Source organism: Necator americanus, chromosome V (assembly GCF_031761385.1).
Source record: "Necator americanus strain Aroian chromosome V, whole genome shotgun sequence".
In the NCBI taxonomy this organism is placed as follows: domain Eukaryota; kingdom Metazoa; phylum Nematoda; class Chromadorea; order Rhabditida; family Ancylostomatidae; genus Necator; species Necator americanus.
The window spans coordinates 14,056,642-14,126,216 of NC_087375.1; the positions used below are offsets into that span (position 1 = coordinate 14,056,642).

General features: G+C 40.8%; 9 protein-coding genes across 19 annotated transcripts; 4 read left to right on the plus strand and 5 right to left on the minus strand.

Annotated features, from left to right (window-relative positions):
* Positions 1-878: 878 nt before the first annotated feature.
* Positions 879-7,746, minus strand: RB195_013837 (uncharacterized protein; the record flags this gene model as incomplete). 2 transcript variants are annotated; one of them, XM_064203829.1, is made up of 9 exons in its annotated part: positions 879-990; positions 2,350-2,504; positions 3,222-3,266; positions 3,333-3,409; positions 3,469-3,616; positions 3,919-4,050; positions 4,791-4,940; positions 6,536-6,647; positions 7,646-7,746. In XM_064203829.1, the coding sequence occupies 9 exons, from the start codon at positions 7,744-7,746 to the stop codon at positions 879-881; spliced, it is 1,032 nt and encodes a 343-aa protein (XP_064059709.1). The 2 variants fall into 2 exon arrangements, with proteins under 2 accessions (XP_064059709.1, XP_064059710.1); XM_064203828.1 differs by lacking the exon at positions 879-990 and adding an exon at positions 2,085-2,130.
* A 1,753-nt stretch (positions 7,747-9,499) lies between these two features.
* Positions 9,500-27,013, minus strand: RB195_013838 (uncharacterized protein; the record flags this gene model as incomplete). Of its 3 annotated transcripts, XM_064203832.1 has the most annotated exons (22): positions 9,500-9,534; positions 9,645-9,770; positions 10,234-10,384; positions 10,640-10,765; positions 10,815-10,947; positions 11,002-11,093; positions 11,151-11,255; positions 11,315-11,464; positions 11,642-11,748; positions 11,799-11,877; positions 11,932-12,018; positions 12,972-13,024; positions 13,079-13,229; positions 13,360-13,467; positions 14,341-14,478; positions 16,547-16,676; positions 17,919-17,979; positions 18,242-18,368; positions 26,301-26,425; positions 26,667-26,750; positions 26,807-26,863; positions 26,914-27,013. In XM_064203832.1, 22 exons carry the CDS (start codon positions 27,011-27,013, stop codon positions 9,500-9,502), a joined length of 2,325 nt encoding a protein of 774 aa, XP_064059711.1. The 3 variants fall into 3 exon arrangements, with proteins under 3 accessions (XP_064059711.1, XP_064059712.1, XP_064059716.1); XM_064203830.1 differs by lacking the exons at positions 26,301-26,425; positions 26,667-26,750; positions 26,807-26,863; positions 26,914-27,013 and adding exons at positions 20,132-20,270; positions 20,350-20,366; XM_064203831.1 differs by lacking the exons at positions 9,500-9,534; positions 9,645-9,770; positions 10,234-10,384; ... (13 more) ...; positions 17,919-17,979; positions 18,242-18,368 and adding an exon at positions 26,143-26,223 and having other exon boundaries at positions 26,807-26,849; positions 26,914-26,922.
* Positions 15,504-16,091, minus strand: RB195_013839 (uncharacterized protein; the record flags this gene model as incomplete). Its single annotated transcript, XM_064203833.1, has 1 exon — positions 15,504-16,091. One exon carries the CDS (start codon positions 16,089-16,091, stop codon positions 15,504-15,506), a length of 588 nt encoding a protein of 195 aa, XP_064059713.1.
* On the plus strand, positions 24,797-25,249 carry RB195_013840 (uncharacterized protein; the record flags this gene model as incomplete). Its single annotated transcript, XM_064203834.1, has 1 exon — positions 24,797-25,249. One exon carries the CDS (start codon positions 24,797-24,799, stop codon positions 25,247-25,249), a length of 453 nt encoding a protein of 150 aa, XP_064059714.1.
* Positions 25,361-25,690, plus strand: RB195_013841 (uncharacterized protein; the record flags this gene model as incomplete). Its single annotated transcript, XM_064203835.1, has 1 exon — positions 25,361-25,690. One exon carries the CDS (start codon positions 25,361-25,363, stop codon positions 25,688-25,690), a length of 330 nt encoding a protein of 109 aa, XP_064059715.1.
* Positions 27,014-28,453: 1,440 nt separating the features above from the next.
* Positions 28,454-40,659, minus strand: RB195_013842 (uncharacterized protein; the record flags this gene model as incomplete). Of its 2 annotated transcripts, none has more annotated exons than XM_064203837.1 (46): positions 28,454-28,530; positions 28,595-28,659; positions 28,768-28,875; positions 29,048-29,110; positions 29,164-29,276; positions 29,337-29,446; positions 29,562-29,673; positions 29,780-29,857; positions 29,925-30,005; positions 30,075-30,192; positions 30,273-30,370; positions 30,681-30,818; positions 30,900-31,004; positions 31,092-31,266; positions 31,586-31,786; positions 31,871-32,028; positions 32,094-32,206; positions 32,272-32,380; positions 32,679-32,790; positions 32,986-33,096; positions 33,158-33,278; positions 33,337-33,451; positions 33,621-33,741; positions 33,848-34,047; positions 34,139-34,248; positions 34,307-34,346; positions 34,434-34,615; positions 34,670-34,806; positions 35,515-35,652; positions 35,714-35,842; positions 36,380-36,466; positions 36,565-36,785; positions 36,840-36,902; positions 36,965-37,053; positions 37,108-37,225; positions 37,316-37,414; positions 37,547-37,645; positions 37,943-38,047; positions 38,112-38,269; positions 38,324-38,399; positions 38,487-38,684; positions 38,897-38,990; positions 39,044-39,172; positions 39,800-39,890; positions 40,453-40,520; positions 40,574-40,659. In XM_064203837.1, the coding sequence occupies 46 exons, from the start codon at positions 40,657-40,659 to the stop codon at positions 28,454-28,456; spliced, it is 5,319 nt and encodes a 1,772-aa protein (XP_064059717.1). The 2 variants fall into 2 exon arrangements, with proteins under 2 accessions (XP_064059717.1, XP_064059718.1); XM_064203836.1 differs by having other exon boundaries at positions 32,263-32,380.
* A 928-nt stretch (positions 40,660-41,587) lies between these two features.
* RB195_013843 (uncharacterized protein) lies at positions 41,588-51,995 on the plus strand (the record flags this gene model as incomplete). Of its 3 annotated transcripts, XM_064203839.1 has the most annotated exons (35): positions 41,588-41,636; positions 41,721-41,835; positions 41,917-42,016; positions 42,088-42,157; positions 42,218-42,318; positions 42,412-42,546; positions 42,651-42,704; positions 43,609-43,776; positions 43,894-44,016; positions 44,136-44,201; positions 44,322-44,417; positions 44,474-44,593; positions 44,649-44,795; positions 44,864-45,017; positions 45,274-45,362; positions 45,436-45,580; positions 46,270-46,320; positions 46,415-46,551; positions 46,695-46,773; positions 46,840-46,973; positions 47,780-47,890; positions 47,985-48,113; positions 48,172-48,294; positions 48,365-48,512; positions 48,711-48,880; positions 48,951-49,058; positions 49,131-49,228; positions 49,289-49,349; positions 49,467-49,572; positions 50,621-50,773; positions 50,852-50,964; positions 51,153-51,219; positions 51,323-51,387; positions 51,446-51,553; positions 51,843-51,995. In XM_064203839.1, 35 exons carry the CDS (start codon positions 41,588-41,590, stop codon positions 51,993-51,995), a joined length of 3,846 nt encoding a protein of 1,281 aa, XP_064059719.1. The 3 variants fall into 3 exon arrangements, with proteins under 3 accessions (XP_064059719.1, XP_064059720.1, XP_013304596.2); XM_064203838.1 differs by lacking the exons at positions 50,621-50,773; positions 50,852-50,964; positions 51,153-51,219; ... (1 more) ...; positions 51,446-51,553; positions 51,843-51,995 and having other exon boundaries at positions 49,467-49,598; XM_013449142.2 differs by lacking the exons at positions 41,588-41,636; positions 41,721-41,835; positions 41,917-42,016; ... (24 more) ...; positions 49,289-49,349; positions 49,467-49,572 and having other exon boundaries at positions 50,626-50,773.
* A 1,395-nt stretch (positions 51,996-53,390) lies between these two features.
* On the plus strand, positions 53,391-56,536 carry RB195_013844 (uncharacterized protein; the record flags this gene model as incomplete). 3 transcript variants are annotated; one of them, XM_064203840.1, is made up of 8 exons in its annotated part: positions 53,391-53,624; positions 53,839-54,010; positions 54,067-54,218; positions 54,277-54,372; positions 54,970-55,066; positions 55,159-55,280; positions 56,135-56,262; positions 56,341-56,536. In XM_064203840.1, the coding sequence occupies 8 exons, from the start codon at positions 53,391-53,393 to the stop codon at positions 56,534-56,536; spliced, it is 1,197 nt and encodes a 398-aa protein (XP_064059721.1). The 3 variants fall into 3 exon arrangements, with proteins under 3 accessions (XP_064059721.1, XP_013304597.1, XP_064059722.1); XM_013449143.2 differs by lacking the exon at positions 53,391-53,624 and having other exon boundaries at positions 53,842-54,010; XM_064203841.1 differs by lacking the exons at positions 53,391-53,624; positions 55,159-55,280; positions 56,341-56,536 and having other exon boundaries at positions 53,842-54,010; positions 56,135-56,139.
* A 2,338-nt stretch (positions 56,537-58,874) lies between these two features.
* Positions 58,875-67,766, minus strand: RB195_013845 (uncharacterized protein; the record flags this gene model as incomplete). 3 transcript variants are annotated; one of them, XM_064203844.1, is made up of 9 exons in its annotated part: positions 58,875-58,925; positions 59,853-59,914; positions 59,978-60,052; positions 62,045-62,159; positions 62,227-62,275; positions 62,702-62,788; positions 63,614-63,710; positions 65,875-65,935; positions 67,644-67,766. In XM_064203844.1, the coding sequence occupies 9 exons, from the start codon at positions 67,764-67,766 to the stop codon at positions 58,875-58,877; spliced, it is 720 nt and encodes a 239-aa protein (XP_064059723.1). The 3 variants fall into 3 exon arrangements, with proteins under 3 accessions (XP_064059723.1, XP_064059724.1, XP_064059725.1); XM_064203843.1 differs by having other exon boundaries at positions 62,675-62,788; XM_064203842.1 differs by having other exon boundaries at positions 59,853-60,052; positions 62,675-62,788.
* Positions 67,767-69,575: the final 1,809 nt, after the last annotated feature.

Below are 69,575 nucleotides of genomic sequence, written 5' to 3' on the forward strand. Positions count from 1 at the left end.
ATCCCGGTTGAGAAGAGTACTTAGCACCTGGACATGGCTTGAAATCAAATGAATTCTTGCACTCGAATCTGCGGCGAATTCCATTCCTTTCACGTTTTTTTACGTCGTCAAGCGTTGGAATTTCTTCCATAATCCTAAATTTCTCCAAGTGAAATTCCATCCGGAGTTCTCCTTCTTTGCGATCACAATGTAACAGCCGAATGCGAGTGACGGTTTGAACCTGTTTCAGTGTTCCTGGGATATTAGCGCGCTATCCAGTTTATACCCCACCGCGCGTACGTCTTCCCATATCCGCTTTGCTTTTTCGCATGTTATCAGCGCTAAGATTGAAACCTGTCCAAGCACTTATCGGAGCACCGTCCTCGAATTCATTCTTCGATTGTGGGGGTTGGCAAATCCGTGTCGCTAAGTGTAGAGGTTCAAAAAAATTATTCTTTTTTTCGTTCAGATTTATTCACATAGTAGTATACTCTGCAGCGCCCAGATAATGTTGAATTTGGTTGTTTTTTTTAATTTTTACTCATCCTAAGGAAATTTCTTGAAATTTGAAAAGGGTGGAGAGGGAAAAATTACCGTTTTAACTGGCAACTTGTTTATGTGATTGCTTGAATGAAAATTTATTACTTTATTAATGTCAACACACGTGAAGTATTACCACGAAAATTCAGGAATAGATTCAAATCAATCTATAGTAGCAATATTCTACACATTTTCTCGAGAAAAAAATTGGAGAATGCCAAAGAACACCGAATCAATAGCTTCTGATGCGTTCTTACAGATTTTCCTTTATTTGATTGACAAAACACAATTTAAAAATTCATTTCTATGCAGAAAACATTTGTGAAAAATACGGTAGGATAAAAAATAACACAGGGCGATCAAGGACGAAATTTCGAAGACATTTTAACTTTCACAGTCCTATTCGCACTAGACGTTTCATGTGGTATCCTGAGCTGAGTGAAGAGTTGCACAAACGAGTATCGCAATCGCCTAGAACGTGGAATTATTTACATGCTGAATTTCTCCTAAAAGACATAGATATTGGCTTGAGAAACAAATCGTGGCCTTTTTTCACATTTAGCTAGAAATACAAAGAGATAGAAATATTCGTTTTGCTCACTCTTTTCGTTATTATTCATTACTATTTGCACAATTTTACACATCACTTGACAGAGAATTTCTCGCTCCACTGTGAGCTGCTGCTCTGATTTTTCCATCTCATTGACTCTTATTTTCCTAGACCATTAAAATGAATGTCAACGGACTGTTACCGACATTTACTTTTTGCCCATCTTCGATTGTCTTTGAACGTTGGCATGTTGGAACGTAGTTTAATTGACTTTCTTAAGTTGTAGCCAAGATTGGTACTGATCTTTCTTTGTTAAACAACAGCTAACGTTTCGGCGTTATCGCCTTCGTCAGAGTCTGGAAAATGAAAACCATTAGTGATTTGTCCCCTCAAGCGCCTCATTACCATACAGAAAGGATACAAAAGGTAGCCAACCTCAAACAGCCACACTTCAGCTAGTACCTGCCTCATTTACTAGATCTGGTTACGAGCAGCAGACCACCACGTACCACTACTATGAGTCCCGAGGGTCTAATTTACTTTTTGTTTTTTTTTTTACTCGAGGTGATAAAGTCGCCGAAGCTGCTTGTGGGATTCCTATTCTACATGGAGAGCATTGGATGAGACAAAAAAAAATCAGAAAGGGACGAAACAAGCCTAAAAAATGCAAAAAGCACGATGTAAAGGCAGTGAGGCACAAAAAAATCTATTGAGTGATAGGTGGAAGACTTTGGAAACGATAGAACCAACTGGAACAGATACTGCTGACGAATTTGCCGTAATTAGCTGTAAAAAAGTAGGGCAACAAATGGATTTCTCATCCACCCAAACAAATGGTCGACAAGTCTTTGAAGTCAAAATTCGCATTTCTAATGAACAAAGACCGACGGGGGTTTTTTCAGAGATTTCTCCTTCTACATACACTGCACTAATCAATAATCACTAATTTAAGTTCCAGAAGCCTTATCGTCTCGAGTGAACGCACAAAAGAACAAATGATGTCGAATATGCCCTCTTACAACCACGTGACATTCCATTTCAATGATCTAAGAGAACAAGAGCTGAAAAATTAAATATCCTACCAACGAATTTTAAGTAATTTAAAATTTAAAAAAACCAAGACTACAATCTTGTGAAGTGAATTCTACTTCAAAAGTTGAATAACATTCTGACAGCATTTTGCTAAATTTTATGCCTATTTTGAAGTTTGAAGAAAAAATGGCCGCGAATTATCCTTCGATCCAACATACGAAAAAAAGGGAACATCATAAATAGCCTACTGGTTGAATATGAGGTAAATAATCGGATGGATTCCGTTCATTACCACCCATACCAAACAGGAGACGAAATCAGACACAACCGAGCTGCCAAAAATTGGCATCAAGTACGTCCAATAAATGAAGGAGAACAAGAAATACAGTACCAGCAGAGACACCTGAATAACAAGAACTGAAGATTTTCAGAAAAAACACGATTCTACACAGCTGATGCATTTTCTCTATAGAACTAATATGATTAGGAGAAATAGATCTTAGAATTTCATAAATATATCATTTACAAAGGATTTTTTGTTTCACTGCTGCACATTTCTGTAACATTACTCTCTGTTCAAACTAGCTTAATCATTATTTGAAAACCAATCCTTTCTTTCCGCACCAACACTTCGTTTCCAATCTGCGTTTCCTCTAACACAACTTTTCTGCTTTCGAACTTTCATCCAAATAAGATTTCAGGAAAAAAAATCGAAGAAAAAGAACTCCAGTTTGATCTTAAGAGTTTGCCTTATCACAGCGAAGCCCTCAATCCTCACTAGTCCAAAAGGATTAAGATAATTCGGTTAAAGAATACGCTCTTTCTCAGGTTTCGCGCCAGAACGCAAAACGAACACTCAGAAATAATTCAGAAAACACTCATTTCTTCTGATTTGTTACCCCTTTTGATTCGATGTGAATGAGACCTAAAATTAAGGTCGATAAATAACGTGAAAACAAAAATGTGAAGAAGTGGAAGAGCATTCAAATAATATATGACAACTTTACAAATTTTACCAAAATAGCGAGAGAAGTGGCATTTCAAACTGAGGAAAAATTTGCTAGAAAGTAGAAGTTTAGAAAAAAAAGAAGCATTAACTTCACCGGTCAAAACTGCTTACCTGCACAGTGATCCAGTACTCTCTTTTGCTTAGTCTCGCTTGGCTCTGGAAAAAAAACCAGCATTTAAAGTGTCCTTTTGGGTTTTGAATTCAAAGCATGTAAAAACTTACGAAGAAACCGATGTAACCGAAGATAGAGACGTATGTGATTATTGATAACACGACTATTGCCAAAACAAGATAATTCCCTTAATTATTCCATTTAATTCAAAATTCCCGAAAATGAATCAACTCAGAAATCGTCCACCTAATTTGTTCATCACTATCGATATGTGGCTATCGGTAGGTAAATACGTCCATGAAAAGGTGTCTGGATCGAAAGTGTAGTTACATTGTGGCAGCAATTTGAGCACGAATGGTACAATAAAACAAAAATAGCACATTACGAACAGAGCCTGCAAGAAAACAGAACATGATATTGGATCAACAGCTTTGAAAAAGGTTTGCGTAGGTTTGCGTAAAATCACGCGCTGGTAACCTACAAAAGTTCTTTTCACCCATAGGTGCGACAGGGAGGAGTCGGACCCTTCTTAGGTGAAGGGAGTCGAGCCCATGGGAAGTAGCTCTGGTGATGAGGATCCTTTCGCCAACCGTTCAAAAGTGAAGGAGGTCGGAGCACTGGCTCCGACTATCGCAGTCATGTCCCACACTTTACTAATTAAACAGCTAATTATTTGCTAAACAGAGAAGCACTTACACATGTCAGTCTGTTAGACGTCAGCTGTGGAAACCACTTTTGAAGCAACACTGTGATAAAACGATTAAGAGTGAGGAATAATGTGAATGCCAAACCGGAAAACCATAACCCGGTTAGGATTGCGCCAACAACCTGAAGTATTCTTCCTCAATATAATATAATACATTATATTACATTTTATATTGTATAGCTCCCGAAGTGTTTTTTGTATATTTTCGGATTTCTGTGAAGGTAAAATAGTCAGCAAGTGCAGTTCTCATGACTTCAGTCATATCAGAAGTAAAGTAGAGAAAATATGAACATTGGTGTCCTAATAAATTAAGAAATTTTGCATGTAATTCGAGAAAGTGTTAGAACAGGAGAGAGACCAGACGAAGATAGAAAGATAAGGAAGTGTGCACTGATTACAGAGCACTACGCTCACAAGCAAGAATGCGTCAGGAAAACGAAAATAAACCAGAAGTGAATAAATGGAGGAGATTTTTCGCAAGATTTCAAATCATATTTTCGAATTGGAAAAAAGGAACAGATGAAGCAAATTGCATCTTTAAACTGTCCTTGAATTGTAAAAATTATTTTCTTACTGAAAAATACGAAAGCAGTGGGCCACGTACCATGAAGAGGAGCTATACGTATAAATAGCAAAATAGTCTTAAATAAACAGGAATCTTTGAACTCTCCTCTTCAAATCCACTGCCTTACTTTTTCCCAGAATACCTAGCACATTTGCAATTTCTCACGTAAAATTTCTAATCTATTTATTTTTCAAATCTAAAATAATATTTAAAGAGGATGATGAGCGCAAAAATTAATTAATTATTGCCACTACACACTCAAAAGTTTATCTTCATATTAGAGGTAGAATAATGTACCTTTTTCATACCCTCGCCAAGATCAACGCTTGCTAGGACGAGCACTCCCGAATATGAGTGGATCAGCAGCTGCAACGCGTCTAGCACACCAATGTGTGTCATGATGATATAGGCGCTGACTTTACGGAATTCTTTATCGACAAAGAAAATCTGAAAAGAAAAAAATAACTTTTCAGCCTGAATGTATCACTCACTGTTTGCAAAAGAAAACCACAACTAAGCGCTATGAATTTAAATGAAGTTCACCTCGCTCCTCGAAAGGTGAAGGCTAAACATAGACGTAACTGTCCTCTTATGTAAACATGGACTGCTTGGAACATCAATTTTTCTACAAGCTCAACTTAATTCCGAACTTATCGTAGTGTTGAGTATGAAATTTTTAGCATCGACCCATACCGTACAGCCCTACTATTCGACTAGTAAGTAACCTCCGAGACGAATTCCATAGCCAGTTTCTGAGAACGAATTCAAAAAAATTACTTTATCAATTGAGTATATTCACGGTAACGTTCATTTCATAGTCGCAATGCTTGAGAAAACTCTGAGCAACTTTTAAAAAAACTTTTTTCAGTCAAATCAAATCTACAAATCAGCAGCAAAGGGACAAACTAGGAGTATCTCAATTCTCGAAATTTCTAATTGACGAATTTTTACAAGCGCTGAATACTGCTTAGAGAAAAATAAACTAGTAAAATTTATGGATAACCTTATGCCACAAACAAACAAACAAACAAACAAACAGACAAGCACACAATCCGTTTCGTCAAGAATCGCGTAATTGCGCCGTGAATCTGCTTATCACGGAACAATTCATTGATTGTGTGAGCGGTTGCTTTTATTATTATTCTATAATTAATAACTCCCTTTTATCTACAGTATCTGCCTTATGTGTCTGTTCACACTTAATAGGAAATGTACGAGGCCACTAGCTCTAGCTATGTTTAGCTCATTTATAAGAATCTAATGAAGTAAAGGGATAAGGTGTGTGGCGTTAATCAATCCATTTGGAATGCACCAACTCATTTTTGGAATCGTCTGAGGTTTACGAAAGCGTGTGTAGCCTACACAATAACTTGCTGGGCTAGCCGATGTGTCAACTCAGTGCTTTTATCCTCCCAGACAATCTGGTACCAATTTGTTGACCCAAATGAAAGGTATAGTTGGCACCCGGAGGGGTTCCGAACCACCAGCCAGCCATCATGCAGCCATATCAGACCACTTATCGGCTGCGGCACACAAGCATAAATACTCTCAGATACTCCATATGTGACACAAACCTTCGCAAAATTGCCGAGTTTGAAAATTAATCTGAAAATTGAGGGGTCACCTGTAATGCAGTCGGTAAAAGGTTTCGCTCTGGCTGCACGATCGATCTACGGTTCGAATCCGCCCTAGTGCCAACCAGGACTTTTATCTTACGAGGGTCGATAAATAGGTGTCAGACCTGTCTTGGAGGATAAAAACACTGACTTGATACATCGGCTGCCACAAGTCATTGTATAAGCTAGACACCTTGGAGACACTAGTTACCTCAAACGATTCTGAAGTAAAGTCGAAGGCGTAGGCGCATCCCCATGGGAACTAATCAACAATTTGCAATTTAGCTGCAATTTAGCTTTCATTTGATGTTTTTTACATCTATTTACTTTGATGAAATGAGTGAATAATGTGATTTTATCAGTAAAAACGAAATTTGCAAAGTTCTGTTAGTTGTTTTTCTGAAAAGAACATCTTAAAGAACTAACCAGCAAAATCGGCAGATAAAGGATCATAAATAGCAGTGGCAGAACCACAATAGTGACTCCATAAGCGGTGCGTGCACTTGATTCCATGTAGATCAGCAACGCCTTCGCATACCTGAAAAATTTCGTAAGAAAATATAAAATATTCAGATGAACTGTAGATGACTTGTTAGCGACTATAGTACGCTCCTAATATTTTCGATAATCGCACTTTTCTGGGAACCTCAAGGTATTCATCAAACAATACTTTTCTGAGAAACTCGTATTTGTAAGATAGTTAGAATTTTTTTTGACGCTTACTTTCCTGTGTGCTTCCCATATTTCGAATTTCCCTGATAAAAAAATAACGCAGAAAGTAGTAGTAGTAAATGTTCCTGCCACAGTATGCAAAAAAGGACAAAGAAAAACCAGAAGACAAAAGTAAGCAAACCCAAGACATAAGACCTATTTGCACAATAAGACTGTGTCAGCAATTTCTCTGCTAAACATTATTGTTTTCTTTAAATTCACTTTTACATTCCGCACCGATTGTTTCAAGTAAATTCATAATTACTAAGAATGCTTTTGTTTGACAGATAATTCAGTCTGAAGAAACAAAAGCGTGTTGGTTTGCTGTGACTTCGTCAACGGCAAGGCAGCAGGGAAAAACAACGATTAGTCAACAAATTCAAAATTATAAAAAAATGATCTGCGTAGGGAAAGAAGAGGGACCCGCACAGAACGCGACCTCTTCGTTGACTACTTATCGACCACCTCGCTGCTTTTTTATCCCTTTAACTTCCCAGATTCCAGTGAGACCTTTTCCAGTCCCTCTCACCCTCCTTTTTCTTCATTAGAATGAAGATTTTTTTCTTTCTGTTTCTCGAACATTCGAGAGCAAAACCAACTCAGTGCACAACATAATTCTAACTGTATGGAATACTATTAAAATCTCGAAATGTGAACTTTCCGACAAATTCCGGAATGTGAATATGTGGAAACGTAAAAGCTACTCTTTAGAACCAATACTTTCACTTGTCAAGTAATAGACAGTAGGTGAATAGTGGACAAAAACCAGTACAATAAGTATAGGCTAGTATAGAATACTTAGAAACGATAGAATTTCGAAGAGACCTTCGGGATTGCGATGACGATGCGACAGCACTGATGAGTTTCTTTGAGCTCATTTTTTCTCGTTTTTCAACTTTTTCCTCTTTTGTTGCGTAATTGTCCATGATTTAAGATCATCTCAGAGTCGTAGCCATAGCAAAATCGCTGTTTTTTTCGTGCATCAGCAATATTATACTACTTCTAGATCTACCGTTAAAGATTTCGCACGTTCCGAGTTAGTTGCATCGAGAAATACCTATACGCATGTCAATGGTACTAAGGTCTGCACTAAAACAACATAAGAACTAGGAATAATAAGAATAGGAATAAAAACTGAGTGAAATAATGGGATCTCCTCAGCGACTAGGGGGAAGCAAAGGTATTTTCTATGAGATATTTTGAACTTTCCGAGGAATAAGGAATCTAAAAGCATTTGGTCTAATCAAGAGAAAAAAATTGTCGTCATAAACTGCCACGAATGGTATCCGATGTGTGAGAAATTTATTGAGCCTATGTAGAGCATTGCTTCAGAGAAACAACAAATAATAACTGCCAGCGAACGAGACTTAATCACTATCATCATAATCACTCAACCACGCTTTATTTCTCATTTGGTGGTCTAATAAGTTAAAAACTAATCCCCCACATATGTCGCCAAGCAATTAATTGAATAGAACGGCAATATTGCTGGCAACCGATATTTGATGTCTATCATTCAGGTGAATTTGCTTGCGAGAATAGTTGTCAACAAGTGTCGCTGTTATAGCTACTTCCTATTTTACCACTAAGTGAAATCTGCGAGAACCATCGTTCATAAGTCATGCATTGCAACGACAGTGCGAGTATAAGTAATAGCTTTATGAAAGTAAACAAAACAATAAACAACAATAACAACTCACGGTCCGTAATGAAAATTAACTGCAAGTTCTGCTGTCACGTAACGTTACGTAGCGTTTCATTGCCACTGTTGCGGCTATAGACCTCCCAGAAATGTTGAATGAGTTAGTTTACAGCAGTGTTTTCTAGGGAAATAACCTATAACCTCCCAAATGTAATCAACATATAATCAAGAGTTCCGGTCGATTCACAGAAACACTCAGGTCATAGAAATTAAATCTATGACTAGCGCATGCCCGTTTCATTATTAATCACATCGAATCGGCGTCGAGTTATGATTCAGAACGAGAGATCAACGAAAGGCGGCGAAAGCAACAAATGTATCTATCAAAATGAATCCAGGTACAGAAACTAAGTGAATTTCATGAAATTCTCCGAAATTTCGTTCTACAGAACACGTTAATGTAGGAGTAGGGAAAGAGTGGATCGTGAGGTTCTTCTCCGTCTCCACGAAGCACACGTTTGGGACTATTGCTCACTGGACTTGAATCTGAGCTGAAGTTACGTTGAAACCTGCCAGACTTTAATGTCAAAATTAGGCACGTAGAACATTCCTAACCGGTGTATTGTTGTATCACCACAACATCATGACCTTCTTAGGTGAATATAACAGTATTTAAGAGTAAAGTTTAAAAAAAAAACTACTACACTAATATGGTGGTATGTCGTGCACATTAATTTTCAAAGCTAGACTTCTTTTGAAGTAGTCTAGAAGACATTAGAGCAGGCTACAAGACCATTCTGTTATGCGCTTCTCGTCCAACTTTGTTTCTGAACATTGGTTCCAGATTACAAGATTACAAAATAAAGCTGCAGGTGTTGATTGAGTTGAATTTTCGCGAAAAAACTGAATTATTTTCAAAGCACGACGCGTGAAAACCACACTTTGTTCTCAGAATATCTATAAGATTTATAAATGTTTGAAGAAAAGACAGACGAAATGTCAATGGTTTTTGTGAGTCTTCATTTATGGAAAAATTCTCAAGCGTTTGACATATTAGTGGAATAGCTGAAGTCTGAAAAAGAACAAAACAAGGACCTCAGTCAACAATCGAACTGGCAAACAACTTAAATTAGATATTAAACGAATATTAATAACTTGTAACTGAAAGAAAAAAAATCATACCTGAAAGTTCACCAATGAGTTTGACTAATGGTATCCACCATTGTTTCAACGGTACACGATGATAGAAACAGGCTTCCTTTACAAGTTCTGTTACCGAGGTAAATTTCAGAGTTCGTCCAACGAGTCCTAAAGTTGTCGAGAATAGGCTCGCTCTCATCAAAACCCGTCAACTACTGTGGCAATTGAAGAATCACGACAGAAAAAGGACGAAAGAAAGTAGCAACTATACAAAATCCGTCTTGATTCTCAGCACTTTCACTTAGAAAAAACCGAACAGTTTCCGCTGAATGGGCCTCGCATTTGTGGCCAAGAGTGAAAGGTAGATCCAGAACGATTTTCATCGCCACGATTTCTGTTTCCTACGGTACTGAATCCACATATGATATTGGATTGACCACAGAAAAAACAGTTAAAGAGAGACGAATGTTGTCGCTATTGAAGAGAAAACGTTTCATGAGATTAGGGCTTCCTCTTTCTCGAAGTAGCTGTGGAAACAAACAAATACAAAAATCCCAGTTTTAGAAAGTTTTCTCTTGACTACTCTTGCGCTTTCAACAACAATAAAATCTTGATCGCAAAAATATCGTACCTAGCACACAGCAATCGCTGTCTCCCATCTTTTTGGGGTCCATGAATCCTTGGAACGCATAAATTGCTTTTCGAAGGCCCATCTGACGATCGAACGCAGAAGGCGACCCGCCCCATTGTGCATGGCACAAAATATCCACCCTAGTTTTAAGCTGAAAGACATCAGCTCACCTTCATTACTCGATATTATGAAACTCGCTAGGTATACGAAAATACTACTTTTCTGTTAGTACTATTTTTCTACAGTCGACCCGGAATGCCCTCAATTAGGTGGTGCGATGGGCCTAATTGAGGACATTCCGGGTTCCACAACGCATCCTCCTTCCCCATTTGAAAGTCACTCCAAACCCAAAGCGTTTGAACAGATTCAGCGATGAGTGTACAATAAATCAGTCTACGACTATCACCTTCTTTTCGGAACTGAAATTTTCGAAATTTCTCCTAATCTCTTCGCAAGTCGTACTGTCATTTGCTCCTTCACTTCTTATTATAGTATAGTGGCCAAGTTCTCGTTCATTTTTGAACCAAGCATCCTAAATCTTCAGATATTCAAAAAATTATGAGGAACCCGCAGCAACGCACCTCAAAGATCTTCCTAATTTCTTTTTCCGTGAAATCCTCTTGGAAAACTAACGCTTTATCAGCACCTGTAGCAAGGGCTGTCATTATCGCCAGAAAGCCACACCTTCCTCCCATCGTTTCAATAATCTGCACACTAAAAACCATCGCTTTTTCTATTTGTCGACTTTTTGGCTAGTTCAAGAATAACCCCTTTCTGCTTCCTCTTGCTCCTTGCTGTATGATGTCTACTTGCCGACAAATCTCATTCAGAGCGGTATCAGCGCCTAGCGAAAGGCAAGCCTGTGGATGAAGAAGTCATTGACAGCACTGAGAACGTCCTACGGTATTGATACGCACCCCAGGAACATTATTTGAAATAGAGCAAGGTATTACAATTATTGGGATGTTCAATGCCGCGTAGTTATTTCGACCTTCTTGAAGTATCTTCGCTGAGTGAAATGCCTAAATTATCAGCAAGTGGTCCTCTTAACAAGCAGTCATTCACTGAACCATCGAATAACCTCAAACCCGCCAACAATGAGCAATCCCTCTATGTTCTGATCATTCAGCGCTTCAGCGATCTTCTCTACGTCAGTGGGTAGTTGCCTTTTCGTCCCCAACTCTGACCCACCTCGTGACATCCATCCGGCTACGTTTCCCCAATTTAGTTCCTAAGATAAAATGTGGATAGGTACTGTTGTAACGTATAACTGCACGACACCGTAACACGTTAAGAGGACTTTAGACAGTCTACTGCAGTACTGCGGACTTCCTTGCGTTTCGGCACACGCATCGCAGTCGCCGCGCAAAGCCTACTATCCACATCGATGGCAATATTAACGACTTACTCTAAACTTCCCTTCCATTAAACCTTCCCAACATCCTTCAATACCATAAACATTGTATTTTGAATGATTAGCTATGCGTACGAAAGCATGTGTAACTCCATTCATGCCTTTGAAGAACTGTTTAAGTCATAATTATTACTAAGTAAATTGTAATTACCAGCAGCTGGTGATCCACAGTGGATAACGCCAAAATTTTTCGATACACCGAAGAAGAAATTAGGAGGCTCCGCAATAAGCTGAAGTAGAATCCGACTCAGCGTGATGTCTCATCTAACCTGCTCATAACTTACCTGAACAAAGTCCGTTTTCTGTCTAAAGTTCCCGCCACGAATATCGACAGCCTCACCGTAAGAGCCTTTACGCCTCTCCTCGCGAACCTACAAAACCGTAAACAACGCATGACAACTCCACAATGCCACATTCTTCTTGCCTCGTCAGGCCACCCAGAGTAATTATAAAGGATAAAGGATAAAGTGCACGGCGTTGATCAACCCCTATGGGGATGGGCCTACGTGTTCAACACATACTTCGTTTGAGGTTTATGAACGCGCGTGCAGCCTTACAATGACTTGCCGGGGTTAGCCGATGTGTCAAGTCAATGTTTTTATCCTCCCAGACAAGTCTGGTGCCAATTCATCGACCCTGGAGGGATGCAAGGCTTGGTTTGCACTAAGGCAGTGTCGAACCTCCAATCGATCGTGAGGAAGCGGGACCTCTAACCGCTACACTACACCCGCCCACTGCCGACCTATAGTAGCATCAAAACGTCATGAAGCATGGTGCAGTTGCGTGAGCGGGTAGCGGAACCTCTTTCAGACTGTGCTACAACGCCTTAGGGTGGTTATGGAAAAGAGTAATTATGTTTGCATTTAATGCTTATTGTTAAACCATCAGTTTAGGATTGTTCTAAGAAAGAAACATTTGTGTTTTCAAATGGGTTTTGTGGAATAAAAAATACCAAGAAATAGCGAAAAAAATCGGAGATGTATTCTTCTGCCACTGCCCAAAATGAAAAGAAGGAGACATTTTAATGCGTTTGCCACCGCAGAAAAGTCACAGGAGGCAAAAGAGATCATAGTCGTTGGTGACGGTGCAATAAGAGACAGTACATATTACACTATCACGAACCACTGGTACCAACGAGATTTCCCTAGAGATATTATATTATTAGTACCGAAATGGTCGCCACCTGCGGAATATATGTAAACATAGCCATAGAAAGTCCCACCGGTATGCTTTAACCACATATGTCATACCAAAGTCTTGTTTTTTGGATCAAAACAGGTCTTTGATGGAGTTTTTCGAAAATAAAGAATAGTCATCAACTTACACGTCGCGTATAGCTAATCACTTTTGATAATGGAACTTTTGCAATCACATGACCTAAGTGTTAAAATTAAAAAGAACAGAGAATCCATGAATACTTCAATAGAACACCTTTAAGACATAGAACTTTCGGTGAAGCCGGTTCACTTCTGAGCAAGGCATTTATGGCCTCAAAACCCATTCGGCATCCGAGATATCTGTCTAGAAAACTTGGTCGACCACCTCTCTGAATGTGGCCGAGGCGGGCAACGCGGACGTCGTACTGAAAAGCACGAAAAATTAAGGGATAATTGAATATCTCATGCTCCTGCGAACCAACCTGACTTAAGTCTTTTCAGACTTGACAATTTTCGCTGCGCGCGGTATTACATGCGACAAACCAAAGATCATACCTTTAGTCTATCCTCTATAATCTTTTTGATATCATCAACTTTTATTGGTTTCTTGTTGGTATCAGCCGCACCCTCCGATACGATGATAATATGAAGCCGACTGCCGACCTATAGAAGATAAAGGATAAAGTTCCTGGCGTTAATCAATCCGCTTGGGATACGCCCCACGTTCACTTCAGTTCAGAATTGTTTGAGGTTCACGAACGTGTAACTGGCCTATACAATAACTTGCGGCGGTTAGCCGATGTCTCAAGTCAGTGTGTTTATTCTCCCAGACAAGTCTGGTACCAACTTATCGACCCCGAAGGGATGAAAGGCTTGGTGAGCACTAGGACGAAACCTCCGATCGATCGTGCAGTAAGCGGGACCTCTAACCGCTATACTACAACCGCCCACTGCCGACCTATAAAAGTAAAAGTCACTGGCGTATCAATCCAGTCGGGTTGCGCCAACGCGTTTTACTGGAATTCGTAATCGATGAGGTTTTGGAACGCGTGTTGGCCTATACAATGACTTGCGGGGGCCAGCCGATGATCAAGTCAGTGTTTTTATCCTCTCAGACAAGTCTGGTACCAATTTATCGACTCCGGAGGGATGAAAGACTTGGTTTGCACTAAGGCGGTTTCGAACCCTCGACCGTGTGGCTACAACGGACCTCTAACCGACTGTGCCACACCCACCTCAACCTGCCGACCTATAGTAGTATCAAAACGTCATGAAGCATGGTGCAGTTGTGTGCGCGGGTGCGTGGGAAGCGGCGCAGTAGAGGAAGGGGTTGGAATCGAAGTGGATCATCGCCAACTGCAGCGAAAGATGATGCTAGCAAGGGTTCTTCCTCGATCCTAATTGCTACGCTCAACCGCACCGCTTCGGGCACAGCCGCTTACGCAGCTGCACCGTCAGGTGGTTTGACCCTACTAGCTATTCATAAAACATAAAACATAGAATATTCGCAAAAGGGATAACAGTTCCCGAACTTACTTTCCGCTTCCTTTGAAGATGACTGCACAACACGTCAGGCCAGTCGCTTGCTGGTGGCACTTCGGGAATGAAAACAAAATCTGCTTCTAAGGCTATTGCAGCTGTCAGCGCTAAGCTACCACAATCTTTACTCATTACCTGCAACATACTGAGTTGTCGGATGCAACGGTTTGGGACTGGTAAAGCTCAAATCTGTTATCGTATTAATGAAGTTAGGGTGAGTGTTACAAAACAGGCCCTGATATAATACCATTTAACTGTATACATGTTGAATCATATTAGATTGAGCAACGCAACGCATTTGCATGATGTGTTCTTTTTTGTTTTTCTTCTCTTCACTTCTATGTATATCTCGTATATGCCATGCGAATAGTGTTCAACGAATCCTAATCGGGTCTATATATATATATATATATATATATATATATATATATATATATATATATATATAAAGTTCGGTGCGGTCGCGTAGGCGTCTGCGCTCGAAGTGACGCGGTAAAGGTAATCATTGGGGTCGGGGTGGGACCATCGCGAACTGCACCGATGAGTGGTGCTGGCAAAGGTTCCTCATCGATCTTGACCACGTCCTTTTGACCCGACTATATAATGGGGCTTTTCCGCAGAAAACTACGCGATTTTCGATGGGATAGTATTAAGTTGAGTCGAAAGTTCTCGGACAAATTGACAATATTTTTATTTATTTTGCAATTTTCAAACGATAACTGCAAATCAATTGAAGTATGCCCCATTGGCATCGATGATCTTCTGTCAACGTTTAGGCAGATCGTAGACGCCTTTGCTTCAGAACGCTGGGGACTGTTCCTTGAAGAACTGCTCGAGTGCCTTTTTGATGTCGTCGCGGGTTTGGAAGTCTTGACCATCCAGATGACGTTGAAGATAGGAAAAAAGGTGGTAATCCGAGGGAGCCAGGTCTGCAGAATACGGCGGGTGTGGTAAAATGGTCCAACCGAATTTTATCAGTTTGGCTTTGGTGTCGTTCTTGCAATGCTCGACCAAGCGTTGTCGTGCTGGAAGTAGACTTCGTGCTGCTGCGGGTGTGCATTTTCGAGATTTCTCTTCAAATTCTTCAGTTGCTAGACGTCTGCGGTCACTGTATATCCCTGATCGAGCTGCTCCCTGTATTCGACGCCGTGTACGCTCCACTAGATGCAAAGCATAACCTTTTTGGCGTGTACGTTGGGTTTAGGGACGTCTTCTGCATCCGTACCTTTGTCAACCCATTGGACACGAAGGTAAATGTTAGAATAGAAAATCCACTTCTCATCCCCGGTGGCTATGTGCTCAAGCCAAGTGTGGGTGCGCTTGAGCGTGAGAAGAGAAAGCGCCGTATCAGCGCGGCTGTCCATGTTATACTGCGTAAGAACATGTGGTACCCATCGACCTAGTTTTCGCACCTTGCCGATTGACTTCAATCCGCGAACAACTGTGGTTTGACTCACCCCAAGAGCGACTGTCAGTTCGCGAGTGGTTTGATACGGATCGGCTTCCACTTGTCTCCGCAGCAAGTCCAAACCCAACTCCATCGGGCGTCCCGAAAGGTCTTCATCGATGAAATAGTCGCCCGATGCGAACCTCGAGCGCCACTTGTAGACTGTACTTCTGGCGGGGGCGTGCTCTTTGTAAACTTCCTTCAGACGTCTATCGATATCCGCGGGTTCTTGGCCAGATAGATGGAGAAAGAGTATTACGTTGCGGAGATGGAGTGACAACGGCTTGAAATTGCGCGGCATGGTGGCAGGAAAGGAACTAGCTCAATGTAGTTGTTAACCTACATTTTGAAGAGCCTTTTATACTCTATCAAACGGTAGCTAACACGTTCATTTTTGTCAGCTCTTTGCTGAGTGGTGATCTCTAGAAGTCATCACTACCACATTGTCCGAGAACTTTCGACTCAACCTAATATTTAACCCTTACAGCAACCAGGGGAAAAATTTAGTGGGGGGAAGAAACCAGTCAGTTGCGATCTTATTTCTCGACGCTGTAACTTACTTTTTTCTCCTAGTAACTTTAGCTTGCATGTCATAGATCCTCTGAGACTTGGGCCTTACGGCCCCGATTGATATAATTATTTACTTGGAGAAATAAGAGCGCCACTGAATCCACCCTCCCAACTAAATTTTACCTCAACCAGGTTTAACCGACGTTACATTACTATAGATTCAGTGAATTCAAAGAGATTATTTACTTCCACCACGAAGGTGCGTTGATGACTGTCTGCTGTTGCTGCTAGGACGTCAACACATTCAATCACACGTGCCATCGCAGAATCAAAGCCGATGGTACGATCAGTTCCGATGAAATCGTTGTCAATCGTTCTGAATATAAAGCGCTGTTACGTTGTCCTTTCATATTCTAATATAAGTTTGAATAAGTACTGAATCTTTTTACAGGTAAAATTTTTTCCTTCAGTTCACTTACTTAGTGTGACGTGTGATAAATTAGAGGAAGCGCTCTTGCTCCTCCATATGCTTCTGTATACCTACACACTTGAACTTGACACTACTTGAATGAATTATAACTGCATTCAGGTCTTACAATGAAATAAGGAAAGACAAAATTGACAGGAATGAACATTTGTGAAATCTTCCCTTTTCGTTCTAGATGTAAGGGCTGCCGAAACAGTTCAAGGTATTTGTTGCACATATAAGATGTAAGAAATGAGAAACAATAAGAAGATGACAGTTCCTTCGAATTCAATCAAGCCCATTTCTACCGAAAGAGCATTACTAAAAGGGACGAAACGTGAAAGACGCTTGTAAGAAGCATTATTGCTTTCTTCAAAATGTTCATGCCCTAAATAAGCTAGAAAATGAAATTATTCCCTATTCTAACATTACCGCTCAAAATAACCAGTTTTCCATTGGACTATATTTAGGATGTAGGATTGCTCAAGCAAACGTGGGTAAAGTGCTAAAATGCACCGACTACAACGGGGGGAGGAGGGGGGGGCTGCTCTAATTGAACTGATCTCAAAACTTTCACAGCACAAAAACCGTTCTTGAGTAATAAGTAGTTTTTCCATTTCATTTTAGAAGGTGAAAGTTAATCAATTGACAGATTAACGCTGAAAGTGAAAGGCAAAGTCAGTACTAGTCCTAAAACCAAGGCGTTAGTTTTAAAGGATCTATGACATGTAGGCTAAAGCTACAAAGGAAAAAAAGGATGATGGACCTGCAACTATTGATGCTTTGACTTCACCCTTCACAAAATTCTACAAACAGGCTTACTCGAAGAGAATAACTACGTCAAATCACGTAGCACTTTCAACGAAACCGAAAATGGCCTAGCTTGAGCTCTTCCGCAAACCGCATTCGAGAGTCATGAACATTCTTCGTGCTTTAGGGACGTTTTCTTGCGCCCCAAAGAACAGTTCGATTGGAGAAGCGTTGAGTGTTCCCCACCTCCCCCAATACATTTCTCCCGCAACCGTTTACATCGATTCTGCCAGCTCTGAGGCTCTGACGAGAGTGAACTCATCAAAAGAAGGAATAGTGTTAGTGTTAGGTTATGCAGACTCTATAAAACTCGGAACGTAAAAAAGTAAAGGCACAACTAACCCGGCAATTCCGACAACATACAAGTGCTTTCCATGCTCTGCTTGCTCACGACTTATTTTACCTGCAAAACCTCTGCATTATCGGCTTGAAATTTTACTCTCTTATTTTTAAGAATAGAAGTATATGTTTTCAATCCTACGCCTTGTTACAGTTTCTCTAGGATAAATACAAGCTACAGGATAAATACAAGCTGTTAAGGCATACAGTCACTACTGCTATAACTTCTGCTAAATGTTATAGTAAAACAAAACGGCCAGCTGGAGTTCAGAAATTATGCAAAGTAAACACAAACTAGGAGAACAAAAAGTTCTTAATCACGGAACCTTCCTTTAGCAGTTCAGCGGTTATTCCCTCCCATTCGTCTCTGAAGATGCTTATACCTGTTAGAGCACCATCACCACCTATACAAACGAGGTAGTATATCTTGTGTGTATGAAGAGTAATAGCAGCCTGAAAAGGACCACTTTTCATGTCAGATCTAGCGTTTTCGCTTTTGAGAGTACAAGACGTGCGTCGATGCTTGGGCCTCTCAAATACTCGTCACCGTCGGATAGCAGATAGGAATAGAACGCGTTGAAAACGGACGGATTCTCGATAGGATGTACAATTTCTAGGAAGGAAGTACATCCAAATTCTTCAGATATAGTCGGGGCTGAAATTTCTTACTCGGTCGACTGGCAACACGCCTCCTTTAAAGACATCACCCCAAGAATCTGGGGTGGTGCGGGTTTCAATTGGGTTAAGCCTAAACGGGGTCGTAGATTATGGGGAGGAAGGTAATTCCGTCCATTTATTCTTAATTGCCGTAAAAAATGGCCCGGAAAATGCGACTTCGAGGACTCCGGGGCGCTACTTTCCACAACGAGTTCGATTGGAGCGCGCCAGCGGTGTGCACCGGCATAGCTCACCTGAAACCCGCACCACTCCAGATTCGTGGGGTGATGCCTTTAACAATTCCTCCTGTAGACCGTGCCAGACCGTTACCGTAGACCGGATCTTACCTTCGAATTTCTCTAACCGAACGTAAATCGCTGCTGTCCGAGCAAAGAATTCCGTCAGGTATGTACAAGATCCGAGAACCACCTGGCTTCAGAGATGCGCGAGTGAAACGCACTGCTTGGAAATAAAACACCGTAAAGTTTTCTATCGAGATCAAAACATCGAATTCTATCCCATTCCTTAAGACTATCATTCTTTCTATTTTCTCTTAGAAACAAAATATGGGGCACCAATCCTTCGAACAAAAGAAAAACAGGGGAAAGAAAATGCAGCCCAGTTCTGATGATCTGTCAAAAAGGTGGAACTAAGATTATGTGCAGTTCCTTGTGCAGATGGTGGTTCAGCGGAGTACTCTATCAAGCTTTGGTTCATGCCTTTGGTTAGGACCGTTGGTCTCAATAACAATGGAGTAGCGGCAAACACTAGCACCGATAGCACACCGAACTGGCATGCTCCCTCTTATATAATGTGCCACCAACGTCAAAAAGAATACACTAAGACCAGCTGATGTGCTTCCTCTTTACTACAGTAGTATTACTATGTTACAACTATATGTTGACATACGACAATATTGTTTGATGTGATGGAATTTGGAGGATAACGAAGTAAGGTAGTAGGTTCCGCGGCTATTGCCGAACGCCGAACCGAAAACAACAACAATGAACCACAAAAAGGAAACAACGATATATGTGATGTGTTACTAATTTCTCACGGCAGTGGTGTTGCATAGTTTCGTAAATGATTGATCCTTGCGTTTATCATACAAGACGATGATTTGTTGCTTGTTGTGGTGGCGGGAAGGCGAAATGAGAGAACGGTAATAGAAGAATAGTTGAATAATAGTTGAAGTCGCTCATCCGAGTAGAAATGATGACTCTAGTGCGGTCAACCTCAGGTTTTATGTGTGGCTTTAGCTCCAACTCCCCGCCGCAACTGTTAAGTATGCTCAGAGACCGGTTCGAAATGAGGAATGAATATTATGGCTTTTTATGTACAGCATGTACATAAAAAGCTAGCATATAAGGGAGGAGTCAATAGGAAAAGGGCTGATATTATTTGTCAAACTGTTCAACAGTATTGATAGCATTAAGAATGTAGACGAACAAAGCAACGAGTTTGTTCTTTGATGCTCGATTTGGTTGTTTTCGTGACCTATGTGATGAGCATTCTCTTGTGTTGCCGTTTAGAGGAGTGAGGGAGTCTCTCGTGCCTACGTATGAGTATGGCAGAGTTCGCGTCTCGTTAAGTGATGCCGGTACAGCTCGCGCCTCTGATCGAGACAATGGTGAATGGTTCAACTCTTCGAGAGAGGTCTCCGAATCTCGCACCTTGCTAAGAGATGGCTGTGCTTTGCTGTATCCGTACTAATCCCTAATCCATTAAGTTCGAACATTTTTGTAGATCTTCTGTTACTCATCGTTCGTAGACTAACGTTAGACTGTATGTCATACTTGTGTGCTCAACCACAAATTGTAGATCACTCCCGCGTCCGCGTATTTCGGGGTCAAAAATGGTTTTTGAAGTGTACAATCCCGACGGTAATTGTACAGCGTGGCAGCTATTTAGTAGAAAATTGTAGTAATGATCTTCCCCCGCAGCGCAAAATTCGGTGCACATGCCAGAGATAGCTGTTTGTTACCATTTCTTCTGTTCTGAGCGTTCTTTGCGCTCCAGTATCAGAGAAGAATATTTTTCTTTTACTTTTTCGAATTGTTTTGTTTTATTACTCCTAACGTTATCAACCTTTTGCTATCATTAGCATGATTTGTTCTTTGCAACGATGATTTTGCTCACTTTCTTCCGCTGCTGGAGTTGTACTTGCGTGGACGTTCGCTTCATTTGCTGTTCGTCGAATACCATTTGCTCTACTGCGCCACGCCCCTGTGGTAGGTAGGTTATCCGTCTCGGTTTGTCGCGTATTGCCATGACTGTTTTTAGATCAACTATGGTGTCCAGAACTCTTATCTGCTATATTTGGACCGCTTGACGGACACAAATTGTTGTGAGCTCTGTCACATGTGGGGCAATCTGACCACGAACAATCAAAACTGTCGTGATTATTCGAAAAACATTTCCAACAGAGTTTATTTTCTCTGACAATATTTCGTTTAATTTGTATTCCTGTGACGGTTCTGCAGCAAGCAGGGACGTGATTCTGATTTCCACAAAACACGCACGTTTTAAATTTCTCCTTACATTCATTGTTGATGTGTTGCTCAGATTTTTTTTTGTCCTTCACCCTAGAATCTACCTTTAATCGCGATTCTATTATTTTCTGCACTAATCTTCCTCTCAATTTCCTTCAAAACATCATTTATTTTCACCTCTTCCTTCTCTTCTCTTCTTCTTCCTCTTTTATATAGTTCTCAATACGTTTTTGACAATGTTGTAGAGGAAAAAGGACAAAGAGAAAGGAATCTCTAGAATTTTTTTGGGTCCATATAGCGTCTTGCACTGCTGATACCATTTGATTACAAAGCATTCGAATTTTTTTCGTATGCTGCGATACCACTTGTTGGGTGCATGTCGAGTCTGTAAACAATTTTAGCTCGACTCATTGGGTTATTGCCAAATTTTTTCTTAAGTTCCTCATCCTTTGTTCCTTATCTTTTGTAGTTTTGTCGAACGAGTTGTATGCTTTTATTATCCATCTCTGCTCTTTCTCTGAAGCGGTCCTCAAATAGGAGCATCTTTTCAACTGTGTTTACTACTTTGCTCTCATGTGCGAGAGTTTCAAATACTACCCGAAAGTCTGGGGATTTTTCCTCTTCTCATTAAAAAGGGAGTAACTCGAGTTGCTTTGGTCCCAAAGTTTGACAAATAGACCCTTTTTATCGCCTGAATTTTCTGATACGTCTTTTAATAACAATAGTGCATCTTCTGCCTTAATTTCATCGTCATCTATATATTTTAGTTGTTTGTGTTCACCTTAACTGGAGCAACTCCGAGTGTTGTAGTGATTTTCCGCTTTTGATCTCGGTATTCGCTAGTGCTTGCTTCCAAAATGTAAAGCGTGTCGTTTGCTTGTGCTATTTTTTCTCTACTGAATACACTTTTCTTGTCAATTTCTTTTAACACCTTTTCGAAATCTTTTTTGTTTGCCTCAACTTCTTTGGCTTCTTTGCACCCTTTTTTGAATTTTTGAATTTAATTCTGCAAGTGGTCTCGGCTTGAACCAATTATTCTTATTCTTCCGTGAGGTTTACTGCACTTGTAATATCTTCTTACTGTTTGTTTTTGTCCCCGGCCAGGTTTAATTTTTCGGAGTAAGAGTGATATTTCGTCAGCAGTGTTTGTAACTATTGAGCGCTAAATTTGATTGGTTTCCTGTGTTCTTATCTCTGTAGAAATGAGCTTTTGTGCGATTGTTCTTTTATCGCACAGTGATTTATTATTTTTTGCCTTGTTCTGATCTCTCGAGAGAGATGGAACGGTATATGAGTGGTTTTCTGAGTTACCTGAAGTCTTTTCTGGCTCCTGGTTTGCCCTGGACCCTCTGATCCAGCGGAGTTTCTGGAGTACTTCAGTTCTTTGAGTTTGCTACTTTTAAGCTCTGAATTGTTCTGGCCTCTATAAAGACGGGCCAATTAGTTTGATCGATGCACCAAAAGGATGTGTTTTGTGTAGATGGTGGTTCAGTGGAATTCTTTATCAGTGATAAGACCTTTGGTCTAATTAATAAAGAAGTGGCAGACACAATCACCAATACGCAGGTTAATTGAGCGGGCATGCTGCATCTGATTTATTGCGCCAGTAATAACAACAAGAACACACAAAGGTCAGCTCGGCGCTGCCTCTTTACTACAGTAGTAGTACGATGTTACGACAATATGTTGACATATAGTAGGATCAAAACGACATGAAGCACGGTGCAGTTGCGTAAGCGGATACGCTACGGTGGTGCACAGCGGTTACGATCCAGTGAGGACCCTTACTAGCACCATCCACCGCTGCAGCTCGCGATGCTCCCACCTCGATTCCAACCACCACCTCCACGGCGCCGCTGACGCAACTGCACTGTGTTTCATGCCGTTTTGACTCGACCAAACGACAGTATTGTTTGTTTGAGGATTATGGGGATAACAAAGTACGGTAGTAGGTTCCGCGGGTATTGCCCAACACTTTTCATTCAAGTACAGTAGAGAAGGATATCTATTAGAATGTGTATAGTCAGACTTGCACGGTTGTGTATGGATGCCATGATATGGGTTGACATGACCGCAGCACATAGGTCACGCAATCAATGTTCTCCTCATCAGGCCAGCTGCAATTTGTCGGCACATAGTTATTCAAACTTACTGCACACCGTTACTTCCAAAGAACTTGATGATTCCACAGCATTGTCGTGGCAATTTCCTCCTTCAGGAAATTGAATCCATGACTTGCAAAAGTAGGTGTCGGTTTGTTCTGACTTAACCAAATGCGGAAAGAAAGCGAATATATAAGAAAATCGCGTATACGAGTCTGACTGCTAATTGCACGTGGTGGCCCTGCTTTAACTAAACGCAATCAGGCGTTCGAGTGTACGCATTGGAAACCTACGAGCTATATAACCCGCACTGTTATATGGCGAAAGATTCCCATACATTGCGAAAAGGTGCTGTCGTCCAGCACATCGCCAAAGCACATAACCTGAAAGGTCAACTGCCTGAAGAGAACATGGAATCTTTGGCAACAACCATTCGCTTTGTCACGCTGAACTGCCGAGCACTATCGAGTGAACTCCAACAAGCCGCACTGTCTAGGCTTCTGCGATCTCTGTGTGCCTTTTCCTGCAATGTAGGAAAGACGCATGAGAGATCGGTCCGTCATCAGCATCGAAAGTTACACCATATAAGCCTAATGTCTACACCTGCCTGAAGAGCAGCGCAAACGGAAGATGAGGACTCTTAAGCTTCGCCTCGACTACGTTGTGGCGAAGAACATTCCTCAGTCAGATATCCGAAAATCTAGAGCTGTTTGGGAAGTCGCGTTCGACTCTGACTACTATCCAGTTCTTCTCAGCTCCAAGATACGGTTCCACAAGAGAAATTGAGGGGTTTCTCTTCAACCAAAAATCGACATGGCAGGTCTGAAAGACAATGAATGCAGAACAAAATTCCGCCAACGTGTGTCTATTCATGTTGGAGTACGGACCAGGAAGAAGCTTAGCGATTCCATCCAGGACGCTGCAAGGGAAAAAAAGATGGAGTTTGAGAAGGCGTAGGAGGACAAGAACACGCTGAAAGCCTATGCTTTATTAAAGAAGTATAGCGGCAATATGAAACGATGTTCCCCAGTTCTCAACACTGCCAGTGGAAAAGCTGTCAGTGAAGCAACCCTTCCAATTTGGAGGGATCACTTCAACGAGGAGGCACCGACCGAGTCGGAGGTCCTGGTCTGTATTCAAAAAATGAAGAATGGAAAATCTGGTGGAGACGACGGGATTGGCGCAGAAATGCCAAAATATCTTCCTCCGTCTGGGATTCGTGAGATGACAAGGATCATCCGTTCAATATGGATAGAGGAAAGGATACCTGATTCGTGGAGACATGCTATCATAATTCCCCTCCACAAGAAGTTATCCGTCACCGCAGGAGTTATCGAGGAATCTCTTTGCTGCATGTTATGTACAAGGTATTGGAGCGCATTATCCTGGACCGACTCATTAAACATCGCGAAGAAACAACGCGCGAAAAGCAAGCTGGCTTTCGTCCTGGCTACGATTGACCAGGCGTTCATCGTCAGGAGAGTGATCGAAATCTGGCAGCAGTATTCGAAGCCAATGCAACTAGCGTTTCTGGACTTTGAAGCCGCGTTCGACTCCTCACCGAGGCCGTCTTCTCAACGCGCTCCGCGCCGATGGAGTACCAGGAAAGTTCGTTCGCTCGCTTGATGACATGAATCAACGAACAACTGCTGCAGTTCGAACACCAGCCGGATGTACAACACCGTTTGAAGTGGTAACTGGAGTAAGACAAGGGGCAGTGGCAGGACCTTTCCTATTCAATTTCGCAATCGACGATATTTTGCGAAGAACAGTCGACCAGTGTCCTGCCGATATTGTCTTAGCACCATCAGGATACCCCTTGACTGACCTCGAGTACGCCGATGATGTTGTTATATTCGCGGAAAGCAGTACAAAACTTCAGCATGTTGTCAAACTTGTATCGAAGCTGGCTGCAGCCTATGGACTACGCCTACGCCCTGATAAATGCAAGCAGATGTGGATCTCTTCGAGACCTCGAACGGGAATCAGGGTGGACGGACGACCGATAGAACTCGTCGATGATTTCTGTTACCTAGGCTGTACGCTGAAGAACTGCGGCAGCTATGAGAGAAATGTTCAGTAAAGATGCGCTAAAGCCACTTCTGCATTTAACTCCTTAACGAAATGCCTGTGGTCGACCCACATCATCAACGAAGTCAAGCTGCGAGTCTACCTATCAGCAATTCGCCCCATCATGATGTACGGATCGGAGACTTGGACAGCACCATCAGCGGTTATGGAGAGGCTTGACTGCACGGAACGAAAGCTGCTTAGACGGCTACTTGGCTACTTTTGGCCTAGGGTATGTCGCAATGAAGATCTTTACGCAGAAATTGATGTGGCATACCGGCGGATGACACGTGGAAGACATCAACATCTTGCACCGCCATCGAAAGTAGCTAAAGTAAATCGTCTTCGCTTCTTTGGTCATATATTAAGGAGACCGGCAGATCGCCTTGTTCAACGAGTTCTGAGGAGTTCGTCGGGTTCGAGCTGGAAGAAGCCACCTAGCCGAAAACGATAGCTCTGGACTGAAGTGGTGAAAAAGGACCTGAGGACACTCAGCGTGGATAGGCAGTTCAGGCGAGATGTAAGTTTCGCAGAATATCGAATAGCGATGAATGGATTGATTCTGTGCAAGCTCTCGCAGAAGATCGAGAAGGTAGGGCAGAGCTATGTTCAAGAACGGCTCACCTCGGCGAAGATGCGGGTCAGGCGATGACACCAGCCCGCCGATTAAGTCAAGTAAGTCATAAGAAAATCGAACGTTACGAAAAGGATGATCTACGCATTTCCTATCAAGACCGTTCGAAACGGAAAGAAGGAAAGAATAAAGGAGCTTTAGAGAAGAGGACTGATCTCTTCAATGACTTTTTTCTCGACAGCCCTCTACCAAATCGCTGCCACCTCCCAGAGACGAGACCTTTCTTTTTTAATTTCCTCCTATTTCTCCTTCAAGTGATTCTTCACTTCCTTTTACAAGAGCTTCTCAAACACCCCAGGTTCAAATGAGGCGTCTATCTGATACAGCTTAGCGTAATGCAATGTAATGTAGTGCTTAAGATGACTGCAGCTGCGAATGAAAGAACAAAGGTTTGCTTACGCGATAAAATCTTCGTCAACCAGGCACTTACTTGCTTACGCTCTTCTCTTTTGCGAAATCCTTCACTACGTGACGCTCCAATCATTGTGCCACCTTTATGGATGATGTTCGACACAGATTCCCACTTCGCCTCTTCCACTTTGTTTGTGATCAACCCTCAAAGACCATAGTGCTATAAGGCTTGGACTTTTCCGCACGTAAAGAAAACTATTGAAAATTGATGCACAAGCGACGTAAAACGTCATCAAGTGACCGCAGGCATCTATACCCACGCATACTGTTCTCCGCTTGACACATGCCCTCTCTTCTCTCTACTTTGCCCCAATCGAAAGCGCAGCGGTCAGCTTGTTGGACAATTTTAACGCCGACTACATTTTTTTCACTAAGCTGAAATCACCTTCGTATCCTTCGTAAACAAAAAAGATTCTGCATTTCATTCGGAGTCCATATCGAACAATAGAGCGAATGGCGCTGTTCATGCCTAAGCGCAGACAACGTAAAGAGAAAGTATATTTGGAGTAGAACTTATGTAGATACCTTGAGAGTCTCCTCCACTTGTGATGACTGCGATTGATTTGGACTGCATCATTGGTTCTGTATACACTTCCGTTAGCAATGAAAACGCCAGAAAGAATAATCATCACCTCCACCATCCACTGTAAGTAACCATACAAAATGAATACAAAACGAGGGAATGAATGCACCTAACTCGGGTCGAGTGTATGTGATACTTATCTTCACCATCTAAACAAACCACATTTTAAACACTTCTCACATCTAACATTAGTGTCAACGCATTATCCACGACCACTTTGTTTCCTACTGTTATTTTGTTATTCTTTTTGAATGAATCCGGAGAAATTCTCCGAAAAACTTCTCAAAATTGGACGTCGAACGAAACGATAATCGATTCTGTTGTACGAATCTAGTGTAGTGTAGGTTATCAAAGTTAGGTGTCCAGTAATACATAAGATTTCCAAACTCTAAATTGTATTTCTATGAAGATCCCGGCTTTTCGGATCCACTTTTTGTCCACATCTGCTTGCAATTGTGACTGCCAAATCTGAAATCCAAAACAACTCCAAATCTTAGGATTGAGAAGTGCTGCGGCAGAGGTATACTAGAGTCAAAACGACATGAACTGCAGTGCAGTTGCATCACACCGCCTCCAGCGCAGCCGCTTACGCAATTTCACCGTGCTTCACGTCGTTTTGACCCTACTACGCAGATTCGCTAGTACGTGCATAAACAACTACACTACACATATATTAGCTGGTTCTAATCGATCGATCCAGTTATAAATTCATCTCATGCCAAGAAAAAAGTACATCCCCTGTAATCTGCAGCCGCGATTTATCGTAATCGAGAGATGAAGATCAACCGTATAGTCGTATCAAAACGACATGAATCGCTAGTTCCGGTGCAGTTGCGTACGTGCTCAAAACGGCGTAGTGGAGGAAGCAGTTCTAACAAAGTGGGACCTTCGCAAACTGCAGCGATGTGCTGTGCCAGCTCCACCGAAGCGCCTCGAGAGAAGCCGCGTACGCATTTGCGTGCGTGCTCGATCTTGACCCCACTAAAACTTAATCCAGCCTTGGACTATGTATTGCCGGTGGAGCTTATATATCAAAGTATCCATTCATAAAAGTCTCACAAATCTCTTGGTAGATTCATTTTTCGAAGAAGTTATAAGAAAACTGGGAATTTCATAATAACTGATGAAAAACACATCACACACTTACTATAACAATGAGAACTGTAAAGTGGTAAGGTTACTTTACAGATGAAATATCATGGAATAAATCGCTACTTGGAATCGCAAACCAGTTCTCAACATGAATAAATTTCAAGAAAAAAAAAACCGGGGACTTTAGCACTGAGCATTTAAAGCTACAAATAACTGATGGTGATACATGAAAACAAAGAACAAGCACACAAACAAGCCTACGCAACAAATCGTCATTCTATAGGAAAAATATTCTATAGGAAAGAAGTGAAAACGAGATATTGTACTACTGCTTAGTGCTAAAGCTCAGTACAGATATCTTATTCACTCTGCCCAAAAGTTTCACTTACAGTCGATTAATGTATTCAATTAACAAGTTAAAAGAAGACAAAGTAGGCAAGGAAACAAGGTCATCTAAGAGGCAGGCAACAGATAGCTGAAATTACTGAATTATTCATTTAAATCAACGAAATGGAAGCCGGATCCAAGAGATTTGGGGAATCGGTGCGAGGCACTGGTGAGGTCATTCTAGACGCTAAAAATTACATCAATAAGTGTACCATGTGTACAATCGGCACAAAAATGGTTTGACAACAAACTTGGTTTCACTGGTAAACGGGGTTCCTTGAATGCACTTGACAGCAGTCGTTCCTCTGTACCAGCCCTAAATGTGTTTACGAATAGAGTAACATTTGAGTCGATATAGTTTCAAATAACAGAAGCTACAAGCGAAAAGCTTCTAGAAGAATTTATTAGGAGATTTGCATCCTACTTTTTCAGAAGTGTTTGGAAGTTTGACCGAACGCTTTCCAATTGCGAAATTGGAAGAGGAGAAGGTGAAGCTTCGCGAGGAACCGGAGACTGCAGAGGAGTTCCAGATCTAAGTAAACGAGTACAACAGGAAAAGCTGGCAAATAATGCAAACATATGAGTATTCGACAAGGAGAGTCCGCAAGCTCTTTGTCGCATTCTTACACTTCGAGAAAAAGTTGCATATGTTGCAAAGTGATAGAAATCAGCTACCTTCTCTGTGTACGAACAAAAAGACTTACAATTTCTTCTTTCGAATTAGGGAATCATCCTTCGGCTTGCGACTCGCCTGAGCTGCTTTCTCGCTGAAAACATGTGCGTAAATGAAAAAGCCATTCCTAGCCTCCAGCTCACTTACTCAATCTTCAGCTGCATGAGATCAACCTTGAAAGTATCGTTCAATGTCATAGGCACTAAACGTGAGCGTTCGCGCTTAGTCCACTCCATTCCAAGAAAATCAGAAATTTGCTCCTGGATAATACAAACCAACTAATTTAGGCTTGCAAGTTCAACAAAATCACTCCATCGTACCACTATGCATCGGCTGATAACACGTTGAGTAATACGGAGACGTGACAGAGTAGCACAAGAAACGAGCAGATTGTTGTTAGCATGACCAATGACAACAAGGCCTGATGGCACTGCAAATGAAAAATAGTTATGAACAAATTGAAAGGAGTAGACACAAAATACTCTTCAAAATCAGGCACTCATTCCGAAAATAAAACAGCAATCATGTTATGGCAGAGGACTTACTAATCATGCTTGACCTCATCATTTTCATTGCACCAGGATGGTAGTCGCAGGCCTGCGAACCAACAACAAAAAGTGATGGACAATATGTGAGCAAAATATCGTCATCCGGCTCCTACATATTAGAAACTATTATTCCTATGACTTTTAAAAAGTAAATAAAGCTCGCTAGAAAAGTAGTTCAATAATGGACAGTTGAAAAAATGGTATCAAGATCTTACCCCGCGTGGCCCATCTAGTGATAATACAGGGAATGCAAGATCTATTACAGCTGAGACACCAGGAACTGAACTTAAAACCTGGAAAAAGTGTTTAGAGGATGTTTCTTATAGGAAAAGTCACCAACTAATGGAATCAAATGCTCACCATATGATTAAAGCAGCACGTTGTTCCCCAACCAACTAGAACAACGCGCTTTTGTCTATGTTCCCTGACTGTCTTCGTTACCTTAATAAGAAATTTTAGGTATTGCATTATGTACACCTCGACATTAGCGTTAACTTGCAAACCGCTTACCACGCGTGAGATCAAGTTTACAGCTGAGTAGACCATTTCACTTATGGCTGTAGAATATGTTTCGTCTATTTTGATCCTGACAATCGAAGAAGCTGGGTGGCCAATATCGCGAAGCCATCTGGAATCCAACTTTTTCGCTGAGTACACAAGAATATTTTGCTTTCCTTTCCTAGACAAAAGGGGACATGAAAACCGTACTTGAATACAGGATCGTGGAAGCGATCTCTAACAGAAAAATCTCCAACAGAAATGTTCGGTGCCACTAGCACAAATATCACATCGGAATGTGAAGCCGGCTGCAAATAACACTGGTAAAGAAGGAACCACCAAGAACCATTCTCTTTTAATAGGACAGAATCCATATATTTATTACAGTTTCTCTGATCTGTAGAAATTAGAAAAATATATACGAACTTTTGAAATAGACGGAAAATAGGCTCTAAAATATCAAATCTACAAAACAAAGCACAAACGCATCAAAGAGACCATAGATAACCAATTTGAACGAATAGAGATAGTTACTTTGGTGCTCAAAGGGCCAACAATAAATCGTACTAAAAGCGAAAAGAAGGACAGAGGAGAGATTGCAATTCATGAACTACCCACAGCAATTGTTCGGTCCAAGTCAGCCGCATCTGGTTCAACCACATTCTCTTCCACATATCTTCCAATAATTCGTGTAACCTCAGGCCAAGGAGTACACTCATTCTGGGTGCTTCGTACAATTGATTTCACCTGACAGTTCTGAAAACAACATTTATCTTTTGTCGAACAAGAACAGGTTAGAATGACCAAATAGGAAAGAAAAGCTAATGAAATACAAACCAGAAGTCTTGTATGTCGCAGTAGAAATAGATATGAAGCTAACAATTCAACTGGCAACATTTCTATCAAATAACGGTGCATCCAGAAGACAGCTTCTTCGCGATCCTAGATAGGATTAACAAATTGAATGAGATGAAGCGAAGTAATGTTTAGCCTTAAGTTAACACATGTTTCTTCAAACAATATCCTTACCTTGTTAAACATGCAAATGACATCGCGCATCTTACTTGCTTGATGTGTAACTGTGTTATACACAATAACTGCTGCTTCACGGCCACAAGCAGATAAACGGGCAACATGCAGTGCAGAAATACAATCAATAGCCATACTTAGAAGATTACGACGTAGCTCTGGTTGTTCCAGGGCTCTGCAACGAAGTTCTTGTAGTGACACATGAAAAAGACAACATGAGGATCAAATGCGCAGGAGTCGAATTGAAAAAGCTACTACTGCTGTTAATAAGTCTAGACACTACAGTCCATTACTTCAGCAAGTCATTCCGCAGAAATAGAAAAAAAGTGTCAAAGGGAGAGCGAAACCTTATCACAACGATAAAACAACATTGTAGTGTTCTAGCTACAAGTTATGTGCTAGCAAAAGGTTGTTGGCGTAGTCATTGGAGGAACAAATGTTCGAATTGAATCAAATTTTGGTTCGATGTTTAACAAAGTATTTCCTATTCCCACCTTTCATATAGATACGCTATCCCATCTTCCTCAGCATAGAGACTGGGTCTCAAAAGCATCTGTTCAACTTTAGCTGCTACAGGCTCGGCAGTTTCATCTAACTCTGGTGGAGCTACGTAATCATCGAACTTAGGAATATGCACAGCCTCAATAGTTGTTACATCCAAACAATCTTCGATATCCATGTCGAATTCAGTCCACCTGCAGTTCAGCATTTTAATTCTGAATATCTACTTAAATAATAAGTTTAGAAAAAGTTCGCAGAAAAAAATAGAAGAAACTTACGAGTCCTCCACTGGTTCACCTGTCGAAGTGTTCTCACAGAGCAACTCACGATAAAAATGATCAGCAACTGCAGCTCGATCGTTAACCCGCTGAGGCTGCAGCAGTGGCTGCGCAACAAGAACGGACGTCTTAGAAGAAAGGAAAGTGTTGAAGGAAATCTACAAATGAGAAGATCTTAGTGAAGGAAGCAACAAGTACGAATAGCCGTTTTCAAGCGACGAACCGGCATAGTGAGCCGTTTCTGTCTTTCGCGTTCTTCTGCATCCAGTCGTAGCCTTTCTTGCTTCTCCGGATCAAACGGAGACGGCTCTCGGAGTCTACCAACGTTTGCAGGATCTATATCAAATAAAAATCTTTTTTTTAAATAGATTTTCGAAAGCTGGTATGAGCACCATCTTTACTTGGAGCAGAACCCCGTCGTCCAGTGTGCAATATATCCTTCTCTTCGAGAGCTGATCCTGCCAACTGACTCATGACTCTACGAGACCTTGCGCGTCGCAATTCATCATTCTAGATTGCAAGTTGATTTGTCCTGTCTCACGTCCAATTACGAAATTAGGAAAATAAAAGCAACTGCATCAAAGAAAAAACTCGGTGATGATTTGTCAGTTCTTGAAAAGTCAAGATTTGTTCAGTGGAGTTCTTTCCAATGGCTAGAAGGAGCATCAAATCAGGACAAGTGTTGACTGATGAGTAAATCAGTAAAACAATACAGTTTTAAAATCATATGTTTAAACACAAATCAAGACTCATGCGCGATCATTTTTTCGTTTTTTTTCCTTCCTAATACTAAATTTGAAGAGCTCACCTTCCTCTTCTCTGCTTTCGTCCCGCGCTTCAATGATGGATAGAGAAAGTCTTTTTGCAGTATATTACCACGAACTCGTGGAGCCAACTCATTTGAATCAGGAGAGCCCTCTCTGGAACACAAAAATTTGCATTCTTCGTCAGTTCTATTAAAGAGTGGTCAGTGCAACTAGGCCATAGAAAGGAGTGAAGCAGTAGAAAAATGTGGATATAGTTTAGCGGGAAACAAGCACAAAAGTTGGTGTTAGAAATTCATTAATTCCACAACGTATATGAGCGAATAAAATTCTTTAAAAAAGCTATCACACATGGGACTGGGATAGGTGTTTTTTGCTTGCTTCGTCACCCATCCTTGAGCTTCTCTAGCAGTCTTTTCTTCTTTCAAACGTGCAACACGTTCGCGTGCCTTCTCAATGTTTCTATAAATGTTCCCTTTGTGTTTAATAATTGCTGAAGTTTTATTCTTCAAAAATGACAAACCTCTTCCTTTTCTCTCGCTTGTTTACAATAGCTGAATGCCTGGTAATGCCGTCTTGGCACACCTCAGCTAACAACCGATCCATTACAGCATTAACAGAAACACCGAGCTTTTCCACTGTTCCTACATAGTTAAATTGTTCAGCTAGATCTAAGCGCTCCTTTTCAAAAGTCGTACTTACCGTCACTGTAGTAGATATTACCAAGAACAGGTTTCACTGATGGTATGTATCGCGACCAAGGCGAATTGTACTTCTTAGCAGGTTTCTTTATCACTGGAGGTTCAGAAACCGCAGGCTAAATAGTTATTCCGATAAGGAAAAAATACTGAGGAGCAAACTTTTGTACTGGAAAATAATCTAAGCTTTGAAAAAGGGAGAGACGTGACGTCCAACAAAGACCCATGTTGAATGTCTACAGCTCACAAAACTAGTTATCAAATACGTAGATTTACTTGAACACAAACCTTTGGAGTTTCTGACACATCCGTTTTAGTTTCGTTACCAGGATTCACAGCTATAACTCGAGGGAAGTTGCCAAGTCTAAGCTTGATTTTTATTGGCCTTGCTTTCTTTCCTATCGATCGCCTAAAAGATTATTTTTAGGCATAAGTATAAATTAAGTATACATGTAATATAATGTATGTGTTTATGTACACATCCATGAACATATGTACACCAGTACAGAGCTCACCTTCTTGTCTCCATTGTATGAACGGGAATCCCAAAAGTTGCAGGTTTAGGTGATGTCTTTAGAGGAGCCGCATTTAAAGAATGGTCTACAGGTCGATGAGTAGCGTCCACAACGTTGCTCGGTTTAGGCTCATCGTTAGGTGATTCAATCGTATCCGTCTGTGGACTGTCCACAGTTAGCGTATCCTTCCCTTTTCCAGTCTAAAAACGCTACAATTTAAACGCCATTGTTCAGAACTTGACATTAACCAACTCTTCTACACAATAACAAATCCTAGAAAAAGCTGAATACCGTTATTTCAACTGCTGCCGACTTGCTCCCTCTTCTCTTTCTCAAAGGGGAGACGAAATCTTCGTTCGCAAAACGGAAGCAAGGTTTAACGAGTCGAGAGGAGCGACCTGCTGAAATTCCACGTTGATGAAAACAAATTGCAAAACCACGTAAAAACGCTACACTAACCTGGGGTTGGTAGTTCCACTTCTTCGTTTGCGGAAGTTACCTGAACCAGCCACTTTTTTCGTCTTGTTTCAGAATTTAGTTTAGAAGAAAAAACTGCATAGATTTTTTTCAAGGAAGACCAGATCACCTTCGAACATGCTGGCGATGATGGAGTTGCCGATTCTTTTTCATCGAGGGTACCAGGCTTAGTGGAGTCACAGGAGCTTAACGTAACCTCTATTTCAGTACCTTTCGCAACAGTTCCAGTAGTTTTATCCAACACAAATGGTTGGTCACTATTCCTGTCCTCACATTCCAATGATGCATTTTCTGCAATTTCAAAAATAAGAGTTAACTATCCTAGAAAAAAAAGTCAGGAGGCACCATCAGAATGTGGTGGTTGTTCGACATTGGAAGTCTGGGATTGTTGTTGATCTGTTGACCCAAGATTTCTTCTTCTACTACGAGGAAGAACAGTTTGAAGAGGTTGCGGAGAAGGAGATCTGATAGGACGACTGAACCTAGAAAAAGACATTTATTTCACATATCAAGAAGAATTTCACCTTCAAGGGAAGATTCTTTAAAAACGCAGGGTCAATAGAACTCAGTGACTCTTCTTTAAATCGTGCTCCATCAGTTCTCACTCCGCCATTTACATAGTAACTTATAGAAAGATACCCTATTAGGGAAGTTTTCAGCAGCGACAGCTTAATGCCGCGCTTAAAAGCAGCACATCCCAAAATTGACAGTTTTGGGATCACTGCACAAGCAGATAGGGTCGAGATGTAGTTCACAAATATGGGCGTGATCACGCGCAATTCCGCCTAATAATCCACAAAAAGGACGAAAGAACAGCCTCGCAGCGACCCCCTCTACGATCAGCTTGATCTACAATATTATGAGAAAAATTCCGTCACTGTCCTACGTTGGCAAACAAAGTAATTTTTTAATCTTCTGCTGTGGCACAAATAACCAGAAGCTTACCAACTTCGAGAGTTGCATATTGCCGTCGTTCCACCACTTATTGTTTACATGCCCATATTCGAGAACTACATCACTACCTATATCTATCCGCAGTGAGATCACCATCTATTTCGTGATACGCCGCCTTTGAGCTCAATTTGCGATGTATGACATCGGGTTCTGATATAGTAAAAAAAAAGACAGCAAAACGAAACTAGAATGATGCAACGCTCAAACTAATCCAAATAGCTGAACCTGACAGTTACCTTGACACCCTCTGTAGGATCCCTAACGCAGAATTAGGATCCACAGGTCTGCTAGTAGTGGGGGTAGATGAACCGCTATGTTTTCCTTGGTGCTCCAAATCCCGCATTTTCTCAGTCAGAGTGTGGTTACGCGATGACCTTAAACATACAACATGAATACTACAGTTCTAAAAATTTTGCAAATATTTGTATCACAAACCTCCGGATGTTCAACAGCGACGAAGATTTTCTAGATGAACACAGTGAAGATGAACCTTCTGCGCTGCCCGCCAAAATCCTAGCTTTTCCATCTTCAGTTGTTTTGAGATGAACGGAGTGTGGCTTGAATCTGGAAAAATGAAAAATCTTTTGAGGAGAAACAACAAGACTGACTCCTTAAAGGCAGCATACCACGAATCTGAGGTGGTGCGGATTTCAGTAGAGTGTGGAGTATCCGTGCACGAGGTCGTAGATAATGGAGACGGGGGTGGTTCTGCTCATCTCTCCCTGCATCTCTGCAAACAGCCGCCTCCAGAACGCTGTTTTGTACGACGCCATCTATTGCAACGCCACACCCCCTACGCCGCCTCCGCCCTTCGATTCGTCGAAAATCAATTCGGACTGCCCCGATAGGCAGTAAGGGACGCTACGCGTGCAACGGTGGCGCACTGCAATAGAAGGCATCGTACAAAAGAGCATTCAGGGACCTGCTGCTTGCAGTGATTCAGGGAGAAATGAGCGGAACCACTCCGGTCTCTAATAATCTACGACCGTATACGAATACTCCACCTGAAATCCGTACTATCCCAGATTCGTGGCGTGCTTCCTTTAATTATTCGTGATGAGGGAGTATTGAAGGGAATCAGTTCATCTCAAGTAGACTTACTTTTCTTCAGAAGCTGTTGATTTGGATTCACACAAAATGTTTTTGCCCTCCTTTGCTCTATCCTCAGTAATAAGTGTCGCATTTGCACTGCAGCCAAGGATCCATATTAATTTCAATTAAGAAGAATGTTAAAGGAAAAGCAAAAAAACATATCTCCCGCAGCTTGCGCTGCTCAAAATGCGTACCTTAATCCGGATCCAGCATTGTGTTCAGGACTTTCTTGCGAATCCTTTTCAGTCCTCTTAGGTTCATCAAGTACTTGCGGAAGATCCGGCTTCACCTCATTGGGTAACATATCCTTTGAGACATTCGGGGCCGGGCGTGGTGGAACGACTTCACATGTTTCTGTTGAGTCCGATTCCTTACTGCGATTAGAAGCATCCTCCGAATTTGAGCACAACATTTCCTAAAAGCAAACTATTCGACGGGATTGGACGACCACCAAAAGGAGAAAAAGTACTGCAACTGCGACCGGTTTGGCCTTGGATCTCGTCCCAACTGAAGATCCTCTAGTTTTGACTACCTAAAACATGAGTCGAAGGAATTTTCACAAAGATAGAGCAAAATAAGAAAGCCAGCTATTACATTGGCATCAGCTAAAAAGTTGATTGTTTTGCCAGCAGAAAGTCGTCTTGGCCGTTTTGCAACCAACTCTTCGTTCTTCGACGACGACTCTAAACAAATGAAAATCAAATGAAGAATAGACCATTAAAAAATAACCCTCCTACCATCTTGACGACCATTGGAGTTCCTGCGTTTTTCCCTCGAAATGTGCCTTGATTTTCGCCTTGTTTCGACAGAAGTACTTTGAGATGTGCTGTTCTCTGACTTGTTTTCTTTTGAAGCCTATAAGTGAGATTTCTTGAATTTTGTTTGTGACTAAGGGTAAAAGAGTGTAAGTGAATAGAATTGGAATTAGTTCCAATGAGTCCTCACCACATCAAGCTGAGAGCAGCTTTGCTCCAAGCTCACTGATTCGGCCAACGGCGTGTGAACGTTCTCTATCACTGTTACCACTGTACGCCGCTTCCTGCGCTGAAAACAAGGATTAAATGAAAAGTCATATGTTCGCTTCTTTTCACATCTTCTGGACCACATCAGAAAGAAACACAAAAATCCATTGTATTCAGAGAGGCAGGAAGAACAACGACATTGCAATACAATTACCTTCAAGGGTATGGGTAGATGTTCCTCAGGAGTCGGTACTACAGAGAAAGAGCTGTCAGTGCTCTCTAAATCATCAACTGTTCGTCTTCGTCTACGAACCTATAGAAAGAACTGCAGCCGAGGATATGAATAAAATACAATAATCAACAAAAATAAAATTGATTTAAAAAAATAAAGCAAGAAAAACAACATGGACAAGAAGATGGAATCAAACAATGTAAGAGAACAGTAGTTGTTGATAAATTAAGAAACATGAGTAACTGATGGAATGAAAGGGTACGTTTAAGCTTCATATCTGACGTTTAAAAAATATCCCATGCAAAGAGGAGAACAATAAAATAAAGAGATTGAAGAAATAAGGTAAGATATCTGCACTAAAGAATAATAATGGAATACCTCTCTTGTTTTGGAAGTGTCATCAGCAGAACTCGTAGATGTTAAAGATGATCGTTCAGAAACATCAACTCTGTTTGCAAAATCAAATGTTCTTCGTCTAGGTAGCTGCAAAGGATGATAATTTACTTGTACTTCCTGAAAGTGTTTTAGGAAGCAATTTCTGTCTTACTTTTATTACCGGAGCTGATGGTTTAAATCTTCTCATTGGTTTTGCAGTTAAGGGAGCAGGAAGCGGTAACATAGGAGTAGGGGTAAACGGGGCCGCTCCGATGTCTGCCATTCGTACAACTGGCTCCGTAGGTTCATCATCAACATCGTCGCCTTCATCTAAAAAGATTGTTAGGACGTGTAGAAGTGCCGCAAATCTTAGCAGAAACGTACCGTCTGATGATTTTACGCTAAGGGCTTCCTCTTTCACAGCCGATTCCTTAAATGTTTTGCATGGATGGTTGGAGTTCTGGAAGGGTGTTTATGGAAAAACAAAAAACAAAAGCAGGAATTCTATAAGAAATCAATAAAAATGACAACATTTGTGAGACCTCACCGGCGTGGTTGAAGATGCAGGCTGAACGTTTGTTAGAGAAATCGGAACCACGATTCGTGGATGTTCTGGTGCGATAGCAATGCCAGTATCCTCCGTCTCAACTCGGAAATCGAAATTTACAGGATCACATTGCAAACTTCCAAGAATTATACTTGACGAGAGGTCGTACTCTTTCGATAATCTGGCCAGAGAAAAGTCCTTAAACAACAAATAAACAACTGTTGGTATAAGCACTTTTCACCCGAAGATCAAGTTCATTGTACATTACCCTGGTCTTCTTGTTTTGAAGAAATACTAGCACGATCCTATGTGAGAAATTAATACAGCAGATTCCAAGTCTCATTGATCAAACTACATGAGTCATTGCACAATAATAAATATGATCTTCAATGGTACAACGAAAAACATACTGATCTTTTCCTTCCTGACGTTTCCTTAACCTTAAGTTTGGTCATTAAGTTCTTCAACTTTGCCCCTGGACGAGAATCTGGCGATGGGGAATATCTTAAAAACGTATTGAACATAGAATGATTTTTTCCTTTCAAAGATAGGTTCACCTGCGAGATGTTAGATGGCGAGCTCGAGTAGAAGAAGATGGCATTGTGAACAACGAAGAACCAGCATATTCTTGGCCTTCGTGTGGAAGCTGGCGAGATTTACGCCTGCGTTTTTGTGACGCCGTAGATCTACAGATGTTTCATGAGAATGCACATTAATGGAACTGTATATGGTGACAGAATCTTTTAAGACTTCGTTCTGATCATCGTTTCATGTGAGGAAAGTAAATTAGAACAAGTTTGTAGTAACACATCAATACAATGGGCAATTACTTACAAAAAAAAAAAATGAACGGTGCACCCGCAACATCTACTTTAGAGGTCTTATTGTCTCTTTTCTTTTTGAATGTTACACCAACGGCTCAATTGTATTTTGAGGCATGCTTCATTCACAAAAGAGATCTATTTTGTTCTATTTCATCTCCCGAACTAGGAATCCACCATCAAACCCATGCACTGTCGATCCAATAGAGCCGTCTTAAAGAAATTGAAGGAATGAGACAAAAATCAGTTTGCCGAAATTCTTGAGGCTGAGAATCATTTTGGCTTCAATTACTAAAGTTGCGGCATACCGCTGAAATGATTCTACTGCAGTTTCAGTGCTCCCAACATCCAAGAATGCAAGATTTAGTTTTAATAAATAAACAAATTTCGGAAATTTCTCCAGCTCTGCCCTTCTCTACCTAATACCGGGACCAAAATAAACCACTGAAAGACAAAATACCCTCATGAAAAGAAAGAGATACTAAGACAAACTTATTGTCGTCCTCTACTTGAACACCGGCTGCGCGTTTGGAAGATGAAGCCGAATTTGAGGACGAACGCCGGGTATCTTGTCGTTTCCTCCCTTAAGAAATACGGAATAAGAATATGAAGAGTTCTCGATTTAGAAGAGCAACTAATGGTGGGAGCTTTCTCAGAATGTTCTCAAACATTTCAAAGACTCTCAATCGTCAGTAGTTAGTCCTATTGCAACCCCGCCCTCTCAAACAGCCGAATTAGCTTTAAAAATACGTGACCACAACTGCCAGATTTAACAGAAACATTAGAAAAGAGGAATGTTCATCGAAATCTTCCAAAAACGTGATTTCCAAGATAATGGCAAACTTTCTAGCTCTTTTGTCGCATATTCTCCTACACTCAATAAAAAACACATTCTCTTGAAGTGAGTTTTACTATGCAAAAGGAAACTGTGTGGTGACGTCACTCTGCATAAATGACGCTGTCGGCCAGGTTTCTAAGGCTTATGTAATTACACGTCTGCTTAGTAGCAGCTGCGCCACAAGACCGATTGATTTGATCTGGACCTGATCGATTCTATGCACCAGGTACGGTCTGGATCTTTGTACAAAGTATAGTCTTAATGAAAAAATAACAATAAATGATCGTAAAGCTTATGAATGACTAACTCGCAGCATGAACAGATGACTCTGATGAACTCGAAACATGTGGCGAGTTTTTTGCGGAAGCTCCAATCCTAAAATAAAGAAAGCCAGTGGAAGAAGGATAACACGAAAGTCTACGTCTAACCTCCCGGCATCAGTTGGTTTACCGACGACCTCCAAAGATCTGAGAGCAGCACTGGTGCTCGAACTCAGCTGCACATCCAACTCCATTGTGTACGCGTCTAGGAGAGGAAATCTTTAAGATTTGAACTAAGTGATAATGTGCATAAGAACAACGAGAGCAGCATCCCTGGCTCAAAAACATTTTTTCGAAAAAAAATCGGGAGGAAACACATGTGACACGCATATTCTGGCGTAATCACAGACGCATGGAACCCGCATCAACGCGACATCGCGGTTCTACAGTAGTCCGGACGGAGCCAGACGTAAAGATTGTGGTTCCCTGTGGAAATACACATCCTACTCATCTCACGTCTCACCAGAACATGTCGTTATATCGGCTGTTTTAAACTATCTTCTCTATTTTGGTGATTTTTGTCTCATTCCTTCAATTTCTTTAAGACGGCTCTATTGGGTCGACAGTGCATGGGTTTGATGGTGGATTCCTAGTTCGGGAGATGAAATAGAACAAAATAGATCTCTTTTGTGAATGAAGCATGTCTCAGAATATAATTGAGCCGTTGGTGTAACATTCAAAAAGAAAAGAGACAATAGGACCCCTAAAGTAGATGTTGCGGGTGCACCGTTCATTTTTTTTATAAGTAATTGCCCATTGTATTGATGTGATACTAAAATTTAACACTCACAGTTTTTTAAGGACAAAAATTCACTAATGGTTCAGACTTGTTGGTTCGAATTTTCCAGAAGTGAGTAATATCTTTCCTGCAAATAAATGTCAACGGTTTCCCATATGCTCTTATAGCTTAGATCATTGGATAGCCTCGGATCAGAAATTTTTAATGAGACGCAAAAAAAACGTAGACAACGAAAAACGTGGGGAAATAACGTGCCCGACAAACAATGACAAAGAACTAGAAATGTTAACCCAAGACTTTTTGCCGCCTCCGCTCGTGCAATCAGGAATGGTGGTACTCACTTTCGATTTTTGCAGAAACTCACTCGTCGCTTCAAATTCGAAATGGCTCCGCCGGGAGCATTCGAAACACAGAAGAACAAGGAACACCGAAGTTCGTTCACTAAGCGGCGAGAGCTGCCATTTTTGCTTTGTCGCCAACATTTATATATTTATTTATTTATATATGGATCTCTAGGTCATCGAACTGGAGGAAAGGCCACAAAGATTAAGGAGAAGAATAAAGTAAAAGGTAACAATGCGAAAGCATTCACATTCAAATCTGCTGTCGCTGCCGAGAAAGCCATCAGAAGGTGTGTCAGTCTTCTTATTTTCTCGCTCAATTTCTTTTCAAGTTTCAAATTATGCTGAATTTTTTGTTTTTAATTGCTTAGAGCAGCAGACATAAACGAACGGAAAAAGCATGTTCTGTACATGGACCGAAAACCTGTTCTTCCACCTCCAATTATTGTGGCGATTATAGGGCCCAGCAAGGTATGATTTCACACTGTAGTTGCATCTTTAATAAGCGACGTATTATTTCCACTCTTTGGTGTTTATTGCAGGTCGGCAAAACTACTCTTTTACGTGGTCTTGTAAAGTATTATTTGAAAAGTGGCTTCCAAGAACTGAAAGGTTTGTTTCTCTTTTGATCACATTTTCAAATTTTTTCCTGATATTCAAGCAGCGTTTCAGGTCCTGTCACCATTGTGACCGGGAAGAAACGTAGAGTACAATTTATTGAAGTAAAAAACGACATCAATCATATGATCGACATGGCAAAAACAGCTGATTTGGTTTGTGTCTGGTTTTGTTTTGCTTTCCTTCGTAACCATTACAATTTGTAAGGTAGTTACAACTATGGTTTGTCTCATTCTTTAGCGATTTAGGTTTTGCTTATGGTAGATGCTTCCTACGGCTTTGAAATGGAAACATTCGAGTTCCTTAATATCTGTCAAGTTCATGGCATGCCACGTATTCTTGGGGTTCTCAACCATTTGGATTGCTTAAAAGGAATGGGAAAGGTTTGCTATTCTTTTCACGAATTACTGTAGCTTTGCTTGCCTTACCATCCCATAACTATACTAATCGCTGTACAGTGGCGAAGAAACTTTCTACCTTTTTTCAGGTGAACAAAACCAAGAAGATAATGAAACACAGGTTCTGGACAGAAATTTATCAGGTACTTTTTCTAGTTTTATTTTGGCGCTGTATGGTTCCGATCCTTGCTTGGTTGCTTAGTTCACGAACAAACGCGTTCTTTGTTTATGCGGTTCAGTATTGAGTTGATTTACCATGATTTACCATTCAGTGAAAACCTTTGTTTGGTAGATTTTTTTTCTTTTCTTTCTCATCCTTGACTGGCAGATCAGCAAAATGTATATTTTTGAAATAATGTTCCATGTAAAGGATACGGGGCGTATGTAACCTTTTGTCCCTCCGGGGTTGATAAATTGGTCATTGTAGGCCAACACGCGTTCCAGAACCCCAATGATTACGACTTACAGTTAGACGCGTTGGCGCATCCCAAGCATAGGTGCGATAAGGAGGAGCCGAACTTCGCCAACCTTCCCAAAGTGAGAGGAGTCGTTCCGCCAAACGTACAAAAGTGAAGGGGCTACTTTCACCAACCGTCCAAAAGTGAAAGGGTCGGAGCACCGGCTCCGGCTTTCGCATCTATGATGCCAAGTGAATTGATACGCCAGTAACTTTATCCTCTATCTTTGTAATGTACCATAAACATCAATACAATGCTCTCGAACCTCATCAAGAAGAGTACCAAGAATGCCAAGTAGTATTCGAAGGAAAATTGTGTGTTCTCGTCATCCATGCGCAAGATTACCGCCCCTGCTTAATGACAATTGTACATGCCATAGTCGGAGCCGGTCCTCCGACCCCTTTCACTTTTGGACGGTTGGAGAAAGGACCCCTTCATTTTTGGATGGTTGACAAAGAGATACTCATCACTTGAGTTGCACCGCAAGGGCTAGACTCCCTTCCCTTGAGGAGGATCCGGCTCCTCCCTATCGCACCTATGGTGACAACAGTTTTTTTTAGTAATTCGTGATACTGAAATGATTCTTCAGGGTGCCAAGTTGTTCTACCTTACTGGAGTAATCCACAACGAATACAAGAAGAACGAATTACACAATTTAGTGCGCTTTATATCGGTTATCAAGTTCCGTCCCCTTGTTTGGAGAGAAGCACATCCTTACATGTTGTGTGACCGCTACGAAGATATAACCGACGCTGAGGTTTCTCAATATTTGAAGTTCAACTCAGCATTATACTTTGCTGCTTGTTTTATCTCGAAATTAACCTGAACCTGTCTGTGTTATTTTCCTACCATCCTATTCTGTCTCCTTTTATAGGTTTTGCGAGCAGATCCTAATGCGGATAGAACAGTCTGCCTTTATGGCTGGGTGCACGGAGCTCACTTCAAAAACCAGTCTGCTATTCATATTCCCGGTGTTGGTGATCTTCGCGTGAAAAACGTTAGTTCTAGTTTTTCATTTCGAAGGTTCCTCAGATTATTTCTCTGAACAGATCTTTATTCTTAGCCGGGGTGTACGGTTTTTTGTTTAGTGTTTCCAACACAATGATAACTTTTAAGGTTAGCAGCATTCCCGACCCATGTCCTCTTCCAGAGCAAGAGAAGCGAAGAGCACTCAATCAACAAGTTTGATATATTTCTATTTGCATACAAATTTTTTAAATAGTTTTTTGTACTGTAGTGCGGTTGCGGTTCAGATTTTTGAATTGGCTTCTTACGCTTGGTAACGGGTGTCCCTCTTTGCAGGAACGTATGGTATATGCCCCTTTCTCAGGACTTGGTGGTATTGTTTACGACAAAGATGCTATTTATATTGAGTCAAAAGCACACAAAAACATGGAGGTATTTTACTGATATTGCGATGTGAGAAACTAGAGTGTCACTAAGGAATGGATTAGAGCAAACGTCATGAACTGGTAGAGGCCTTGGAAAATGTCAAATCGACTATCGATGGAAAAATGAGTGGAGCGAAACTGAAGTTATTGGGAAATTCTATCCCTATTGAGGACAATGATGAGGTGAGAACACATGATTCCAGTTGTTTTTACACCATTTGGTGTGGTTCAAATTAAGGATGGCAGCGAAGAATCAATGGAATCTGAAGGTGAAGAGGATCAATCAGACAACAAAAGTTCATGTTCACAACATAGCTCTCGAGATCAGTTTGATAGTGATGACGATGACAAAGAATTTAATTTCGACTCTGACAGTGATTATGAAGTGAGTAGATATTGAGGAAATTAAAATATTTCACTTAATTCTGGTTTCATAAGACTTGATTCTTGAAGAAAATCGACTATGAGGAGTCTAAAGGCAGTTGCACTGGATCTCGAGCTAAGAGAGCTATTGATGACTGGGGAGGATTGGCTCGTAAAAGCTTTGAACAATTCAACCCAAAACAGCAAACAAGGCTAAACTGGATGAGCATCATCTACGGTGAAGGTTAGTGACTTCTTTATCCTATCTCCTTTAACATTCTTACTTCAACATTCACACTTATCCTATAGAATTGACATTTTTTGTTATGTTTGAGTTGAGGCACGTTTGACATTGATCTATAAGCAGTTGTACGTTTCCATATTCACTAGGAAAAGAAACCGAAACAGCTTTTTTCATGTGTTTGCTACTGGGTACTCTATCTATGTGTTAACTTTCCTTTACTATTTTTCTGGTTTATCATTTCTTTGGTCTGTTGCAGAGGATGTGGAACTCGCTGTAAATGAAGAACAGATCTTTGATAGTTTGTTCAAAGTTAGAAAATCAAGTATGAAACCTCTCTTAGAGCAAGTTAGTTCACGCCCAATTTGTTTACTTGTTGTAGTTGTTGCTCTGTCTTTGATCAATCATTGTGTTAATTCAGGAAGATTGTTTCTCGTGGCGCGAATGCGCTTCAACCTCTTATGACGTTCCTGACTGGACTGACGAAGATGCAAGGACGTCTATAAGAAACTGCTTTGTGACGGGTGCGTGGACCGAAGATGATGAAGAAGAAAAGGAGTTAAAGGGTGCGCGAGTTACATACTTTCGAAATATCACCGTGGTTTCCGAATATCTTCGCTTAAAGGGTACATACTACTAAAATTAGCGATGTCAGGATCCACGAAAAGATAAGATTAGGGGTGTAGTTCACGATTGTGGGAGCTACCGCGCTCAATGATCTCTAGTTCTTCTGAAAAATCTGTGTAGGAAACAACTTTGGGGTAAATTTTTCCTACCAGGCACCCAGTAACCTGCCACATCAGCGAATCTAAGCATACGGACGGCGTTTGTCCGCAAGCGAAAGAGACGCCTTTAGTGGCTCATCGGTTGTCCATTCGTTGGCAAACGCGGTGCCTACCCCTGGGATGGCAGATGTGGTACTTATCAGACGCTTTGTAGGAGAATTCTATCGCCGATTTTTCATGTCGTTTTTTAGAAAAGTTAAAGTGAACTGGGCGTGATCACATTTGTACTCGTGATCTACGCTCCCTCGACACCTACCTTTTGGTTAGGAGATTCCAACATTGTCAATTTCATGCTGCCGTTAACAACGTAGCGGCATAAATCTAATATATTTTTGGAATTCTTTTGGTAGGATTGTGTTTCTTGTAAGAATTTGTTAGCTATTTGGTCTTGCTTCTCTTTTCATCCCTGTTACTGATCACACAGTTCTTATTTATTTCTCATACACAGAACTTATTTGGTTGTATTACAGATAATATGGATGTAGAAATGGAAGATTTTGATGACAAGCATGGAGTAGAAGGTGGTAACTTCTTTCACTACTGCAAGTCCTACGGAGTTCCACTCATAATTTGTGTGTTCGTGTTTAATTAGAAATCTACGAATTTTGGGCTCAGATATGGAGATGAAGAATTCCGCTGTGGAGCAAGCCGAAGCGGCAGCACGTGAGAGGAGAGCAGAAGAAAAAATAAAGCTGAAGCAGCGGTTCAATGATGATTATGATGAGTCATGTAAACATTACAACAGTTTAAAGGTTTGTCCTGATGAATCATCGTATATATAGAATTTGTAGAATTTTCAGTTTTGCCTATTCCTGCTCTTTCTGATCACCAAAAACGTTAGATAAATCACATCATCTTGACGATTATTAGGTCCTATTATTCTTGAAGGATTCAGAACGAGATGGAGGAACAGGCTCAGTTAAACAAAAGTTTATTTGAAGGAATGGACGAAAGTGAACGGGAACAACTTGAAGGTTGACTTAGCACCGTCTTAGTTTGGCGAAATTCGTTCCTCGTTGATTGTTATGGTGTTGTTGTAGGTTTTCGAGCAGGACGTTATGTTCGTGTCGAATTAGAAGATATTCCTTGCGAATTTATACAGAACTTCGATCCCACTTCTCCGTATATTATTGGTGGTCTCTTAGCTGGAGAACAAAATATGGGGATCGTTCAGGTACTTTGTTTGTTTGTTCAATTTTGTGTGCAGTAGGTCACCACAAGATTAAGTAAGGCTTTCGCAACTGGTGTAGCCAAAAGTAGGTTTTTTTCATGCCTTTTCGAGACGATTAGGAAGAATTGAGCGTGAACACGCTCGTACTCGTAATATACACGCCTAACTCTATATTTTCTTGAAGAGCTCCAACATAGTCAATCTCACGGTATGCTCCTTTTAATTGTGAAAGAAAAACAAACATGTCTTACTGTCCCGTTTAGGTTACACTTTTTATGGGGCAACTTGGTTCGCATTAACGAGAAGAGGCGTATTTCACATATCATATCTGATGAAGACTTTCGCTATTATGTCATAAGCTCTAGCGTTAGCAGTATGCCAATTTTAGTGAAAGGATAAATTCACTAGCCTACGAAACCACTTGGGATGCACCAAGGCGTTTTATTGAAATTCGTAAGCGTTGAGGTTTTTGAACGCGTGTTTGCCTATAAAATGACTTGCGGGTCCAGCCGAAGATCAAGTAAAAGTGTTTTTATCCACCCCCACAAATCCGATAATAATTTATCAACTCCGGAGGGATGAAAAGCTTGGTCAGCATTAGAACGGTTCCGAACCGTGAAGTTACTATGGATCTCTAACCTACTGCGACACAACTGACTCTAAAAAATTAGTATTAGTATATAAGTATATAGAAATATTAGTAGCAGTATACAAATACTAGACCCTTCTGCATACGTATAAACATGTATAGAATGAATAGATTGTATGTAAGGCTACTTCGATAGTGTTTTATTTCCTAGTCATATTAGGTCCGAATAAAAAGGCATCGATGGTTTGAGAGGAATCTGAAGTCACGCGATCCATTGATAATTAGCTGTGGCTGGCGAAGATTTCAAAGCGTTGCCGTGTACTCCATACAGGTACTAATAGTACTTATTCCAAATATCCGAAATTTTGTAAAAATCTGTAGTTTAGCAATTTACTTGGTTTTGATGTAGTGTATATTAATTTTAGGATCATAATATGCGACAACGGTTCTTAAAATACACCCCTGAACATATGCACTGTCATGGTCACTTTTGGGGTCCTATTGTCCCGCAAAACACAGGATTTGTTGCTGTACAATCAGTTGCAGACAGAACTGTACACATTAGTTGCTGAATTTAGCCTTACAACCGCACTATCATATTTCATATTTCAGCCTGGATATCGAATTGTTGCCACTGGCGTTGTATTAAATCTTGAAAAAGCCACCCAAGTTAGCAAAAAATTGAAGCTTGTTGGGACACCAGAGAAAGTGTTTAAGAATTCGGCTTTCATAAAGGTCATTAGTTTATTTTTAATTTCCAGCTCAGTACGGAACTTTGTGAGAGACCACGTTGCTTTCATTTTAGGGAATGTTCAACTCACAAATGGAAGTGGCCAAGTTTGAAGGGGCTGCTATCAGAACAGTGTCTGGAATTCGGGGGCAAATTAAGAAAGGATTGCGCGAACCTGCGGGGACATTTAGGGCAACTTTTGAAGACAAAATTTTAATGAGAGGTATGCCTTGTGGTTCACGATTTGTATACTCTCTATGATTCAAAGATTCCCCACTATGTGGGCGTGTATGTGTGTGCACACACTCTTTGCTTCTCATCGGTTCTCACACGAAACAGCGAATAATAGCTAAAAGATGAACCACAAAACACTCGTTTTCTTTCTCCTACAAGCTCTTCGGGAGATATAAATTATTCGCAGACATCGTGTTCTTGCGTACGTGGATTTCTGTCCCTATTCCTCGGTTCTATGCTCCTGTTATTGATCATCTTTTACCTCCTGGAGAGCCATGGGTTGGAATGCGCACAGTTGGCAAAATCCGCCATGAGCTCGGTGTTAAGCCGGAACAAAGAGAGGACTCTCTTTATAAGGTAGGGTTATTTGGAGAGAAGTAAGAACTGAGAGTTTGGATATATCGGCGATCCACTGTTTTTTTCTCAGCCAATAGAGCGTGAAGAATTGGAATCTGCACCTCTTCACATTCCGTACAAATTGCAACAGAGTCTTCCATTTGTGCTCAAGCCAACTTATGAGGAGAAATCGAATGATGTAGGATGGGATATCGTTCATTTGGGCAGCTGTAGCTTATCGCCCTTTCAACCACATATTATTGGTTTTCAGAAGAAGGAAAGTTTAATAGCTCGGAATACTGCTTTGATCTTAGAGCCTGAAGAATCAAAGAGAAAGCGGATGATGGATATGCTTAGGGTTATCAACAAGTATGTTCCATATTCATGTTACAACAATTTTCTCTATCTCTTTCATTTGAATTATTTCAGAGATATTGTTAAAAAGAGCGAAGCCGCGCGTGAGAAACATATGACGGAGAAGGCTAAGGAGGTAAGTTTTGGTGATTTGTTTCACTTTAGCGCTGAAACACTTCGAATCATTTGCAAATGATTTCTTAACCAATCTGCTTATTAGGCCTAATTATTATTATATTATCCATGATTTTAGATAGCGGAATTTGAAGCGAAACGAGAGAAGAACATCAAAGCACGAAAGAAGGCGATCTCTCGTGTTTTGTCTAAGCGTGAACAGTATCGATTGAGAAAAGCTCTGGGTCAGACATCAGCGAGCAGCAGCTAATAAAAGCTTGCTAAAAAAACAGTTCTTCCACCCTAGGTTTTCTTTCGTTCATTTTTTTATTCATAGAAATCTTAAAATTGTTCAGTTCAGCGTTTCACGTTGTACTTCCAGCTGTTTTCGTTGAACATATTTTGTTACTTGTTGTTACGTTTGTTATTACTGTGCAACCCAAACATGTGTTGTTGAAGATGGTATATGTAAAATAAATGCTATGCATCTGCGTACACTTGCTTGTGCTCTGTAATCGAAGAGGTCTGAATCCCGAATCCATTTGTCTATGTTCCAAATAAATTGCACAGTAGAATCGAAAATTAGAGACGCAGAATGCGAAAAAAAAATGTGGTCAGAACGATGGTAAGATGTGAGGTTCTCTCAGAAAATCAGACTAACGGCTGCTTGGGTTGGAATGTTTCGGTATCGATTGGGAACTTCTCAGCCGACGCCCACTTCATCAGATCAGAAGTTCTCGAACCGCTTTCAGTATTTAAAATCAATGATTTCTTCATGTTACTTACCTTCCTATACTTTACTACGCGATGGTTGTTATATTCTCTTGTTCTGCTGGAGATATAGTGAAGTTTTTACTACGCAAGCTAAAAAAATACTTCCGCACTTTTCTCTAGCATCACAAGTCCGGAGGGTCGGGCAAATAGTTATCTCTGTTTATTCATTCGCTAAGCATTTGTCCGCAGTCAGTCCAACCCTTTTTGAAAAACGACTAGCTCTTCCCCTCTGCGAAGTGAGACTCTATTTTCTGTTAGTTCTGCGAAGTGGATTTTAGTTCACAATTTTAGCATCGAGTGAAAGTATTTATCACAGTTATGTTCCTGTTTCCTGCCTTGATCCACGAGATCTCTGAACATAATTCGCTAGTTGCTTTTAGTGTCCCATCACAGAACTCTGTGTAATTTCACATCAGGTTTTTAAATTAGATAAAAAATTGGTTGGTATTTTCTTTGTGATTCATTCTGAATCGTGAATAATGTAGAGATCAGGGAACAATGAAAAATAACCAATTACAGATTTCATGCTTGGACTGGAGTCATGGTTCCACAACTTTTCACAATTCATCTACATTGCTAATACTCCTGAAGTTCTAGCTGATATTCCTCGACCATATGCTGAATATGCAATTTATGGTTTTTTCAAAGGTGCTGAGCTCACGAGTATTCTAGGTAAGCTATATTGCTGCATCACTGTGAGCTTAAGTTTTCCTTACTTTGGTACTATATAAACGACGATCCTCATTTAAGGAGGTTGTGTCGCGCATCCAATATACCGATGGTATCTGCATCGTCAGTTAAAACCAGAGAACACGACTCCTAACTCTCACAAGATCATCAGGGCTACCTGCAGAAAGTTGCAGGTGAATTGAATTCTGTTCCAGCACTACAACTCATAATACTCAGTTCTTTCCAAAAAAATCCCTGATAAGAATCAGAATACCATAACTCACAAGTGAATAGTGAATAAAATGACGTATAGAGCGGAAAGTGCTTGCTCTGTTGCATTTTAATAATACGCTTAAAGAGTATTCTAATCTATTTCTTTTAGGGTCGATTTTTGCTTTTTGGCTTGTTCACTGGCCCTGTTGTCGCCCTTATTCACGCTCAGAGCTTAGGTTAAAGTCACTGTCAGCTTTATTTTCCTCACTAGAATTTGATTTCGAACATTTAGTAGTATTTCTACAGGTCCATTGTCCTAGCAGATTTTCACTTTTTCAGGTGATGAAATGGCGCTGCGTAATCTATGCTACAAAATTCGCTGTGACACATTTTCCTTATCTATAGTATGGTGGTCTTTTAAGATTCCCATTATGTCGCAGAAATCGGCTCTACTCTGTTTAGGATCGCACTACAGCACTACTAGGGTTTTTGGGATGGTATTGGAAGAGGTTCCAAGGAGCGGTGGACTTTATTAATATTGGAATAGCTTACGCAATTATAAATAATAAGGTGATTTTCATGCACGTTCTTGGAAATGCCATTAGAATGTGTGGAGGTTGAAGAGATTTTGCAATGATCGAAAAGAATCGTGTAGTACATGTCACCGTCCGTTCAAATCCAAGCAAAAAAAGTGCATAGGTTAGCGTCGCTTCCCAGCGCAAACATAAGTACTGACGACTATAAAAGTTCTGATGCAGCCCCAGTGTCTAGAAGAAGATTCGTGTACTTTAGTTGATTGACATTCTATCGCCTATGGATTTTCATTTCTTTTGAGGTTTTCATAATGTAGTTGTTTTAGATCATTGCACCACGAACATCACCATTACTGAAAGATAAGGTGCAGCCTCAGGAAAGGTATGAAAGTGTGGAAGCTGCAGCAGAAAATCGATCCCGACTCAGGAAGTTCCTCGCCGAGAAAGAGAAACGAAAGGCACTAGCAAGCGAAGGCTGAAGAAAAAAAGATAAATTGTAAATTGAAACAAGAATAAATAGGATAGTAACCCATGCTACATTCATTCTAGCCTGACAATGTGGGCAACAGGAAAGTTTCATATCTTCTTCCTTTGCTCTCCCATTGTTTTCACATTCTTGAACTGCGCCATGAACATTCTCACACGTGGAGCCATTCTTTTGAAGGATAAGTTGGGAGAGATGAGAGTGGTGCGATACCTCCCTCTCTCTCACTATCTAACCTCCTAGCCTCTGCTACATTTCTCAGAACTGCATTCTCCCCTAATGGAGTAAAATGTCCCGCCTTCGCCATACGCAGACAGCAGTCTTAGATGCTCTTCTATCCATAGAAACGCAAAGAACTATACAGTTATAATGAAATATATGAAGAAGAATGGTGGGAGTAGTCAAAATTAACGAATGAACTAGACAGCAGTGTAGTTAAAAGTAAATGCAATTTTTGTGTGGCGCTCTAATAGGAAAGACGACGGGAGCGAGTTTTGCCTAGCCATTACCCTCAGGAAGCATAGAAATCTCATCAAATGAGCTCTTTTTCTTCAAAGTGGTCAGAGATACAGAAAGTCCATCTTTCCGAAAAGATGGATTAAGCAAGAAAAAAGCTTCAGAACTACAGAATAACGGTAATCCTCATCCTAGTTACTTTTGAAAGCTCGGATTTTTCCGTTTTCAACGAGAGTTTTCATATACGTAATTTGAAGCTCTTAGATGTATTTTTCTCTCTTATTTCACTTGAGGATTTCTCTTGCTTCTGGTAGGCTACAAGTTCACCTTACATCACAAAACTAAAGCGGATGTATCTGATTCTCCAAAGCGATTTAGTAGCTTGTAAATTATATCCGAATCGGCGAAGCAGCGTACGATTAGTGGTAAGTAACCGGAGCCAACGGTTTAGGGACCAATGGACGTGAATCTCTTAAAGATGTGCATCATCGTTGATTGTCTGCCGGGGCATGACCGGGGGATGCTCGAAGATCCGCCCGGACCCTCTCTACACGGACCCCTCTTTAACCGCATGAAATCCAGGTAGAGCTAGGGTATTAATCTCTCCGCCAAACACACCAACTCTTAGAATGCGCATTCTCGAATGCGTGCCTAGCAGCCGTCCCTGCTGTCTTTCTTTTTTGCGTCCAATGTTGAAAGTATGGCTATTCATGTGTGCTTGCATGGGAGCAGCGACAGTCCTCATCTATACCATAAAACCTCACTGACACAACCCATCGCAACCTTGCATGCATTGGAGCGCACTCAATAGTCGCACCGGCGCATATGATGTTGCGATACATATATCCCACACACTTGTGGTGGTGTGGCAAAACTAGTGGCTGTTATTCAGACGGGACCACTAACATTCTTGGTCCCGCCTGGATAGCAACCGATGGCCATATCACACTCGTCGAGTGCGCCTGCCTACGCACTGCACCAGCCCTACGATGTCGGGTTATTAGTGTCCGATGTACAGAGTACTGACGCGTTCATATCAGACAAAAGAACAACCATTGACCTATCGCCGGGTATATTTTGCTGTGCTTCCGCCGACTTCAAACGAGATACAAATTTGTGCAATGCCGCGCAGAAACAAGCTCCGTTACGTAAAATCGCACCAAGACATGTGCGTATTTGGGACGTTAACAATATCTCTTGTTTCATGTCTTTTCTCATCTGTTTTATATGTTGTTTTCCTTATACAGTATCTGAATAAAGAAACGTATAAGTACACCTTCCTTGAGCTGATACAGATGCTGTGCTCTATTCCTTAGTTCGGAACAGTTGTTGCTCCCTGTATATAAGTGGGCTTTTCTGATTTCTTACAAATAACTTCTTAGGTTATGGTTGAAAGGCCAGATGAGCTATACATGCATGGCTCTCCTTTGAAACAGGTTGTGACCAAATACTTTTTGTCATGTACTGCTGCTTTGGTAGCAGAAACTGTGACATATCCACTAGACATCACCAAAACAAGGCTTCAAATTGCTAGGAATCAGCATACTAAAGGAGGTACTTCCCTTTTCAAATACACAGCTGAACCATTTCTCATTGGGGACTTTGTTCAGGAATGTTCCAAGTTACTTATGATATTATTCGGAAAGAGGGAGCCTTAAGCCTTTGGAAAGGTATTGGTCCAGCCATCACTCGTCACTATATTTACACGGGAATAAGAATGGGTGGATATGAAACACTAAGAGGACTGGTGTTTGACGAAACGGTATTCGTTCTTTTATATTTACTTATTTATTTCAAACAACGAAAAAAGCTGACTACAGCGAGAGAAAACGTTTCCTGTGTGGAAGTCGATGCTATGCGGGGCTACAGCTGGTCTTGTGGCCCAGTTCGCTGCCAGTCCCACGGATTTGGTAAAGGTTCGTTGTTTTATTATCCCGTTATAATTTCCTCCTTCTTGGTTGTCACGTAGTGCTATTCTCATACTCGTGTTATTTGCTTAGTACTTTCCGATAGAGGAAGTGAAGGGCAACTCCCACTCTACTTTTTTCTCGGTTGCTATTGCTTCACATTCTATTTACACAGTCGTTCAAAGCGCAGCACATCCATATGCAAACTTGAATGTTTGAAACTATCTATGTTCTATTTAGGTTTGAAGTTCCCTTTATTTAGTTCGCTTATCTCTATTAATATGTTGCCGACGTTTGTAACGCTTTATGGTCGTTTCATTTAAAAAAAAGCGCACAAGCCCTCTCGAAAAACACATTTCCATTTTTTCTTCAGCTAAAGGTAGGGGTAATGAAGGACAAAGACTCCATTTTCGAGTATTTTTGCTTTGAAAAAGGAGTTGAACGTTCTTTTGTATTCTCTTTTTTCTTTTCACACCTCTTTTTCTTACCTCTTCTTCAAACTGAATGGAATGCAGTACACTCTAGAACTTTCGAACTAATGCATATCTCCCTGTACAAAAGTAAGTGAAATAGTTCTTCTTCTCTGTGATAAATGGGTTAATTCAGGTACAAATGCAAATGGAGGGACTGCGCAAGTTGCAGAATCTTTCACTGCGGTACAGCGGAGCTTGGGATTGTTTCTTCTCTCTTTACAGGACGCAAGGTAAGACACGTTTTATTTCTCATAGGTTTTACTTGCAATTCGTTCCGCATTTTGTCTCCTCTTTTTTGTCGCATGTTTTGAACTATATCTAGGCTTTTCCGTTCTCTGGCTTGGATGGATTCCGAACTGTCAACGCGCTGCGCTTCTAAACATGGCAGACATCGCTACTTACGACTTTGTCAAGCATAAATTGCTTAGGGATTTCAATTTTCTAGTAAGGATTTTGTGGCGTGGTTTCCTACTCAAAATTTCCTCTTGTCAGGCGGAGTCAAAGTCAGCGATGTCCAGAGTACTAACGCGTTCGTACGTAATCGGGGGGATATTGATGTTACCGTAAGTGATCATGGATTACAGAGCAGGTTTTGCTGACTGACCTCGAACTTGGCATAGCATTTCCGAACGGAGATAGAGAAGCTTCTAGAAGGAAAGGTATATGGAAATAAGAAAATCAGATGTTAATAGTTGGATGTGCTCTCCCGCTGCTGCTATGATTTTAAATTCCCTTTTCTTATCTCCACAGTGCAATCAGATCCATGATATCTAAAAATGAAGAACTAGACCAACCCGTCAGGAAAACATGTGTATCCGTAAGGGATCGTATAGCTGCTATATCCATTTTCATCAATACGATAGGACCAACCATTACAGTTTCCATTAGGCCGTGATTTATATGCGTGGGCTGCTATGAAGTGCTAATGTGTGATAACGTATGGACGCAACATCGATATAGAAATGAGAAATGATCACAACTAACAGTAAAAATGGTGTTTTGATATATCTAAGTTTGTTTTTCAATCTTTCATCAATCAGAGGAGATAGAAATACAAGTGTCTTGTCCCAAAATATAAAGCGTTGATCATGTTACTGAACTTGAACGTCTCTATAACAGACAATGGTGAGCAAATCCATTTGGTATTAGGGAAACATTCCGCTAATGCTCGAGAAAAGGATAATTGATTCGAAGCTCTGTATTCTCAAATTACCGCGAGATGTTTGTTGAGAACAACAAAACACTTTCGGAACAATGATCTTGTGTAGGATATCCTTATTCGTCGTTCATGTTTCCAGGATAACTGGGTGACTCACGCTGTTTCTAGTGCTTGTGCAGGATTATCAGCTGCTATAGTATCGCTGCCATCTGATGTTGTCAAAACGAGAATGATGGATCAGATAAGGCATGAACTGGATGCAAAGTTGTAAGAAGCGCTACCTTATATGTTTATTGGTTGTGTGTTTTTAGCTGTTTTTTTTCTTTCTTGGATTTCTTCTTGCAGGGTTCATACTAAAAATACTCACCTCCAGCTATACAAAGGCTGCATTGATTGCTTCGTGAAAATAGTTCGTCACGAAGGATTCTTGTCGCTTTACAGAGGATTTCTTCCAAGCTACATCAGAATGGCACCTTGGTCGCTCACGTTTTGGGTCTCTTATGAGGAAATTCGGAAGTTTGTGGGAGCTCCTAGCTTCTAAGGAAGGTAGGCTAAGCAAGATAATGAGTAACACTAACCGGAATTGCCGCACAATGTTCTCCGTGCCAATACCATTACATACTACATCTCCGCTAGGGTATGTCGGATACACTGAACAATACTTATACTAGAAGTAGGAGCTTGTCTTTTTCCTTCTTATCGATAGCTACCTTTGTTGTAGTTCTTTAGTGTTATCTAACAGTTAGATTTTTATTGGTTTTCTTGTCACTGTTTTTCCAACTTGAGAAGTTGATAGAGAGGATTTCTTTTGGGTATTTCATAGTCTTTTTTTTCATCTTTCATCCATAGTTGGTCTAGTCATAATATAGTGTGGAATTTCCCCACTTCCACGACCTATGTGCAAAAGTGTTTGTGTTAGGCAATGTTCCTTATATGTCTGAGCTTTTTAACTTTATTCCAAACATTTATGTTGATATGACTTAATGCTACAATCCGGGTGTTCTGCCTGCTAAGGCATTCCTTCATCAAAGACTCAGAGTTCTGTTGTTTACATGGAAGTTGGTGTTAGATAAAATCTACAACTTACCATTGTCCCTCCATTCATAGCAGGAAACGTGACTAGGAAACACAGACACACATGAAAATTTGTCGTGTTTTGTTTTAGATCTATTCAACTTTTAAAAGCATAACATTGCGGAGCAACACGAACAGACAGTGCATTTACGTGTACCCAAGATCTTGCACATCTACTTAGCAATTTTTGCATTGGTTGCTGTCGAATGATGGGAAAGCCAAGATTTTTAAGGATCACAAGAAATATGCATTTGTTGTAAGAAATATAACCTTTTTTCTATCGATGTGTGTAGTCGCCTCAAAACGACACGCAGGAGCACCAACGGTATGTTCTTCACCGCTCGAAGATGGCTTGCGAGAAAATGTGCTTGGTAATTTGGCCAAGTGATATGATTTCATTATTCAATTTCATGATTGTTTTCCTTCCTTTTGAATTTTTTTTACTTTTTTTTCGCCTTTTATATCTCGTTTTTTTTTTGTTACGTTTGGTGTATTTGTTGCTTTTGTTAATAGGGCTATATTGCATCTCTATCGTTCTTAAGTTGTCTTATTGTTTTTGCTCTATTTATTTTCATGTTAATATTCTTTTTTTTTTGCTCATAAGGGAGGGCAGACGAATAAAAAAAGAACATTAACATAGAAATAAGAACAATTTTGAACCAAATTTCAAAAGCAGAACACGAACAAAGGTAGTACAGTAGCTCAAGAACAATACAGATGCAATATACATTTCTATAGAAAAAGCAAATACAGTTAGCATAACAAGAGTACGAAAGTGGAGACTTAAAAGACGAAAAATCAGAAAGAAAAGCAAAAAGAATGAAAACAACCGAAAATTGCGTCCAATCTCGATCCGGGTGATGTCCCTTGACAAAATCTAGCAAATTGTCAAGCAGACCGCCAATCCTCTTGTTTAGAATACAGTCAGTTATACCATTCTGATATGTCTTTTTCAAGACGTGGAAAGCATGAAAGAATCGGATCGCACATACTAGTGAGTGCTATTAAATCTGTAGTACATTGCAAACTACTTTCATTTCGCAACACATATAACAAGAGGCAGAGGTTCCGAATCTACAAAACCTCCGAAAGTACAAATAACAAATACGAGAGCATAAGTAAAGATCATGTTTTTCAACGAGTATTTTGGTTTATTTACTTAACAGAGACAAAAAGAAAACAATGAGCACCAGCTCGCCTACGAATCCTTCTCTGTTTTCGATTTTCATGTGCGTAAAATTTTAAACATTAGCGATTTATGTGGCAATAATTTTGTGAATTCAGGGCTGTGTGAACATGCCGCTTTAGAGAGAATAAACTGAGAACAACGAGAAGAAAAGACAAAACAAAGAGGTAACTTGTTGGTGTCTTCCGTAGTCGTTCCCGATCAATCGACATCCCGACCAGAGGAGTTTTCAGTACACTCTGGTCTTGTGAAGCGTCACTTAATGCCGGGTGGGAAATTAACACTGGGCCAGAGCGGACGCCGCGTTCCAAAAATAACTGAATGGTGACCGAAAGTCACGTATAAATTATCAAGGTCTATCAACAATTCTAATTTCTGTTCCTTTCCTGCTACAAAAGTTGGATAAGGAATGACTTTTCTCGGAACTCTTCAACTGTTGAAAGGGAGAAAAATGTGACGGAACGTGCGACAATTGAGCAAGCCAGCGTCGAGAAATCGAATGGTCGATGGTGACAATGCGACACTTCCTGAACTTTCTAGTATCGAGCACAGTATGTTAATCAGGTAGTATTTTCTGAATCAAGCAGAGAGCGGAATTAGTTAGGTAGTCCTGAGTAAGTTAGTCTTTCTTGTTGATGAGGGTTCGTGGCGATTCACTCGAAATGCGATTCTGAAAAGAAGAGATATAGTTTGCAGTTCATTACCGATAATTATTAAGAAAAAGCTATGGTGGAGCCTTGTTCACAATCAACATTGTTTGTTATGTGTGAGAAGAAAAATGAGCACAGAATAACGTTATTCTAAAAACATTGAGTTTTGAGAAGAATAAGAAAGGAAATATATTTCATCCTCCCTAATCAGGAAAATATTACCACATAATCGAGTCAAAAACACGGTGTAATTGCATGAGCTGGAGCAACGCGGTATTTGACCGTTCGAAGACGGCTTGCGAGCGGTTTGCTAGGCAAGTTGGCCAAATTTTGCCAACTGACGTCACCTGGATAGATACTTGCTGCATTTTTTTTTTTGTTTTCTTTTAGCTTCTTTTGTGATTTCTTGTCTTTAAGTCTTTTTTTTGCACATTTGTTATGCTGTATTTTGCTTTACCTTTATTATATGGAACTATATTATATCTAAATTATTCTTATGTTATTGTATTGTTATGTATTTTATTGCATTTTGCTCCTTTTGCTTTTGAAATTTGGTTCAAAATTGCATCTATTTCTATGTTAATGTTCTTTCTTGTTTCTTCACCTACTTTCCCTTCCTTACTAACAAAAAAGGACATTAACATGAAAATAAATACATGACCAAAAACAATACAATTATTTTAGAACAGTACAGATTCAATATAGTTCTGTATAACGAAAACAAATGCACCAAACATAACAAAATAGACGAAAAAATCAGAAAGGAAAGCAAAAAGAATGAACACAACCGAAAATTGCAGTCAATATCGATTCGGATGACGTTATTCTTGCCAAATTGACGAGCAAAGCGCTCGCAGATCGTCTGCGAGAAGTCAACAATCTCCAGCGCGCGATCACTCGTGCAACCACACCGTGCTTCATGTCGTTTTCACCGGACTATACCTTACCTTGATCATCTTTTCGAGATCGAGATACGGGCGCCAATTGTTGCAGCGATTTCTTTTTGGAGCTGAACACGAAGCTTCAATTGTGCTGGACGAAGCAACCCCGATTGAAGTGGCATCTCCTGTACCACATGAATACGGTTTGTTGATCAGCAATCGAACGGGAGCACGCCGTGCTGCTACAATAATCTCTCTTGGAGAATCTGCAACAGTTCTAAAATAAAGTCCAATTCGACGGTACAGGATGAAGACGATATTGATTGTGTACTACTTTTTAGGCAGAGCCAGGATTGTTATTGACACGTGTAATCTACTCTCTCAAACGCCTCGTCATCCTACAAGATATGACTTAGCAAACAGATTATTCAAGTGCAACGTCAGAAAAGCAGATCACCATAGCGCTCACCTTGATAGCCACAAAATCGTGATATTATCGGACCACCAGCTGTTAGAGTTGCGCCGCTAGTAGTAAGTAGTAACGATGAACCCGCCTCTGACCCCGTAAGTCAAAACCCGCAAAGGTCTTGATATGGCGTCAGTTCATTGGTCACAGCGATGTATTCTTTTTTACGATTCACGATTGGACTTTTGGCTGTGATATAGAACGCTTTCAATGTTTTCCGCGCTTCTCGGAAATGTCGGTTATTAGAAAAGGAGAAGCGCCTAATTCGGAACGTCACAACTCTTTAACTCCTACATCCAAAATAGTTTCTGGGCTTTCAGGGTTCACACACACACACACACACTTTTTCGCGGGCATACGTACAGTGAAACTGAAGACCATGCCATGATGATGCCACCATGATGAGTCATGTTGCATCTTGCACTTGCGACACATGCTATTCCAAAGTATTACGTTTATATTATAATGTGAAAAAACAGTTAGTTGCTCGTGTACTAGTTTTCTTGAGCCAAAACAATGTTGTTATATCAATCATTATTCTGGCTAACGTTTCGGCGTCGTAGCACTCTTCGGTTTTTCCCTTGTGAACTTCATGGGCTGGTATTGCTTATTCAAAAGAAACATATATATATATATATAATATATAATATATATTATATATAATATATATTATATATATTATATATTATATATATTATATATATTATATATATATATATATATATATATAGATGATTGTTGCATTATATGTATATATATAAGTACAAAAGAGGTAAAGAGGTTTACGTGGTTTACGTTCCAGTAGGGTTAACCTGTTTGTTAAGCCATGATGCTATGTGGGATGACGAAGCGTCTGATATACGTGTCTTTGTCTTTGATTTCCCAGGCTCTGAAGAAGGCGACGACGTCGAAATGTTAGCAAGAATAAAGTTCGATAACAATTTTGGTTTCGCTCAAGAAACGCACTCTATTCAACTATACAATGCCAAGATTCAAAAAGGTCGAACTTGGAACTTACTCAACGATGTACCAATAAGTTACTTCACATTCTGTTACAATACATTGCACTTCCACATTATACTATATTATGCTAGATTTTCGCTACATATTTCATCATCTTAAATGAAAGACGTTTTTGCTGTCGTAGTGCACTGTACGAAAAGAAAGCATACTTTAATGTTGAAGAGCCTTGCTCCATATTTCCCCATGACAAAATCTAATGAAGGTTTGAAACATATCACAAGCAATGGGGATTCAGTGTCTAGCCAGAGATTTCAGAACTCATTTTGTGGAACCCTTTAAACTGATCAGCACTTTTATTATAAATTATAATATCATAAAGGCTGACATGCATCGCTTCTAAACCTAAACAAAGTCGAAGGGAAAGTGAAACAGATGTGTTCTTTTAGGATTTGGGCACGCTGTGCTACGGCAAATCACTGCAAGTACCTTTGTTAGTTAATTTGTTGTAAACGTTCTTAGCATTTCACTTAGCAGAAAGCTGTCAACCCTTAAACCTTTCCAAAAAAAGATTTCCTTTGTTCTACTGTTTAATTGTTAAGCGTTTCTCGACAGTTCACTTATACGAAAGGTGGGATATCACTACATCGTTGTAACTGCAGTTTAGAAATGTCCACATATTCAAGGCCGATGAAAATGTACAAATTGATCTTCAAGCTTTTCGTAGCAAAATGATGCTATCTCCGAGGAACAGGATTCCGATGAAGACAGCAAATTCTAGTCTCCAGCTGATATGTTAACAACTGCACCACTAAATTACTCAACAACCAACCATTATTGCTCCGCAGACGGCTAGAAATCGGTCCAGTGTCATTCCTTTCTGTCATGCTATAACGGCGTTTCTCTCCAGTTCCACAAACATTGATAAGCGGAAATTCGCACTGTTCCTAGAAAGAAAACAAGTAAACAGAGATCTGAGTTACGATATGATAGCTCCATATATGAAAGACACACTTTCGAAAATTTGACGTTACTGAAAGCGCCACCACGCATACGACGACGTCTAAACGGCATACAATTGAGTGTATGTAATGCACACAAAAAACTAATCTTAGAACCACTCCAATCAATGTGTGACTGATATCGATCGCTGGATATTTCGCAGGCTTACTTTCTTCTACGAAACGGAATATAGAGAAAGCATAGAAGTCGGTTCTATTGAGTATGGTTTTAATTTCGTCTACTTTTGCAGTGAGATGATTTCTTCGCAAGTTAATCCTGCAAGAGCAGATCAATGCCCGCAATTGGAGATTCTTTTTTGGAAACATAGGCAAAAAACTGATGCGGTAATGGACTTGTACCAAAATTGAAGCATACGTTTAAACGAATACAGGTTGTCCGCCAAAGACAAAGCAGAGCGAACAAACATTTGTTTGTAGAATCATCACCGAAAAGAACCAACAAAATCTTTGTATAAGCAGGAACGCACGGCCTTGGAGTTGGACATTCATCATCATCGGAGGTTGAATCACCGTCGCCCGTTAATATGCCAGATTCGTGACCGAAGCTATCCCAGCTGAAAAAGAAATATTTCTAAGTTAATATTGAGTAAGAACAAATCCCGGGGAAAATGTAGTTAGAAGGGTGGTGTAGTTATTGTAGTCATTTACTTTGAGAAATAAAGGCATCAGTGAGTGCCTCTACTCCACTCGCTAGCCGCACCAAGCGGATGACCGCGTACGAAACGTATTTGTATCCAACCACCTTTACGACTTTGATTAAAGCTGCTAATATTTTTCTAGACATGTGCAGCTATGTTTTGACAAACCGCAAATACCAAAGTTGTTTCCGGGTACTTAAACCAGTCCTATTGAAAGGTCCGTAGTATTCTGTATTCTTTCCTAAGTCCTTAGCATAGAAAAATGTTTTACCTTGTATCTCATACCGTAGTATCATACCTGTTGTACTCCGAGACTAATACGATCGCAATAGGATCATACCGGTCACTAAACACATAGAGGTGCCGCAGCGTTACATTTATTTTGACAAAATATAGATGAGCGAGCAGGATATCATCCCTTCCTTACCGAAACAGCGGAAAGCACGTATGAAAGCAGTTATAAGAATGGACCTTCGAAGCTTAGTGTTTACCATGAGTGGTCATTACTACAATCATTCTAAGATTTAATTAAAGTGACAACGCCTGGTGACAGCTGAAATATTTAGATTCAAAACCAATACTCAGAAACGCAAGTCACTTTTCCACTGCCTAATGTTGGTTGGAAGGGTGGCAGTTATGCGGTGAAATAATACTGCAACACCGTACTTAATAGTACAGGAAGACTTCAGGCTAGGAAAATGTGGTATAAGAACATCTGCAAATAAACAAATAAGATTTCACCTTTCTGTATCGATATCACTGGTTGTTGGAGGAGAACTGGAGAGGGCTGGCGGACTACCCGAAAGAAATGCCTCCATATTCTTCGCTGTCAACGATTCTTAACAGCAACACTTCATAATAATTCATTTTTGTTAGAAACTTTTGAGTGTCTTGAAAACAAAATAACGGTGGAGCGCTGTGGAGGTAGCGCTACGTTCTTTCAGACAGCAGCGATGAGTGAAGCTAGCGAAAATCCCACCTCGACCCCAACCGCTTGCTCAACAGCTTCGCTTTGAGCGCAGCAGCGTGAGCAGCTGCAACGAGCATCAGGTAGTTTTGGCCAGACTATGACATGATAAGGCGTTTGAGAGGATGAATCATTGGCGAAAAGGTAGTTAGGTGAGGAGCACTCAGGGCTACTATAATCAAACTGCTAATTAGAGCACAAAAATAAGAGTAAAATGTAGTTGGGGAGGGGGGACACTCTGACGCGACAAAATCGAACTGCTTTCCTCCTGTATTTTGTGTCATCGTAATGGGTACTTCTCTGCATGACTGCTCCAGTACTGTAATACCGTGTACTGACCTGCGCCCAGAGCCTCCGCAAAAGGTCATGGAGCATAACAAGCGCAAGACGGCCATAGAGGACGTTAACCGTTCTCGTCGTTAAACCATTTCGTTTGCATAATGGCTGCCTCTTTAGGTCGGGTGAAGCGTAGCGGTTAGAGGTTCCGTTCTCTGCACGATCGATAAGAGGTTCGAATACGCCCTAGTGTTCACCAAGGCTTTCATTCCTCCGGGGTCGATAAATTGGTGCCACACTTGTCTGGGTGGATAAAAACACTGACTTGACACATCCGCTAGCCACCGCAAGTAGAGGCCAGTTACACGTTTGTAAACCTTAAACGATTCTGAACGTGGGGGCGCATCCCAAACGGAACGGATTGATTAACGCCAGGAACTTTATCCTTTATCCTTTAATGGCTGCCTCTAACTTGCTGGCTCTTCGTGACTTCACTCTGACTACTAATTGGCAGAAGCTTGCATCGAAGTCAAAGGAGGAATTCGGCGAAAGATCGTGGGCTGCTGAAGGAGCGACTTTATCCCAGCTGTGGAAGTCCCGTTAAAGTCGGGAATCACCAAAACAAATAGAAAACGTGTGAATAAAAGTTGATGCATACATGCTTAGCGATCGTGGATTGCTATAATTATGCTATTGCTGTTTTTTTTTTCTTATTTTTTTTTCTTTGGAAGTAATACATATGATATCACTTAGTTATTTATTTCTTGTAAACTTACTTTGTTTGTGATAAAACTTCTGGAAGTAAACCACTGAACCAGTCGGTGCCCTAAGACCTAAGAATTAGTCTTGGACGACCTATGACAGGTAAGCTGAAGTTACTAAGAGAGAAAAACAAGACAGATCAACCAGAAGTGCGGACGCCACTGAGTGGCTCCACGCCTACATTTTCTCTCTCGTTTGGAAGATTTGGTAAATTCAAAACAGTAATAGTTCCAGCTCTGTCTTCCGTTTTTTCTTAGTAGCTTCAGCCTACATGTCGTGGATTCTCCGAGACTGCTGTTTCAGGGCCCTCACTTACACAGCTATTCACTGTGCTCCACCTTTTTCCTGGCCTTTTTCGCGCTCCGGATGCAGGTCAGCATGCGCTATCACAGTACTGGAATGGTCGAAGCACCCGCCACGAAGACACAAAATACAGCAGGAAAGCAGTTCGATTCTGTCGCGTAAGAGTAGCCTCCCAACTACATTTTACCCCAAAAATCGTCCTTATGTGTCATATGTGGATTGCGAAAGAGCTATCCGTAAAAGAAAAATCGGTTCATTCTTTCCGCTGGAAGAACTGTACGATATGAATTAGCTATTCTTTTTCAATAGGCCTGTTTGGTAAAGTGAAACCTTTAGCAATCTAAACTCTTTAATCCTTTTTTCTCATAGTAGCTTGAGCCTACATGTCAAAGATTCTCTTTGACTAATGCTTAGCTTTTAGGGCCCCAACTGACTTAGCTATTCCCTTCTAGTGATGAATTTTCGATTGATGAATTATTGTCTTCTCAAATAGGAAAGCTATTTGACAGTTAAGAACGATTCTTGTGCTCTAAGGCTGACTTTTGCGCTATAAGTGCAGTTCATTAGAGCAGTTCTCCTTAACTGTCTTTTCGCCTAAATCATTTGTAGTTTTAACCTTTCCAGGTTCTGACGCGGATTTTTCGGATGAATGTAAGAGCAGTTCAGATAAAAATAACTAGGTGGACCAACTCACTTTTGGCAATCTCTTCAAGTTCATCTTCGTCGGATTCCGTCCCAGAGTCGCGAAAGGCTTCCTAGAAAACCAGTAAGCAATGATAAGGATAAACAGAAGATAAACATTATTGTATCTCAAATTTGTAATCCATTAGCAGAACCGCCCAAAAATCTAGAAACTCTCAAACTTATGTCGCTAAAGTCTACGAGATACAACAAGACAAAACTTGCAGCAGGGTAAAATGACGTGAAGCGTGATGCAATTGTGTAAGCGAACGTGCTCGGGGTGGGACTCTCCAATCCGACTGCAGAGATTAGTAAGTCCAATTGGGGCAGCCAAGGGCACCAACTCGAGCTCAATTGTTTCGAATGTTTTGGTCTGACTATTCATCAACTTCCTTTCCAAGTCCTTTTATTTGGAAAAAGGGTAAACGTCAAGGAGCTTTACGTTTTCATGTAAAAACTGATCGATTGTGTGTAGAAAAGCATTGCGTACAATATAATTGCGTCAAAACAACATGAAACAATGACAGTTGCGCAAGTGTCTGCGCTCGAAGCGGTGCAGTGGAGCGCTGCAGTTAGAATCGAGTAACAACTTCTGCTGCCACCGTTCACTGCTGCAGTTCGCAATGGTTCCACCTTGATTCCAACTGTTACCTCCACCACGCCGCTTCGAGCGCAACTGCTTATGTAACTGCACCGTGCTTCATGTCGTTTTGACTCTACTATACGCATACTCCAGCTCAACAAAAACGCGGAATGGTAGAAAGTAAGTTGAAGCTCAATGCGGTTGCGTAAGCTGCGTCTACGCTCGAAGCTGCGATGCGGTAGAGCGTAGCGGTTTCTAGCTTCATGGGAACAGCGATGATTAGTGCGGGCGAGGTTCCTAGGTTGATCCTAACTGCTACGTCCCACCGCTTCGGGTGCAGCCGCTTGCGAAACTGTACTGACGTTCACGTTTTGTCTCGACAATGAGCGAATAAAGGCAGCGTAGGCCTCGTAGGAAGCGGGGCCACGCTCATACCCATAATCTACATACCAAATTTTATATCTGCCCATTGAGATCCCACCATTGTCAGTTTTGTGAAACCTTTAAAGACGGTGTATTACGAAGGAAAGCCTTCAAATGAAAGCAAGGGTGTTGAGGTGACCGGAACGTGGAGAGGGGGTGCGTTCTATCATTCCTTATAGGAACTAAAGCGGTTCCCACGTCTTGTTTTTTTTTTACGACGATTAGGGGAAGATGAATGGGGCACCTCTCATCCCTGTCATCTACAACATGTACTTGCTTCCATGGGGTTTACGTACAAACTTCATGGTACGCTGGCTTTAATTACAAAGATGTGGGGTTTTCATACGCTCTGAGCTCGCATTTCAGTCGAGAGCCTCGCAGACGTTAACTGTAGGCCTTTCCGAAGCTCAACAATGGCGTCACACCCTTTCGATTTTGAGAGCAGTAATGATGCTCTACACTTTAAATGTTCGCGCATTGCAGATGATGCAAAAACAGGAAGGATCAACAATCTGATATTATAGAGGAAACAAACATATAGTACTTTAAGAAAGATTTGTGTTGTCTCATTAATGCACCAATGCAAGAACTCCATGTTAATCTCAAGCGTAAGGACTGTTCGGAATTACCAAGACCTAGTTTGTACGGCAACTTTCACAAGGGCAGGACTTGCTACTTCTGATCAGATGCTATTGATTGACGCAATTTACTTCTCCTGTTCTAGAGTAAATGACCGTGGTATGGACTCTAATAAATCTTACTCGAACATGCCCCACCTGTTCTTGTTTGGGATTAAGTCGAGCGCTCCGACGTCGTTCAACACGGAATTCGTCTTCTTCGGACGAGTCATCTCGCTTCGAAATGCTTTGATGCTTGAGCTCGCGTGTGAGTCGTAGCATGTCACGCCGTCTTTTGTGAAGCCAAAGTTTCCGCCGGCCCCACCAATACCCGTACTGTAAATGCGCTCTCGTATTTCGACGTCAACGATTCACCCTTCGATTGACATCTGAAAGGAAAAGAAAGTCAAGCAAGTCCAATTTTACCGACTAAGGAGAAGTGGAAGGGAGCACTCAAGTAATATGATGTTATCATGTGCTGATCGTTAACAGAAAGGGCAATTAGGTGCAAAGTAATTAATAAGATTAAGTTTCATCATCTGAAGAAGAATGAAAGTATATCCCTTTCATGTCGATACAGAAACATTACAGATGGCTAGGTAAGAGGACTGATGAGAGGAATCCTGTTCTTCGTTCAATTACATCGGTTTCTGCTCCACTGCATGTTATCCGTGGTTTTAGTTGAGAGCTCAAGTGTACATCAACTAACTCCTATTTGGACGAATTTTTCAAGGTAATACCTAAGACGTGACGTAAATCAGTCGTAAGGACAGTGGGCAGCGCAACAACAAAAGGTTTTTGCCCGAGTATAGCTGGTGCAGTTCTGTTTACTTTAAGTTTTGTTTCTAAGATAACGGCATATTAAAAAACCAACTAAACTTTGAAAGTAGTCGGCGTAGAAAAGGAGATGGGGGAGAGAACCTTGATCCCGCAGTTCAAAGGATCGTTTCAGATTATGTTGAATCATTGCCTTAACCTACTTGTCATACACGGTTGGCACAATACATACAATTCTTTATGATGGGTCCTTGATTAGGGCCAGAAAGAGCGATGATGAAGTATTTGTCAAGCAGAATCAGTGTGTGTTGCAGTTGACGCGTCGCATCACCGGATCGCAAAATTTTGATGTATTTCATTAGTTTCTTTCACAAGCAATTACTACCTTTTCGAAGGTGGATGCATTCACACAGTGTGACCTTCCTTATTCTTAGATCTTATTTTCAAAAGACACAAGAGAAATGCGGATATTTTTCCTGACCTTCGCCTCATTTATCCGTCATTTAGGTTTCCGAACTGTACTTACTTCTGCTGACATTAACAAATTACAGTCTGGTCAAAAATTCTTACAAGATCTCCCTGCTTTCTTCCACACTGCTTCCCACTTAAAGGCAGCATACCACGAGTCTGATGTGGTGCGGATTTCAGATGGAGTATCCGTATACGGGGTCGTAGATTATGGAGACGGGGGTAGTTCCACTCATCTCTCCGTGCATCACTGCAAACAGCCGCCTCCAGAATGCTATTTTGTACGACGCCATCTATTGCAACGCTCCACCCCTCGCGCCGCCTCCGTCCTGCGATTCGTCGAAAATCAATTCCGACTGCCCGATACGCAGTAAGTACGCGTGCAAGGGTGACGCGCTACAATAGAAGGCATAGTAAAAAAAAAACAGCATTCAGGGACCGGTTGCTTGCAGTGATTCAAGGAAAGATGAGCGGAACTACCCCGTCTCCATAATCTACGACCGTATACGGATACTCCACATGAAATCCGTACCATCCCAGATTCGTGGCGTGCTGCCTTTAACTCCAATGTTCAATAGTAGCAATCAACAAGTTAATCGTTGGAAAGACGGATAATTCTTTACGAACGGGAAAACCTAACGGAGTATAGCAAGCAGAAGCTCTCCACCGAAACCTGATCTGTCATTAATTTCATAAAAGGCTACCTAGTACACAATGTGTTGGGTTTAATATATCAAGCAAATAATCCAAATACAACATCCTATTCGCAGCCAGGCAATGTGCTATGCTGTCTACACCGAATATCTGCTGTAGCGCACGCTCTTTCTCTGCTCAACATACACCACA